A 72089-nucleotide genomic window follows, 5' to 3' on the forward strand; every position below is an offset into this window, starting at 1 on the left:
AGTCCATAGCTATAATAAAGTACAAGAGAAATTAATTGAAATGATTTCCAACAATAAGCAAATTCATAAAGTGTACAATAAGAGCGGAAGATATTGAAGACGAAGCCAAAGTAGTTAATCAGATATCACTTAACAAGAAACCTATAATCAAATAAAAAATGAAATTTACTTCCCAAACAATTTTAGAGAAGTTAAGAGTGTTATAAAAATTAAATAAAAACCTACCACTAAAACAATTAGTTCAAAAAACTATGAGAAATTATAAACAAAAATTTCATTTCACTATTATGTTTACTCCGACTCAAGTACCGAAAACCAAATAAGGATAAGGTTAGAGAAAGTATAGAAGCAATGAAATTATAAAGCTGTAGGACATAAAGATCAACCCAGATTTAAGAAAGAAAGTTTGAGAAGTACTCTTGTAACATTAAAAAAACTCTTGAAATTTACAGATAGTCCGAACTATAGTAATACTGATACTAAATATTATGGGTACAACCGATAATGGGATCACTGATACTAACGAAAATAACTGACCAAACAGGCTTCATTGACTTACAAATAAGAGACCAGGAGATAGTTAAACAGAGCGGTAAGTAGTATATTATATAAATATAATTGACATCAAACAAATAGAAAACATTATCGAAACAATATAATTTTAATAGAACTGAATAAAAAAACAAGAATTTCAAAGGAAATTGTTAGAAAAACGAAATAAGTTATTGACACTTACACCAATTAGAAATAGGTATAAACGGGAATTATTTAATGCAATAGGGTTTTTTGGTACAATGGGCAAAATGTTTGTTTAGAATAATACACAAATATTCAGTAGTTGAAAACCAAATTGAACATTAACAAGAAAATATTGTATAAGCCAAATGTGGAATAATGCATCCCAATACGTTAAAAAGTGATGAAATAACAAAATACAATATCGATTATAATAATCTTAAATACCTACAACTAGGAACAGCAACTTTAATAACTCTTATCTAATATTTGGCATAAAAAAACCAAAAACTTTCCAAAATGTAAAAATAAGAGCAATAATGTCTATTCCTAATGAAGATTTTATAGTTATAGAAGCAAAACTAGAAGAAATATTCACTCACGAAAATAGAACATTAAAGTTTGAAGAAAATAAGAAGCTAAAAAACTAAAGTCCAGTAATCACTGTATTTAAAAAAACTCTCAACTCCCAAAGAATAAAGAAATACTTAGAGTAGGTATGAAAGAAATTATTGACAAACATACAATCAATTTCCTAATTAACCAAACTTGTATTGTAAGCCAATCAAGCATTAATGGAAACTTTTTAATAGAAATAGAACCTTTTTAATGGAAATGAAACCTTTTTAATGGAATAAGAGTTAAATATGAAGACATGCGAAATTTTATAAAGAAAAATTATGTTCGATCAAATACTAGAAGACAATAAATCTAATGTAAAAAGCATTCTCAATTTGAAATTTCATTGTAAATTATCACATGTAGGCAATATTATATCTATGGTTACGAATTTTCTTACGTTCAGATTCAAATAAATCTCTTACAATAACCCCTCTGATTTCGATTAATAGATTGTCTAATAAAATCACAAACAAATGGTAATAGGCTCATACCCCATGCTAAGAAGTATCTTCCTTTTCTGACACGACAGAACCGTTTTACTTAAATCCTACGTAAATCCGTACAGCAGCATGAAATCTATGACAATTATTACTTCATCCGTGATTTTAGCCAGTAAAAATGTGTGAACTACCCACAAAACTCGAATAAGGACTTCGCAAACTACCTTTCCGGAAATCGTAGGTCTCTCTCCTGAAGCAGTCTGGAGCTTGTAGCCAACCAAATCTGTCCGGATGATCGAGTTCGTTGCACCTGTGGCCAGAGTAAGCACCTGGGACCGACCATTTACAGTTCCCCTTATAGTGTAGGTGATACTTTTCCGTCCAATTTGCGAGACAGAGACTGCGGGGCATTTAGTTGTGAGAACCAGTTCTCGTCCCTTAGAGCTACTTCGTTTTAATCTAACGTATGCTGTGTATCGGGAGCGCCATTGTCAGTTTTAGCGCTTCGGTTTCTTCCACCTGGATTTGTTTTCGGTTGGCTGCGTGGTATATTGCAATTGCGGGCCATATTTTCGTCTTACCGCGGCTGTAACACTTTAAATACAAGCTTCTTGGCGCAAACAGAGTAAATGACTCCCTTATTACTTTCTTCATGATTTCCACCATTACGGTAGGCTCTGCAACATCAACCCGATGGACTTTGTGCACTGGCTTAGTCAAAAGAGCTGGTACTTCCTGTGTCAGACACTGTTTCAGCATACGTACCCTTCGGAGTTGAGTATACTGTCCGCTTCCTGTTCGGATTTCGTATACCTCTTATGAATGCCTGGCGCTTCATCTTTTCAACGAAACCTGCTGTTTCTTTCGCATACGCCAAATTTGCCATCGCTCAATCTCTATCGCTTATTCCTGCAAGCTCTCATTTGCCTTCTGATAGTGATTTGTCAGTGGTCACTCCCGTAACGTCTCTATATTGCTGCCATCAGACTTTCATAGTTGCTTTGTCTGCAATACTCAAGTGATTTGTTGTTGCTGTTGTTTCGAACTTTAGCCTAAGTATCGGGAATGGTGTAGTTCCGCTGAATGATGGTGTTTATATTTTCGGACCGCTGGTTAACATATTCGGAAGATTCAATTGCAATTCACAGAGGCGAGTCTTCACTGCATCTACCTCAGCCTCAATCGTTTCCAGTTGCAACCGCATACATATACCTATGTCTTCTCTGCTTCTAACTCGGATATACTACAATAAATCGGCTATGATCTGTGCCGTTTGCGACAGCATTTGCCAGGTGAAGGTCGTGGAGGCTCTGTATTTTCCCAAATTTTTGTCGATGACTCCTTGGCTTCTATCTGGAACACATCTTCGACGACATCGACGCCCTCTGCCTTCATATCCTCGCGCAGTAGTTAACAAGGCACGCTGTTCCAATTCTTTCTTAAGCTACTGAACCTTAACTTCGCTCAACTTTGCCATTTTCACGATTTTCTGCTTGGGACTTTATTCAACAATCCCACTACTGACACCAATAGTTACGAATTTTCTTACGTTAAAGTTCAAATTCCTCTGAGTTCATTCACTAGATTGTCTAATAAAATCACAAGCTAATGGTAACACACTTGCTTTACTTTATTTCCAACACTTTACTTTAAATGTATACGTTCAGCATAACACTGAAAATCACTCTATTACTTTTCGTTTAACCGCTTACACGTTTAACTTTCTACTAAATACCACATGCGCATGCACCTCGGCTTACAAACATGTGCAGAATAACTCTCGTAATTTCTAGATGTTATTTTACAAGAGTGAATTCGGGAGAATCCGAGTCAAAAGGGGGGAGATGTTACATACATATGTATATGAACTATGACAAATATGATGATGTTCAAGTCAAAGTGTGTTCAAAAAATAAGGTGAAGGTTTCAAATTTTGCGGGCTACGTACATTCGATTTTCGATTATTATTTTTTTTTTATGTTGGTACACTCGTCGATATGTTCACGGTTTTAGCCATATAGCATGTTTAGTTTGTTTGTGAGAGGATCATCGTTGATGATAACATAATAACGGGTGATTTCTTAGCTACTATCTTTTTAAACAGTTGGTTTAAACAACTGACGCACATTTCGTAATTTAACCATGAATCGTCTTACAAACGAACAACGCTTGCAAATCATTGAATTTTATTATAAAAATGCGTGTTCTGTTAAGAAAGTTTATCGCGCGCTTCTTCCATTTTATGGTCAGTTTAATCGACCCACTGAAGCGGCTATTCGAGCTATTGTGACTAAATTTAGAACCAAATTTACATTATTGGGCATCAAACCACCAACACGCTTACGCAGAGTGCGAACTGAAGAAAATATCGCAGCTGTATCGGCCAGTGTTAATGATGACCATTAATTATCGATTCGTCGCCGTTCACAGCTATTGGGCCTCTGTTACTCAACAAGCCTTTCAAAATACAGTTGGTGCAAGAATTGAGCCCAACGACCTACCTCAACGCAGAATTTTTGGTGAATGGGCTCTTGGAAAGTTGGCCGAAGATCCACTTTTCATCGAAAAATTGTGTTCAGCGACGAAGCTCATTTTTGGATCAATGGGTACGTAAATAAGTAGAATTGCCGATTTTGGAGTGAAGATCAACCAGAAGAATTGCAAGAGCTACCAATGTATCCAGAAAAGGTCACAGTTTGGTGCGGTTTATGGGCTGGAGGTATCATTGGACCGTACTTCTTCAAAGATGCTGCGAATCGTGACGTAACTGTGAATGATGAGTGCTACCGTCAAATGATATCCAACAAAACGCAAGAGCTTGACTTGCATGACATGTGGTTTCAGCAAGACGGTATCACCTGGCACACAGTACGCGTAACAATGGACTTGTTGACAGACGAGTTCGGTGAACATTTTATTTCACGTTCGGGACCTGCCAATTATCTCGTGCGATATAACGCCTTTAGATTATTTTTCGTGTGGCTATGTTAAAGCTCATGTCTATTCAGGCAAGCCTGCTTCAATTAACACATTGGAAGACAATATTAAAGCATTTATGTATATGTGAGATACCGGAAGAAACATTGGAAAGAGTATGCCAAAAGTGGACTAAGCGGATGGACCATTTGAAGTGCAGTCGCGGTCAACATTTGCATGAAATAATCTTCAAACATTAAGTTATATGGAATGTACTACCGATTTAAATAAAAATTGCATACGTTTTCCTAAATTTTACGTGTGTTTTTTTGAAAAACTTTCCAATAGCTCTTAAAAAATCAGCCTTAAGTAAGCGAAACCTACGAAGTATTGAGCAATAAATATCGTCAACGTAACAATTACAGATATACTGTATTGTAGAAAATAAGCAACGTTAGCTATAATTAAACTATAAATATAGGAGCAAACCAGTCTTTTAAATTAACTTGGAATATACGTATATATTTTTTTTTAAAAACGCTCGAATGAAACGAAAAAGCATAATTCGTGTGGTAATTCGGCAGCTTGAATGACGCGATTATGTTTGACAAACAAATACAATAGGTCTGGAGAATTCGCCAACTGTCGGGATGTATGCTTTTAGTAAATGATATAATTATTTTGTAATTTTTATAGCACATATCATACCTTGTAGTCATTATATAGCCATTACTGTATAAATTCGTTGTGCGAGGTCTCTTGTGTTTTGTAACACTATAGAAGTTACTTATTCTCATCAGCCATGTAATTTTCTTGCAACCACACCCATGCTTCATTGGCGCTTTCTGCGGTAATGCGGCTTCCCTATATGGAAAGAGGCGATAATTCGAAGCCAGTAACCAGCTTCAATGCAGCAGTATATAATCCACAGCCAGAAAAAATGATTGCCAACTCTTATGGACCTGCATTAATAAATCTTTATACGTCTTTTCGATGATCAGCGAGTCGAACCAGTACTAAGTGTCGAGAGAGTAAGTGTCGATGAGAATTCTTTGTAAGATACGTAACTAACGACAAATTGGGAACTAAAAGAAAACATTTCTTTTAATTTTCAATATAAAAAATTAATGCACTTTCTTACTTTACTGCAGTTATTTGACGGGCAGTTTCCATATTTTCCCCTGCTGCTACTTCACTGAACGGCTGCTTTATCTAAGCCTAAAACACAAATTAAGGTGGACTAGAAAAACATTACTTTAATAGTATCTGCTTACTATTCAAATATTAAGTTTTATGAACTTTTTGTAGCCCATTATTCTCTGTTTCGCTTCCTTGATTTTCAAATGCTTGTATCTTAGCATGCGAAAGCGGAAGAAAATCCCAAATTTGAAAAAAAGGGTGCTGACGGATATTTTTACGATCTGTTATACCTAGTCCATTCACATTGTTGAAAACAGACTCGAGGCCTTAATACCCCTTTCAAAACGGGACGAATGTTTAATTAAAAAGACTTTTGAAACTTGATCCAACCATGTAAATGAACTTTCTGAGCCCTTATGATTATTCAGCTTCAGCTTCTTGATGATTTACCAAGCCACGTACTCTAGAGCGTCTTTTTGCCGTATATCAGAGCCGTCCGAAAGTGATGTACTAAGTACATAAATAATATCCGGCGCCATTTCCGCGCCAAGTTTGCAATTAGTACCAGGTCCGTCAAAATCTGTAAGTTAGTCGTAACAAAATGAGTCGCTTAGACCGTTTGACTTCAAATTTGAGGACTGCTGATGCACTTGTGTTTCGAAAACCACCTCTTCGCAGAAAAACGATTCGCTGATAACGCTAGATTCAAGCTGTTGTGATTCGTCAAATACAGCAATTCAGTGTCATCTGCTTTCACATTTCCCCATCCTTGCAGGCATCAGTAGACCGTGCTAACATGTTTCTAAGAAAATATCATGTTTCCCAATATTCATAAGCAATATTAACAATTATATTATACCTAGAATGTATTTCCGAAGCCTATATTTGAACTCTTTAAGTGAGGGATGATCATTTAGACCACATTTACTGCGAATAGATCCAAAATATGCGCCAACACATCTTGATATAGCCGGTAGGTCAAAATAGATTCCACTTTTGAAGCCTTTCGAACATACTCGTAAAGTATTACCAAGACTTTATTTGTAATTAAAAAGTCCTTCTGAATATGTTCGAGCCCCTTCTTGTTTGGAATAATGGATTCAGACATGAACTTGTTTATTCAAAAACATTAATTCAAAACATTAATGTAAGAAGGATTAGTGGTTAAATCCGTAATTTATATCTAACTAATACCTTCCCACTATAACCGAAGGTTTTCATAAACGAATTTAAAACATCAAACCAATCATTGATGAGTTGAATAAAATTCGATGCGTCTATTGGGTTATATAGTACAGGGTGGGCCATATAGCGTTTGCTTTTTGAACCACCTATTTTTTTGAGAATGGTAACACAAATGACATGTCAAAATGGGACGTTGACATTTACGAAATGGGACGCTATACGCTTGAACAAAATTGGGAAATATTGAAAACCTATTTCCAAAGTGGTGAGTCTTCTTCTTTTTTTCTGATTTTCACATCGGTGGCAACGTCAATAAGCAAAATTGTTGGATTTGGGGCTCAGAAAATCCACACGTTACTGTAGAGAAGCAAATGCATTCACAACGAGTCACTGTTTGGTGCGGTTTTTGGTCTGGCGGCATCATCGGCCCAATTTTTTTTCGAAAATGAGCGAGGAGCCGCGGTTACAGTAAATGGCGAGCGTTACCGTGACATGCTCAACGAGTTGTTTCCAAAAATTGAAGAGGATGACATGAACGACATTTGATTTCAACAGGATGGTGCAACTTGGCATACTGTCAATGTTACACTCGAACTTTTGGCTACCGTTTTTGAAAACCGAATAATCAGCCGAAATTCCGATATCAATTGGCCGCGTCGGAGCTGTGATTTAAGCCCGTTTGACTATTTTTTGTGGGGAGCCGTTAAGGGCAAATGCTATGCGAATCATACAGAGATGATTGATGCTTTAAAACACGAAATCGAAGTTGCCATTCATGAAATTGGAGCCCAAACAATCGAAAATGTGGTTAAAAATTGGATTAATCGCATGGCCTACTGTAAAGCCAGTCGTAGCAATCAGTTGAACGATATTATTTTTTATTCATAAAATGTACAAATCGAATCCTAGCGTGTAGCAATGCGTAATTGCACAAGCAGTCGTATTTGAAACAAATTAAGCCGCAAGTTTAACTTTTTGGCGTCCTAATTTAAAAGTAACTAACGTTTGCGTTGTCAATGGAAAGATGTGGGAACCATGTTTTATGTAAAAAGTGTGTAAAACGGGTGTATGGTTTAAAAGAGTATAAGAAGATAATTTATTTACAATATTCCAAACGTATTCACCACATATACGAGATCTGTTAAAAAATTAACCTTTTTTTGTCTCAGAGTACTTTCACCATATGCCACTGCCAGCATTTCAAGTGCTTTTGTGCACTTAACTCCATTTTCTACAAAAAAATTGATGCAACTCCTTTGATCCATTTTTTCGATAGCAGAAAATCGCTGAACACGCAAAACCGTTGTCTTATTTATGCCTCTCACAAACAAAATAAACATTATATATGGCTAAAACTGTACATACATGGCAATAACATAAATACATTGACGAGTGTACCAACATAAAAAATAATAATAATTAAAAGTCGAATATACGTAGCCCACGAAATTTTAAAATTCATCTTATTTTTTGAACAGACCTCGTATGCTGTAAAAATAACAAAGTCCAAATGAAATTTAAACATATTATGGATACTTTACCTACAGTGAAGAATTTCATAACTTTCGATTAAGTGGTATTTATTTACCACTGTGTTTGCTTCTTCCAATTGGTTGGTTGGTTACAGTGGTGATTCATCCAAAATCCAACTATCGCTTACGCACCATTTTGTTGCCACATCCTCGTTACCTACTCGTTCAACAATTGGATGTTCAAATGTTTCTTCTCTATTTTGAGCATCAATGTAACCTTCCACTGGAATCGTTGGCATATAGTTGGTGTTACTTGCGCAAAGCAGTGGAGGTTGAGGCATGGCTTTGGCAACAATCTCACTGGTTTACCTGTATAAGAAATATCTGCCCGGGCAAAATGATCCAAAGGGGTCCTTTACCCTTGTTGACTTGTTTTAAACACAATGCACACTTTTTAATTTTTTTGATAATATATAATATATAACTATTATTACTATTATTACTATTATAACTATTTCACTCGAAGTCTTCTTTCGCTATTTAAAATATACTCAGTTAACGCATAAACACAAATGTAAACACACGAATATAAACAAAACAAGCCATTTTGACGTTATTCTTCAATGAGGCGAAAAAGTCAGCTAGGTTGGTGCCATCCCCTGTATTAAAAACACCTTGCTTTGAGAAATATGCGCTTGCGTTTCTGAATTAAATAGTTTTTGTTGTATTAAAGAACGTTTTAGAATGCTTAGGGGCAAAGTAGTCATGGCGCTGCGCATGCTGTTGATTCTGCGCTTAAGAAGGTATTTTGTTTTTGTAAGTAATATATTTTAGAATATATTTTCATTGAATAAATAATGAATAAAAGGCATTTTTTTTATTCACCATTATAGATAAATACAAGTATGTATGTACGTACATATATACCTATGTATATAAAAGATCTTCAAACTCCTAGTTGGAGCGTAGGACGTCCAATGGTAATGTATGGTAGGTATTAAATGATCTACTTTTATGCGACATAAATATTTAAAATAAAAAAGCTATAAAATATTTTATATAAAAATCCTTAAAAATCAAAAACGGGCAAATCAAAATTACATCCTACATACTATGTACATACATACGTCTTCGGAGAATTTGAAATCAGGCACTTCACTGGCAAACGAATTGCCAGTTACTACTTTGCCGTGAGATACATACCAAATTTCACGCATATTTCACGGCAATGCAATTTGTATGGACTTTGACAGCCATTTCACGAGAACCACGCTTTAGAATTAATTTCGTCAGAAGTCTAGAACTATTTTAGCGTTAAGAGCCATTTTTACGTTGAGAGTTAGCCTCCACTACCCCGTTTTCTATGTTGAATATCGGTAATTAACTGCTTCTCGTACATTAACTTTCCATTTTCAAAACGCCCATAAATAACACTTTTTATTAAGTTAATTTACGAACCCTTTTACTGTTTTCTTCGAGATTTTTTCGTTACGTATACCTAAATACATTAATACAAAACATTTTTTTTTTATTTTCAAAACCGCAAACCAATTAAGTTGGTCAAAAGTTCATATAGTGTGATTTAGAAATGAGAGAGGTACAAGTACCCTTCAAGTAGAACTTACGTGCCATTTTGATACCATAATGTGGACCAATACCTGCGAAAAAGTTTAGGGAAGAGAAGGCCATCTACAGCTATCCAGTGCTGTTGATGTAGTGGAGGATAGGAAAGGGATCTGGGCTGGAAAATTTCCGCAAGCCATCCCCAAAGGGCTCGCTAAGGAATCTCAAGCGCCGGCCGCCAGAGCCGGACATTTGCAGAAAAAGTGCTCAAAAGTCTTTTTCTCTGCAGGATCCCCATAGCTTTTGCAGTGCGGGTTGTGGGGATGAGTTTCGATCACCCAGTGACCAGTGAACACCGCAATGAGTTTGGAAATTGAATGACGGGGAATTCCCATCACCTTAAGCGTCCTGTTTCTATTGTATTGACGCCATAGTGTTTTTGAAATAGCACACATCTGCCTGCGCTTTTTTGAGAAAGAAATTGTGTAGTTTACTTTTAACAACGGTCAAAGGGACATCGCTGTCTAAGGAGGGGACAACTAAAACCGGTTCTGTCGTCCCCTTTCTGGCAAGCTCATCGGCAGTTTCATTCCCCAAGAACCCAGATAAGGGTAATGTTTCCTGCACGTTCGAGATGTTTGAGTTCCTCCTTACAGGAGTTTACGAGAAGAGAGCTGCAATACGACGACGACAGGGCCTTGGTCGCAGCTTGACTATCGGAAAAATATTAATATCTCACTCCCAACAGGGATTCTGCAAGCATTCAAAATGCTCTGCTCATTTTCAGCAGCTTAAAGGAGATTGAAATAATGGCTGATTTAGAGAAAACCCCCGTTCCCACTCCAGATTCGATCTTGGATCCGTCAGTGCCTGCTCGGATATATAGCCTTAGCACAACCCTCAAAACCCAGTTTGCGAATAGAGATCTGTACGAAGTACAGAAGAGAAAGGGGAGATCTGCTTCAAGATGCTACTATGTCATACATAAAGTTGCCTCCAGAGGCCAATCTCCTTCAACCCAATAGCGCTCTGAGCAGTAATGGATTTAACTTGCAGATCCAGGGGAAGTAAGTGCAGAATGGCATGCAGTTCTCTGCACTCTCTTTAATGTTGTAGCCGTTCTGAAGAGCTATCCATTTATTTCCCTACAACCAAGCAAGGACGAGATCCAGAGGAAGATAGGTCTTTCTACCCCTAGCCTATTTAGCGCAGTGACAATTGACTCAGCCGTAACATTATTAAAGGTGCCCTCTATGTCTATAAAGGCCACCAAATTGAATTGTTTTCCCTACAGAGATTTCTCTGCAGTCCTTACTACCTCATGTGGGGCTGTCTCGGTAGATTTCTCCGAGCGTCTCCAGGGGCTCGTTGCTGAATTTTGAATTTGAAGAGGACGAGCCAAGGGTGGCTCCTAAAACACTCAGGCTAAAAAGCCCATTGTATTTAAAGCTCTGGAAAGGGGGTAGATAGTCAAGGAGGGAGGGAGAAAAGTATCAGAGAAAGAGATAGGAAAGAATAGAGATAGAGCTAGTTAGTTCTGTGAGAATTTTCCAGATTCTTTGGCAAATCTGTAAATATCCTCCAGTTTTAGAGAACGAATATTACTCATTCCCATGACATCGGAACCCAATACTCGTAGTCGCGCTCTAGCAAAGGCAGGACACTCACAGAGAAAGTGCTCAGTGCTATCCGCCTCCTCCAACCATGACAGGCATACCGGGTCCTCGATGATTCCAATGGTGGTCATATGCTGACCCCATGGGTTGTGTCCTGTAATGATGCCGACCATCAACCGAATGTCTTTCCTTCTAAGTTTTAGTAGAAAGTTTGACAGTTTTCTGTTCGGACTTGTCAGAAAACACTTTGCAGTTCTGCAGCGTTCTAGACCGGACCATCGCTCTTTATGTAGATTGCCTACATAATCGTTGATCCAATTCTTGATTCCTGCGGGACTGATTCCGATTATTGGCTCTGGCCCCTGTGGGGGCACCGCTGATCCACGATTGGCCAATTCGTCGGCAATTTCGTTTCCTTGAACACCGGAGTGTCCCGGAACCCATATAAGTACAAACCTGTTTTGTCTTGCGACAGAGTTAAGCTTCTTCTTACATTCTTGAACAATCTTTGAGGTTTGCTTCGCGTTCTCCAGGGCCTTCAATGCAGCCTGACTGTCACTGAAGACTCCAATCTGTTTCCCGCTCGATCTCCTCTCGATTATCCATTCCGCTACTTTTAGGATGGCAAAAACTTCTGTTTGGAAAACAGTTGCCATTCCCCCCATAGCATAGTGATACTATTACTATCGTTTAAGTACCATCCGGCTCCAGACCCTATTTCAGTCTTGGACCCATCGGTAAAGAAAATATCCGTCAAACCTCCCTGCATGCATTCTGGATTGCTCCATTGCTCACGCAATGGAAATCTGACATCAAATTTCCTTCCGAATGAAACTGTGGGTATCAGGTCATCTTTAGGTGCCAAAAACAGTGGATACTGCTCCTACAGCAACTTAAAGATTGCTCTGTGTCACAAAGTTCCATCTTCGTGCCAGAAACCATATTTATGGAGTCTACACATTGCTTTTATCGCTTCCTGTTGTATCTTAAGATCCAGGCGGAGCAAATCAAGCATAGCATTTAGGGCATCACCAGAGGTTGTACTCATGGCACCCGTGATGCATAAACATACACTTCTTTGCAGCCTGTATAGTTCCCGGATTGTGGACTTAACCATGCTCCGTCGCCACCAGACCACAGAAGCGTAAGTGATGATTGGTCTGATAAGTGCCGTGTATATCCATAGGACCACAGCAGGTTTCAGACCCCAAGTTTTGCCAAAGGCTCTACGGCATTGCTGAAAAATCTTCAATGCACGATTCACCTTCAATGAAACGTGTGTCTCCCAAGTCAGCTTCTTATCGAAGATTACTCCTAGATATTTAACTTCGTTGGAAAGACCAAGTGTCACACCTTTCAGTTTGGAAGACTGAGTCCATACAATTTCCGTTTTCTCGTAAACAAGACTATGGTTGTTTTGTTCGGATTAACGAAAAACCTTGTCTCATGCACCAATCATCGATTTTGTCAAGAATCCTCTGCACTTTCGTGCAAAGCCTCCTTAAGGATTTATCCGATGTTAGCGCACAGACGTCGTCCGCATATGCTTGGACGTGAAAACCGAGTTCCTGCATCTCCCCTAATAGGGAGTCTACGACGAAGCACCACAGCAGCGGAGAAAGAACACCCCCTTGGGGACATCCTTGCTTGACCCTGACTGTGATTTGCTCGTCGTCGCTCCTACCAGCCGTTAACAGCCTCTCAGAGAGCATGGAGTATATCCATTTTATAATGGCTTGATTAACTCCGTGTCGTTCGGCAGAAGAACATATCGAGCCGAAAGTGACATTATCAAAAGCCCCCTCAATGTCCACGAACACGCCCATTGTATATTCGTCAGCTTCCAGCCCAGCTTCAATCTTGCTAACAAGATCGTGTAAGGCTGATTCACATGATTTTCCACTCTGGTAAGCGTGTTGATTTCTACTAAGTGGACTTCTCGGCAATGCCCCCACTCGAATATGTTTCTCCACCACTCGTTCCAGACTTTTCAACATGAACGATGTCAAACTGATTGGTCTAAAACTTTTTGCTAGGGAATAGTCATCTTTTCCTGGTTTCGGAATAAATACTACTCTTACGCGTCGCCATTGGGATGGTATATAACCAAATGCAAGACAGGCTGTGAAGATCCTTTTCAGGGCCTCAATCAGCCTGTCTCCTCCTTTTTTAAGCATTGCTGGATATATTCCGTCAGGTCCAGGGGACTTAAAGTTCTCAAAGGAAGATAAGGAAAACCTTATCGATTCCCTTGTCACTATCCGACTAGCAATATACCAGCTGTACCTAGAGGTTCCACCGTTGCCACTGTCATTGTTCATGCCACTCTCAACTTTCAGAGAAAGTTCTACTACCAGGAAAATGGGTTTCGAGTAGAGCATTAAACGTTTCCGATTTGGAAATGGTGTATGAACCATCAGGTTTTCGAATGGAATCCAGCCTTACTGAGCGGTCTAAATGAAGGACCTTACAAAGTCTCGCTGTTTCCCTCATTTCTTCGACGTTACTGCAGAAATTTCTATAGGATTCAAGTTTTGCTTGCCGTACTTTTTTCTTATATTCTCTCTGTGTAAGTCGATGATTGGCCCAGTCCTCTTCTGTTTTGGTCTTCAAGGCCTTATTAAGAAGTTTCCTGGACCGTACACGAAGCTTCGACAGTTCAGGGTTCCACCAAGGAACCGCTTTCCCCTGTCTGTTTTGCCTGAGTGGACACAGTTCCTCAAAGCAATTGATTAAAGTACCTTCTAATTTCTTAGTAGCATCTTCAATCATTTCTGCTGATTTGAGTTTTTTCATTTTTGGTAATCGCTCTGTTACAAGCTCACCATACCTGTCCCAGTCCACATTTCGAGGATTCCTACCGGAAGGTATTGATATTGTGTCAATTCCCAGTCGGAATTCGATAAGACGATGATCAGAAAGAGAGTCCTCTTCCAAAACTCGCCATCGGTTGATTTCATTTCCAACTGACCTATTGGTAAGTGTTAAATCAATCACCTCTTGTCTCCTTCTGGTCACAAAAGTTGGTTTGTTACCAGTGTTTTGGATGACCAAATCGGATGACAGGATAAAATCCAGTAACTTGAGACCTCTGGGGTTGCATTTGCTGCTTCCCCACACAATGTTCTGTGAATTTGCGTCACAGCCCACTATTAGCCCCAGATTATTGGATTCTGCGTACTTGACCACTTCTCTTAGCTCCCTCGAAGGAGGTGGCTGTAAAGAGTCGTAGGGTAGGTAGGCCGAAACTATGATAGCTTCGACACTGTTCCCACTTTTCAAGTACTTTATTTTTGCAGCAACGATATCTCCGGAGCATAGCTCTTTTAACAACGTGTGTTCGATCAACCTCGGCATGATAATACATGCTCGCGGTCTCACATTCCCTTCGCAATGAAGTATTTGTCGCCACGACATAGCACTTAGACCACAGATACGCTTGTGACATACCAATGGTTCTTGTATTAGTATTATGTGTGGGTTTGTTTGCTGGTTTGCATGCCTACGGCACAAGAGAGCCGTAGACGCTTTCCTATGCTGCAGATCTATCTGTGTAAATATTACTTCAGTCATGAGACTGAGTATATTTACGCTTTGTCCTCCACCTTATCCTGGACACGGAAGTGGATCCGCCCCAGATGTAGGTGAGGACGGCACCCGTACTTCGACTTAAGAACCTTGAGGGACTCAAGATCGTTACCCAGTACCAGGTGGGAACCCACCTCCGATGTGGTGGCGGATTTCTGCCTGATGCACGAGTATACTCTCCAGAGAGTCGTGTCAAGATCCTTATTCTGAACACGGATGCGTTTGAGGAGTTCTGCTGAATTACAGGAAGGACCCGGAATCCAGACACTCGCTCGTACCAGCCTTTCCTTGCTACTCTCAACAAGAATAAACTTGCTGTTTTCGCAGGCTGGAATCTTTGCTATCGCTTTTTCTAGCCATTCTCGGGAAAAAGCATTGGAACAGTGCACCTTTACGATGTCGTCCACCACGCTTTTCCCCTCGAACGTCGGCGTGTCTTTCGACTCACCGATAGCTTTCCAAAGATAGCTGTCAAGATAGTCTTGTTGCCCTTTGGACAGTAGACCATCTTGTTTGTCGGTATGTATCTCCACCGCCATTGCCTTTGCTGCCATTCTCGCGAATGATTCGCCAGACGTTGACGGAAGAGTGTCATTCGACATTTGAGGTCCCTTAGCCTCTGCCTTGTCAGGCAAAGGTTTGTCTGCCTTGGATTGGGTCGAGGATTCAGGCATTTCTGAATTCCGTCTCTCGACTTTCCTCTTCTTTGCCTTTCTCCTCTTCCCGGTCGTTGGCACAGACCCCGTTTCGTTTCCGGAAGAGCGCAGCGCTACAGAGGAATCCTCTGTTCTGCCACGCTTTCCCGTTTCCGTTACAGGTGTCGAAGTTGACGGAGCTTGAGTCCTTGCCTTAGCTAGTGCTTCGGCTTGCCTCGCCTTCTGTCTTCTTCGTTTGATCTGCCTTGCGGTAAGACCAACACCTGCGTTCGAATCTCCAATAACTTCGGTCTTTTTACCGGTACTTACCTGATTCACACCAGGTTTAACCGTTGTCAGAGACTTACTCGGTACCAGAGATCCGTCTGAGTCTACTGAGAGATTGTCCGCCATCTCCACATCCTCCACAACTTGTTCAGTTGCTTCAGATCGTTTCGACGGCGGTGTATCGCTCACACTCACTCGGCTCTCCATTGGCATAGCCAATGTGCCATGTTTTACCACTAGTAGTGCGCTTCCTCCGGAACCCTGGGTGTCAGTTCCGGTCATAGGGGAATGTGGGGTTCGGGCCTGTACATCCGATGCCCGAGCCGTCGATTGCTCGACGGGAGGATTTCCCAGAAGTGGGTTACCTCGTGCAGAGAGATCCTTGGTGAGCCTCCACATTGTAGAAATATGCATTTTATACCTCCTGCCAGGTTGTCGGTACGGTACTCTCCACATAATACTTGGGTGGCCACCAATTCCGCCGTTCCGCGGTTGAGTGGATACCCAATTCCTATATGGAGCTGCCCTCTTAGTTCGTGGTAAGTTAATCTCCATAGAATGGGGTTAACTCGCCACTTAAGCCTCATCCCCGTGGCAAGGAGACCGACATGACAGGGCTCGTTGCTAATCAGCAGTATAACGGTGGAGCTTTGTTGCTGAGGTTCCTCTACATTGATGACAGGCCAGTCATCCATAGATTTTTCGAGCTCGTGGAAGCCTCGGAATTCCTAAAGTAAGGATGTGCTACTGCGAAACCCCTTCCCAGGCATTACCAACCGTAGCCAGGCTCATCTCCACAAACTCCTCCGAGAATTGGTTGGCTCATTTTATCACCCGACAGATTTCACCCGAATCGAAGAGAGGTGCTGGTATGATACTTACTGTGTCTAACGACCATACCAGATAGCCGTCCCTCAATAGCATCCCAAAATGGGCATCACCACCCTTCCAGTATTGGTTTTTTGCGTCCAGAAGTGCAATTTGGAGATGATCCCTGGCCACCTCACTCTAAGCTGTCCTCGCGACCGAGCTCCGTGCCGATTTAAATTGTTGATGTTGTTGTTGTTGTCTCGCACTTAGCACGATTCTCGATGTCCCGCTCGTGCGCTTTACCGAGCGGCTCATTCTTGGCAATCTTTGTCAGAATGAATTTCGCCCTCAGGTAACGCACCTTGAGCAGGGCACCGGGTGATTTTTTCTTTTTCTTTTTGGTAACCTACACAGTGGTCACCGGGGCATCATTGCAAGGGTCGCCTTTGCAGCCTTACCAGAGGCCCCCATGGAAACCTTTCCAGAGGCCGCCTTGACTACCTCACCAGAGGTCGTCTTGGAGGCTGACTGAAGTCGTCTTGGCTTGAAAAGAGGGGTGCTGTGACGTGCACCACTCGTCGTATTTGGCTTGACGATCGTGTCTTGGCTGGAGGCCAGAAGATCGTCTTCGGAGAGCGTGCCCAGCACTCGTTGTTTTCATTTACTCCTTCTTCTTCCTTTCCTTGTTTTAGATTCCATTGGCTTTTTGGTCCCACGAGTAGGCATGGAAGGGGTGGTCCGCCACGGCAGAGCCGGCATACTGTGATAATGCGCTTAATACAATTAACCTTGCTTGGGCATCCGAGGGGACCGTTAGATACTGGTTATTCAAGCACTACCAGTCATGCAGCTCTTCGCATGGGTACCTCAACACTTTAGCTTAAAGTGCTAACAAAGATATACCGTCTTGTCTCAGTCGATAGAACCTTGTTAGCGAAAACAGGCCAAGTCCAGGACATCAAATCTCGGACAGTGGCTGACGCTTTTTGTTACTTTCAAAACAATAGAGCAAAACGAATTTCGTGTTTTAATTTTACACTACTTCTTGATGGGGAAAAATACCGTCCAGGCGAAGCAGTGGCTTGAAAAGGGTTATGGGGACTCCGATCCATCAGAAACAACAATAAAACGGTAGTTTGCTGACTTTAAACTTGGTCGTGGAGACACTGATGATGCAAAACGCAGTGGACGCCCAATTGAGACGGTAACACCAGAAGACATTAAAAAGTCAACAAAATCGCTTTGAGTGATCGAAAAGTGAAGTTGCGTGAGTTAGTTGTCATCGTAAATATATCAAAAGAACGTGTTATCTTTATATTACATGAGCATTTGACCATGAGAAAGCTGTATTCAAAGTGGGTGCTGCGTTTTCTCAGTGTTGTGTTTCATCAACACAACGCAATCAAAACAATGCTCCCACATCCCCTTTTCGCCAGATTTGGCTCCCAGCGGCTACTGACTGTGTGAAGATTTAAATAAATGATCGCCGGTAAGAAATTCAGCTCGAATGAAGATATTATTGCTGAAACTGAGGCCTATTTTGAGGCAAAAGATAAATCGTTCTACAAAAGCGGTAACGAAATGTTAAAGCGGGGCTGGAATGATTCCGTTGTTGTTGATGGAAATTACGTTGATGAATAAAGCTAATTTTGAACAAAAAAAAAAAGGTGTTCTCTTTGTTAGGCCTAGGACTTTTCAGCCCAGATGTTATGCACGTTTGTGAATACATCCAATTGGTCATAGTTTGATTCTTTATTTGCTGTTTTCCTTTATTTTAAAATCTGTAAGTTATGAACTTAATTACCAATCTTGGATAAACAAAAAATGTAATGCAATAAAATTACAAATGCACAGCTTGGTTTTATTGTTTGAAATATTTACATTTGCGTAATGCCAGCACTTGGCTTATATTAAACAAAGTATGTGTGTCTTTATACCTAGTTTTCAGTTTTTTTTTAATATATTCACGTGTATTTTGTATGTATATATGAAAATAATTAAAGTAATGCTTTAAAAATTAATTGTATTACAAAAATGATAGTCCTAAATGCAGTAAGGTTCTGAAAAAGCAAAATAAGGTATGCTAATTCACAATTAACTGAATATATTTAGATATAAAACAAACTAAGCTTTTGTTTTAACCTTCCGTTGGGCACCCGGGTACGGGCAGACCTTTTTCGACTTTGGGCTTGAATTTAACATATTTCTTTTATAGCTAACGACTTGAGCTTCAAGGAAGCTTACTAAAATTTTAATTTCTATCGATTTAACCTTTAAAAACTGATCCTCAAACAGGACGAAAAAAAATTTTAAAAGTTACACTTCGGCTGTGCACCTCGGTTTTGGCTGGACCAGTATACCAATGTATCGAAATATGACTATTCTACCTTCTTCTATGCTATTCACTTCATAGTGAATCTATATTTAGACTCTCTTTTACGGTCAGTTAGCTTATATATATAGCGTTTTTCAATAGGTGCGCTTCAATTTTTTTCCGATAGGGAGGGCGAACGACGCAATATTTTTTATTTTTCGCTTGTCATTTATAAACTTCATTTATATACATTTCATCATGGAACGCTACACACTTGAGCAACGATTGCAAATCGTGCAAATTTTTTATGAAAATAATCGTTCTGTTGCTGCTACTTTAAGAGCATTACGGCCATTTTACGGTGAAGCTCACTTTGGCTCAATGGCTTTGTCAACAAGCAAAATATGCGTTACTGGGCCGAAAGCAATCCCCACGTGATTCATGAGGCACCGTTACATCCCGAAAAAATTACTGTTTGGTGCGGTTTACATGCCGGCAGCGTAATTGGCCTATATTTTTTCGTTAACGAGAACGATCGCCCCGTTACTGTGAATGGAAATCGATACCGCGACATGATAAACGATTATTTTTGGCCGCAATTGAATGGTATGGACTTAGACGACATGTGGTTTCAACAGGACGGGGCCACAAGCCACACAGCACACGCTACAATTGATTTGTTGAAGAGTAAGTTCGATAAGCGCATTATTTCCAGAAATGGACCGGTCGAATGGCCACCGCGTTCGTGTGATTTGACGCCTCTAGACTATTTTCTTTGGGGTTATGTGAAGTCATTGGTCTACAGTAACAAGTCGGCGACGATTTGTGAGCTCAGAGCCAATATTGAAAGCGAAATTGCTGGGCCGATTTATGCAAAAGAGTGGTCGAAAATTGGGTTCAACGATTGGACTTCGTAAAATGTGCACGCGGTGGTCATGCAAAAGAAATCGAATTTCATACTTAAATGTATATGTTCAAACTCGATAATAAAAAAACAATTAGTTAAAAAAGTCAAACCGTTTGTATTTTATTCAAAAAAAAAAGTTGAAGCGCTCTTACTGAAAAACGCTTTATATTATATATGTATTATTTATAATTAGCACGTACTCCCTTTTTGGGTGTTTGGCCGAGCTCCTCCTCCTATTTGTGGCATGCGGCTTGATGTTGTTCCACAAATGGAGGGACCTACAGTTTCAAGCCGACTCCGAACGGCAGATATTTTTTATGAGGAGCTTTTTCAAGGCAGAAATACACTGAGGGGTTTACCATTGCCTGCCGAGGGGCCACCGCTATTAGAAAAAACTTTTTTCTTCATTTTGGTCTTGCGCCGATTCGAACCTACATTCTAGAAGTATATCTTCGGTTTTTTACCAAAAATATGCAAGATTCTTGTATGTTTTTGAAAAATGTCTGTCTGTACATTTGTCTTTCGCTGTTTAAACTATACAGATCCCATACCGTCGCATTCTTCTCATACTTTTAAATTTTAAATCTCTATCTATCTATCTAGCCACAGAACAGCGCTGTATCTATCTTTTGCTTGCAACATTATTAACAGTGTCGTCGTTTGATCCTATTTCTAAGAAAGGATCCGATTTAATATGAAAGCACACTATGCCAACGATGCCCTTATTTCTCGTGCTATTCGAATTAATAGGGAATAGTTGGAAATCTATAAAAACTTTTTATTTCAAGCGTTCTAAATAATAAAGCGAATTAATCGAACGCATCGATAACACAGCTGTTGCCTATATTCTAGTTTCGATATCTAGAGACACTGAACGGCAAATCTCCCAGTGTATTTCTGCTATGAAAATTATTCTAAAAACACCTGTCAGCCACGTCATAAATCTACACGTAAAAGCTTCGTTGTCATATCCAAATTATTGTTTTAATGTACTGATTGCCAGCACGCACCTTTTGGCAAAATAACTTCTTTATTAAATGCTTTTGCTTTTTTGTGATTGACTCAAAAATAGGGCATATTTAGACATTTAAAGAAAAATAATGCATATGCATATTTTTACTGGAAGTATAAATTTCCTAATAAACCATCTATGTTCTCTCACAGAAATATGTATTTGTATTTTTTTTTAATTTTTGCTGAGATATATTTTTGAACTGCAATTGATAACACAGAGTCCAGAGAGTAAGTTTTAATATAAGCTCTCTTCTTTTCGCCAAGCGTTAACAAGTGGCGAATAGCTGAAGCAACTGTTATAAATGGACATACTATATCTTGGCAACGCTGGAATAGAGCTGCCTTAAATTACATGTGTTTGTAAGATAGTGAGCTATACCAGTTTTATGAGGTTAATCATACACGCCAGCGGTATATCGTGCTCGTTAATTTTTTTTTTTTTTGTCTTTCACGTGAAAATTTTTCGTTAAGTTAGTCGATCAGAGAGATAGTGAGCAGAGAAGTGGCGAATAAAAGCCTATAGTCAGAAATATCTAAATGGTATATCATTAATTATTTAATTAATTAAAATATTTTAGAAAAATAAAACGTTACTTATTGGGAAGAAAAGTCATATGAGAAAAGACTATGATGATTGTTTTTAAAACTTGATGGATAAACGGTTTTTTGATATATAAATCTTTCATACACTTTTCACGCATTTCCCATCCAATTATTTTTAGTTATGACACTTTTGCTGATATTAAAATGTGTACAGTAAGTTAAAAGCAAATTCAAAAAGAAAAAGTCGCGATTCGAAAAAGGTATCTTTTCAATTACAATATACTCGTATTTCGAATATCACGACACATTTAAAAACATGAAATGCTTATCAATTGCAGTGCAGTGACATCCGTAAAAAAAAGTGTTCTAACTGTTTTATTTCGAAGATTTGCAATAACAAATATGACAAAATTTTGCGTATTAGTAAGTGAGAAATTGAGATTGACAAAGAAGAAATATCATTGAGAAATATCAAGATATGTCTTTTTTGAAGAAAGTGCGCGATATTATTTAAGTGTTACGGAGTAATAATATTATATTTTCTAATATGTTTAAGCGTGCCTGTAAATGAATTGATGAAGAGCAAATATTGCAAGGAAATGACACTAATTGAACCAGAGATTTATTTCATATAATGCTCACGTACTACCAGTATACTATAACCATATATACCTACATACAAGTCCACATATTCAGTGTGTGTAATTACGGGGTGATAAGATTATGTGGATTTGGTTGATTTCGCAGATTGAAATCACGTTAATTGTGTTCGAATTGAAAGTACGTTATTTGTGCAGAAGCGGGGAAAATAAATGTAATTTCCGTATTCCACAGTGACTCAAACGAAGTTGTTAATAACCGCAGATATAGGTATATGTGAGTGAATAGCTCCATAAATATAATCGCGAATGAAATTAATTTGATTTTACATTAAGAAAGAAAATATATATTAAAAGCTCGCCGTAGCCGAATGGGTTGGTGCGTGACTACCAATCGGAATTCAGAGAGAACGTAGGTTCGAATCTCGATGAAACACCAAAATTAAGAAAAACATTTTTCTAATAGCGGTCGCCCCTCGGCAGGCAATGGCAAACCTCCCAGTGTGTTTCCGCCATGAAAAAGCTCCTCATAAAAAATATCTGCCGTTCGGAGTCGGCTTGAAACTGTAGGAACAACATCAAGACGTTCCCCACAAATAGCAGGAGGAGCTCGTCCAAACACCCAAAAAGGGTGTACGCGCCAATTATATATATGTACAGGGTAGCCAATATTCGACGGACCCATCTGGCAACCCTATATCTTTTTACAGACACGTCAGATCGCTTAATGACATACTGCGTTGGAAGCGTCAGTCCAAGGAGATTTTTACCATGGAACAGTACACGCCACGCAAGCGCTTCCAAATTGTTGAAATTTATATTCAACAAAAGAAGTCAATTTGAAAACTCAACGTGCGTATAAAAAATTAAATAATATGAAAAGTGCGCCTTCTAAGAACACCATTAGACGTTTGTACGAAAGGTTTTCGACTGGTGATCCGACTAAGGGGATCGGATGAGAATATTGCTCTTGTACGGGCCAGTGTTGAGACGTCGCCAAGGACATCCCAAAATCGCCGTTCTCTGCAGTTGGGCATTGCTCGGACCACTTTACAACGAATTACCCGCATTGATTTGCATTTATTCCCGTATAAGATTCAATTGACGCAAAGATTGTTGCCTGCGGACAAGCCTTGTCGATTGGAATGGGCCCAAAAAACACATGTTTCCGTCGAATATGGGCAACCCTGTATATATTATATATACCCTACGATCAAAAAGTACCGGGAATGAGATGTTGACTGTTTTCTTCAATTGCCAAGGCGTAATGCATCATGAGTACCTTCCATCGGAAGTCAATAAAGAATATTATTTATCCGTTTTGAAGCGTTTTAAAGATGGTGTACGTCGTAAACGGCTGGAAATTGTGCTAAATTATTTGACCAAACACCAAGTAAATACATTCGTGCAAGCACTGGTCCCGTGCGACTTCTTTTTGTTTCCCAAAGTGAAGATATAACTTCGTGTAAGGAGATTTCATTCGATAGAGGAGATTAAGGAGAATGCGACGAAGGAGCTGAAGGCCATCCCTTTGCCGGCGTACCAGGGGTGCATGGAGGACTGGGTTAAACGTTGGCACATGTGTGTCGCTTCGGACGGACCATATTTTGAAGGAGAAGAAATTTAACTCTGTTTTGTTTTATTTAAACATTACCGGTACTTTCTGATCATAGGGTATATATTATATATATTAATATATATATATAATATATTAATCTTACCGCTTTCCGCGGAATTTTTATTTTGAAATATTTATCCAAATAATTGGAGGGGACATATTGTATCGCTAAACTTTGGTGTGCAAATGAAATACCTAAGGTTTTATGATGCTATGTTTTTTATGTAAGCTTTTGCATGGCAGAAAAATACCCTTAGAAGTTTCCTATTGCCTGCGGAGGGTAAACCATAATTAGAAGCAAATGTACGGATAAAATATAATACAGAAAAGCATGTTCGATGTGTTTATGATATAAGCAATGTCTCCCAAGCTTATATTTTCTATATATTTTACAAGTTGATGATACGAATTGTAATGTAATCTCTTTCAACTTTTAAATACCTATATTCGTATATAATTGAGTGTTGTCAAATAAAAATCCATTGAGGTTTGTATGTGGCTGGAAAACTTATTTCTCCGGTCTATAATCAAGGCCTTCCTACTGCTATTATATTTGGTGTCAGTTCTTTATTAGCTCTAAGCACACGGTTTTGTTTTGGTGAAAATGCTAATAAAAAATATTGTTGTCTATGTCATTAGTTTTCACCAAACGTCTAAACATACAATATTTTTTCATCTTCATTTGTAGACATTTCAATTAAATGAACAACACCCAACGAAACTGCTGATTGTTTGTTACCTCATTTATCACAAGCAAAAAAAATTGTCACGTGACTCTAAGCATATAATACTAAAAATAAATCAAATTTACTGTAGGGAAAGTTTTTATGCCAATGTATAGTAAATTTTATTAGCCGCCGTTACGGGGGATTTGTAAGCTTAAAAATAAAAAAATATTTTTATTTGTGTACCCAACCGTTTTACCTTTCGTTTTGTTCAAGGCGAATCCATACAAGGTGGTTTGAGTTTAAAAATTTCAATCAGACTGTAAGCAAACAAGCGAAATAGTGACAAAAGAACAGATCAATTTGCCATTGAAACCACCAAATAGCAAGCAAAAAAGAGAAAACAAATTAGCTTTTATACTGTAGTACATTCCAGGGGCTCATTCACAAAAGTCTGGGTTTACTTTATAACACTATTAATCTAGACTCGAATCGCCAGATCCGTGAACGGACAATTCACGTCTCTGGCAATAAAAATAAGAATCAGGCCCACGCCGAGCAGCTAGTACGAAAAGTTAAGGTTTGAATCGTCACATCCGTGAACGTACACCTCGTAACTGAAATATTCATGTTTCTGATTAAGAAAACTTCAACCAATTTGTTTTGAAAGGTCTCGGGATTATGACAACTGTGATCGTAACATTGTACGCATTTTACGATGTCACCTGTTCACGAAATTGAATTCGAGTGCGTGCAAAAGTTGATAAATTAAAAAGACTGATACTAATAAAAATTAAGATTATAGGCAATAAATACAGAAAAAATTTCAGTTACTGAAATTTTTGTAAGTAAATAAAAATTATAAATAAATTGATCTACCATAGGTCTGATAATAAATTAATTGAAATTTTTTCCCAGACTTTGCTTGGAGATATTCCAAGGAGGTGCACACTTTCTACTGAGTGGCTGCTAATGGTAGAACAGTAGACACTGCTTTGCCGTCTAACTATTACACATTTCATTTTTCCAGAATATATTGCAAACGCTCTTTTGTCAAGCGAAAAAGCTTTAAAAATGTGTAATGAATGTTTTATAAACAAACTTTCTATACTAAAATGCTTACGATGGACAATGGATTAATCCCTCAGCTGCCTCCTTATTATGCTTTGATATCGTTCGCCATCAACTTAACTTAAATAGAAAAACAAATTCGGTGCATGTAAGATTTGGCTTAACACAAGCCTTTTCTTTATTATTTTGACAACTCTATATTTATTGTGAAGACAAACACAACCCAAAAAATAGATGACGATCCGTTGCACACTGGTTGCGCTTATATGGGGCTGGTGGCCAAAAATACTTCCCGTAAAGATAGAGAGCTGAAATTTTTTTCTGGGTATTAGAGATGAATTTAGATAGCTTACAGTAAATATTTGTGAAAGAGAAACTCCCCGACTCCCCCTGCGCTCCAGCAATAAATAATTTAAAAAATTCGTGATTCCATTTTTTCAATCATATATAACAGCAAATATTATTTAATTATAAGATAATAAAAATGATGAAAATTAAAAATAAATAATAAACAAAGTTAACATACGTCATCCAATAAATCATATGTAGATGATAAAAAAGTGGATTTCTGATTCTTTGGCAGATTTCTTTGACCTGTTATAAAAGGGTCTGATTTCAAAAGAAGCATTTTAATTAAATCTGTATTTGTCAGTATACGAGACATCTTCCTAGTATGCTGCAGCTGGCACTTTTTTATTTCTTTATTGTTTGACTCTGCAGCTTCCTCTGAGAGCTCTCCAATCGAAACCAAAGCGTGCTCTATAACCTTTGGTGCATGAATTAAAATTTTATGCACTGTTGCTGGAAGGTAGTACCATGGATACATTTCAATTAATTTATTCGCTGTATCTAGTGCGAATTTTTCGAATTTTTTTATATTTATTTTGTATCCTGATGCTAAGGCTTGCAGTATCGTAGCGCATCGGGCAATAACTTCTTCATCAATGCCTGTAATCTGAGATGCTAAGCTTGGGTTACTGAAAAATTTTCTGGCAGTATTGCCATCGTTGGAGTTTCCTCTACCTCCATCCTTTGGCGTATCGACCAGTAACCCCATTTTCTCTCGAAACTCCGCTTGAATTTGATGTTTTTTCTTTAATACAATAGACTTGAGTTCTCCCGATCGTACTTGCCAAAGCTTTACATCCAGCTTGTACGAAATGTGCGAGAAATATTCGAAGAACCGGATATATGAATGAAGTGGTGATAGCCCGAATTCAAAATACTTTTCTTGCACATCTCTTCCAACACATTCTTCAATATTATTCATTTCTGTAGGCTTTGCTCCACATATAAAGCATTTCATCGAGGACGTGTTGCTTAACGCGTTGCAAACTTTACCATCCACCATGGTTAATTGAAGGGCGTGCTTTATAGAAAATGTTGTATTGCAAATTTTGTGCTCTGTTGTCTTCAAGTTAGCTATTTTCTCCTTGAAGTAGAGCTCTTCTTCGACGGAAAGTGCGGCGGTCTCCTTTTTAAATTGAAGCCTGAGTGGCCTACAATATCGGGTAGACGATGGCCTGGGAGTTTTCCATATTACTTTAGAGTCGGTTACAAGCTGAAGTGGGACGTACGATGTGACAAATAAACTTTTCTCGTCATTAATACAATTGGAAAACTTTTGTTTATATTCGCTGTGGCCAGTGCTGCCATCGAATCTCCATTTTCCAATTAATGTTAGAGTTTTTTCAGTTTCATCCAAACGTTCTTCAATTAAACTCTTTTGAAGCTCTAAAATACTTGAAGCCGTGTTGTCTAAAAGACTTTGTAGTTCCACTTCTGCATGTGTTTCGTCTACAACAATATTATTTGGATATCTCAATGTTTTGAACTTAAGAATTTTTTCGTATCTTGGCAATAAGTTATAGGAAACTTCTGAATTTATAAATGATCTAATGACCAAGTATTGGTGTTAGGACAACCCAATGTCGACGACAAGCGACAAGACCTTTTCAATATTTATTTCAGTTGCATTAAGGCTTGACTGAGAATCAGATGAGCGCAAAACAGAAGCTGCAGACTCATCATGCTTTTGTAGTAGGGCTATTCGGCGACGTTTCGTCCTTTTTGAGGACTCAACAAAATCCATTTTGGGCCGTCCACGACTAGAACTCAGATCAATTTGTTGAGCACTACCAGTAGGCTTCAGGACAATAAATTCTTTAGTTTTTAGCCATTCAGATTGGTATTGTACAACTAAACTTCTAATTCTTTTGTACTGAATCCAGAAGGCAAATATCTTTTTGCAAATGTACTGAATACATTTCTTAAGGTCAATCGTATTGACTTCGTAGCCTTTGCTTTTTATGTTTAGTGCCAGTAAATTATTTATGCCTTGCATTTTTTCGGCATTCGTGCCTTTTTCTTTGCACCAAAGATCAAAAATGTGGATGCGTGAAAACACACAGTTATAAGATGCTCCTATACAAAGAAAATAAAATGTGCAAAGCAAACATAAATTAGTACAGTAAATTTAATGTAAGAAAAGGTACAAAACAAACGACGAAAACGAAAACGAAACCAACAACACAAAGATCAACTGATAACGGTGGATATTTGTCCCATGAAAATAAATAAGACCACTTTAGTTTATTTATGAATATAAGGTAATTAGCAACTTTTAGCAACTAAACTTTTCATGATTATTACCTTAAAACATTGACAAATACAGTGATGACACTCTCAATGGGGGCATCCGGGGGCAACACAACTAAAACTTTTAGTAAACATAAAAAAGACGTACACAAAATGCACAAAAAAGGTTAAGACGTTCAAAATCACACCAAAATGTTTGAATTGATAAAATAACCTTTAAATAAACATTTATTAAAGTAAATACCTTCAATTACAAAATCCATTTTAAATTATTAATATCGGACCACTTTGTCAAACGTTTGATCACTTTGAAGTACGAATTCGCAATGACAAAGTACAAACAAAGCTCAGACGGGCTGCAAAAATGTACACAAGTTCATCCTTTCAATGCTATTTTTAAAAAGTTCCGTTAGATTTGCGGGAAAACCGGTTTGGCATTTTGAAGATTGAATATTTTAGTGTCAATTTGTGTTCGTTTTGTCCAAGTATTTTGTGATGAAATTTTTGATTTTTGGCCTATGGACGCAACCAGTGTGCGTTGGAGATAAAACGGTTGACTGTTCACGTAACTTTGTTTCATCCGTCGCCGATACGATCATGAATGTGAAGATTCGATTTCAGATCTTATATTGTTATGCGCTTTCAACTCAAACCGGTTATATTATATAAACTCAAGTATGACATTTTGTGTTATTGTTTTCAACGTAATTTGCTAAGTTTCCTAGTGTGGGATGAAAAAAATATAGGTATTATTTCACTTATCAACGGTGGGGACAAATGTTTGAGTAACTGTATGTTTTATCCCATAGAGTACACAATTTCATTTGTCATGATACAAAAATGAGTAATACTACAATAATCTTGCAACATAATTCTTATAACGGGTGGTTTTTTAGCTATTATCTTTTTAAACAGTTGGTTTAAACAACTGACGCACGTTTCGTGCTTGTTTCACTGTCAAACATCTTCAGTTTAGTCTATAATTTAACCATGAATCGTCTTACAAACGAACAATGCTTGCAAATTATTGAATTTTATTATAAAAACGCGTGTTCTGTTAAGAAAGTTTATCGCGCGCTTCTTCCATTTTATGGTCAGTTTAATCGACCCACTGAAGCGGCTATTCGAGCTATTGTGACTAAATTTAGAACCAAATTTACATTATTGGGCATCAAACCACCAACACGCTTACGCAGAGTGCGAACTGAAGAAAATATCGCAGCTGTATCGGCCAGTGTTAATGATGACCACCAATTATCGATTCGTCGCCTTTCGCAGCAATTGGGCTTCTGTTACTCAACAACGTGGAAAATTTTACGAAAGGATTTAGGTGTGAAGCCTTTCAAAATACAGCTGGTGCAAAAATTGAAGCCGAACGACCTACTACGCAGAATTTTTGGTGAATGGGCTCTTGGAAAGTTGGCCGAAGATCCACTTTTCATCGAAAAATTGTGTTCAGCGACGAAGCTCATTTTTGGATCAATGGATACGTAAATAAGTAGAATTGCCGATTTTGGAGTGAAGATCAACCAGAAGAATTGCAAGAGCTACCAATGTATACAGAAAAGGTCACAGTTTGGTGCGGTTTATGGGCTGGAGGTAACACTGGACCGTACTTCTTCAAGGATGCTGCGAATCGTGAGGTAACTGTGAATAGTAAGCGCTACCGTGAAATGATATTCAACTTTTTTTTTGCCCAAAATGTAAGAGCCTGATTTACATGACATGTGATTTCAGCAAGACGGTACCACATGCCACACAGCACGCGTAACAATAGACTTGTTGTAACAATGTACTTGTTGTAATCTTCAAGCGTTAAGTTATATGGACTGTCCTATCGATTTAAATAAAAATGCCATCCATTATCCTGAATTTTACGTGTGTTTTTTGAAAAACTTTTTTATAGCTCTTAAAACATCACCCTTTTGCTAACTCCTCCAATCATCCCCATATGATACATGTGCATGTGTACATTTGTATATTGCTGTTTTTAGTTTGCACATGCATATCTATTGGTGTGTATGCGATAATATTCAGACCATAACAAAACAGTACCGTAAAAATTCTTAGTGCCAATTTAAACAATGACTTTTTTCCTGGGTTTCTTGCACATTCTCTTTTAAAGAAGTCTTAGGAAATATTTGTAAATTTACACGATGAATTTTTATTTGCTTTCCACCCAGGGCGAAAAGTCGTCGCGTGAATTGGTTCTTACAGTTTTTCAATAACGAAAAATATTAAAGTTGACATTTTACAATTCTACTGTAAAACAAAAAAAAAACGTATGGATGACGGGTTTAGTGGGAAGCTCCCAAATAGGCTGGACTGAATTGAGGGGAAAATCTTCACCGAAGCTGGACCTCTGTCTTTACTGATGGCTCCAAGATGGAGTCCGGATTCGGAGCAGTTTCTTCTAAATCAGCCAATTTATCTATCTTCTTAAAACTGCCGAATACTGCAAGTGTTTTTCAGAAGTCTTTGCGATCCTGCAGGCATGAAAAATGCTTTCGATAGTCAAGCCGTGATCAATGCTCTGACAACGCCATGGTGCAGAACCAAATTCCTGTAAGGAGGACCACAATCTCTCTCTTTATCAAAATCTTGGGCTCCAGGACATAGGAGCATTAAGGAAAATGAAATGGCTGATGAGCTTGCCTGGAAAGGGACTGAATTGGCCTCAGAGACCTTCTACCCAGTCATCGGCATCCTCCTGACAGTTGTTAATGGGGAACTGCACAAATTATTTCTCAGGAAAGCGCAGAAAAGATGAAGCTCCATTTCTTCATGTGCTATTTCGAAAACCCTTTGGCTCCAGTGTAATATACGGAGCGCTCAGAAAGTCCTTACTCGTATCTGTGTTTACCGGTCACGCGGAAAAGCTAAGCGTACCATTTATACGCATTGCAGAAGCTGTGGGCTCCTTTTAGGGAAGGAGACTGTTGAGCACTTTCTCTGTAAATGTCCGGGTTTGGCAGCTAGACGATTAAAATCACTGGATGCTCCTTTCTTCGAAAACAATTTTCGCCAAACTAAATCCAATCAATATTCTCCATTATATCAACAGCTCTGGCTGACTGTAGATATCTTAATGTTAATCTAATATTTTACGAAATAAAACTTTGGAAATAATTTATAACAATTTAAAAATTGTATTATATTAATACGCCACAAATTTTACTGTACAAAACCACTTAATATCAAGGACATAATATGCATAAGATATATTGCTCCAACGTTTATTTTTTCTGCTTGATAACTGTTTAATACGAGATATACGAGTTATTTCACAACGCTTATATTTACGTTGCATGATAACTAACATTTACGATTTTTTCTTATTAACAATTAACAGTTAAAAGTATTATGAAATATAAACTTTACATAACCGAATGTCACAATAACGTAATCACTTATTTCTGCAATTTTTTTTCTTACTAGTCTAATTTAATCTTATCTCCGAGTTGAACCATTGATTAGCAATATCATGTGGTTATATTCTCACAATAATCATTCGTACCAAATCGTATTCAGCCTACCACTCGTTCGCTTAGTTTGTACCATTTATTCCAATTTATAATTTTTGAAACCCAAATAAACGGTGCAAAACAAACCTTCGCATGTATGTATACACGTACATATATAAAGATACAGATTTGCAACGAAAAAGATAATTATCCTGCAGATTAGTTGTCAGGCAACGTAAATATTGGGTAGTCGAAAAAGTCTTTGCGTATTTCTAATCAAACTTCAACTCATTTTTTTTATATATTTATAATGAACTTTATTAAACCAAATATGTACCATTTTGGTCGACCACCTTTTGCCATTTTTCTTCTAGAGACATTATTCTATCACTGTAAAACTTTTGTGGTTTCTCGGCGAAAAACTGCGACAAGTAATTTTCACATTCTTCTCTTGAAGCCAACTTTACTCCATTAAGGGAGTTCTGCATTGACCGAAACAAATGGTAGTCCGATGGTGCAAGGTCATGGCTATATGGTGGATGCATCAAAACTTCTCAGCCAAGCTTTCCCAGTTTTTTCCGAGTCATCAAAGATGTGTGTGGCCTATCGTTGTCCTGATGGAAGACGACGCCCTTTCTGCTGATCAGTTCTGGCCGTTTTTTTTCGATTGCTTGCTTCAATCTCATCAGTTGTTGACAGTAAAGTGTAGAATCAATCATTCGAGCAGGCTGGAGCAGCTCATAGTGAATGATTCCTTTCCAATCCCACCAAACACACGGCATAATCTTTTGAGGCGTCAATATTGGCTTTGCGACCATTTGTTGAGCTTTACCACCCTTGCACCATGATCTTTTTCGCACATTATTGTCGTATTTGATCCACTTTTCGTCTCCTGTTACCATTCGCTTCAGAATGGTTCGATTTCTTTTAGTTTCAGCAAAAAATCGCAGATGTTAATTCGATCCATTAAATTTTTCACAGACAATTCATGTGGTACCCAAACATCGAGCTTCTTTTTGTAACCAGCCTTTTTTAAAGGGTTCCAAGCTGTTTAACGATGAATGTTTAGTGCCTTAGCGATGTCATGGCAGCTTATGTGACGCTCCTGGTCAATCTTTTCCATAGTTTCATCGACTTTTTCAACGATAGGTCGACCGGAGCGAGGTGCATCTTTCACATCGAAATTTCCAGAACGGAAGCGAGCGAACCATTGTTGTGCTACACGAACTGATACGGCATCGTCTCCTTTAACTTCACAAATTTCATTGGTGGCTTGCGTGGCATTCTTCCCTTTCTTACATATACAAAAATTTCAAAATATAGCAAATTTCTTCATTATTTTCACTCATTTTTGAACAGCTATAACATTTTTTCAATTTCTCCGAATTTAATTTTTTTTTGGTTAAGTGAAGCTTAAAATATCATCTTTCTAACACCGTATGATATGACACAATGTCATTGGTAGCACTGGAGATAGATGACTCCAACGACATCTATTGACAAAATACGAAAAGACTTTTTCGACTACCCAATAATAAGCGTTGGGAAATAACTCTTATCGGCAACGGAAAAAATAGTTCTCATTTAACTGTTATGAAGGGGTGCACGGCAAATCGTCTCCGCGCGGTGAACCCTAGGTAGTTTTAAATGATCTGCGGCTTCTTTTTTGAAACCTGAACGGTGACGACCCCTTAACTCGTTTACCTTCTGATTTGTTTTCTAATCACTGAGCTGATGGTTGCGGTATTCTGCGACCTGTGTATGTTGAGGTTAAACTTTGCAGAAATGGCTGGTGGGCTAATACCGTGACTGTTCCCGTCTCCTTAAAACCCTGGCAGGCCTCCGAGTACGTTCCACACCCGCCAGCATTGGGTTGGCGGTGTACGAGGTGTGTTCAAAAAGTATCGCGAGTTTCGTGTTTTTTCCAAAATTATTTATTAATTCATTAATATCTATTTTCATTTAAAAGTAGTCCCCATGAGATATTATGCACTTGTACCAAAGTTTTTTCCAATCTTCGAAGCACTTCAAAAATTATTATTTTTTATCTTGTTCAGCTCTTCCTTCGATGCCGTCTTCATCTCGACAATCGTAGCATAGCGTCGTCCATTCATGGGCGTCCTCAGTTTCGGGAACAAGAAAAAGTCACAGGGGGCCAATTCTGAGCCGATCCCCAAACCTACCTCTCTTAAGATAGGAGGGCAGAATAGTCTCCTCGCACAATCTTGATCCAGGGAGCAGCAGGAGGGTTCAAGCTGGAATCCGCCTCTGATAGGTAGGGGACCGCGGGTGAAATCTTTCTCAGTTGCCAATTTAGTGGTACTTTATTGAGCGTCTCTTCGGAAACTATCTGTTAGTCCTAAACGGCAGGCAGGACAAAGTAAGCGGTCGTTCTCTGACAAACGAGTAACCACAAAAATCCTGGAGCGCAATGCCAGCCAAGATGCTTCTCAGCTATCTGTGAAGCACTCTTGGATGCTTGAGTGGGCCAGGTGGTTATTACTGGGAGCGAAACTTAAACGAGTTAGGGGGCTGAAAAGCAACGCTCTCAGGAGAAGGATTTTTTTTTTCGAAAATAGGCCTAGTACAACGGCGGCGCTATTTCCCGAGAGAAGTAGAAGGGAGTAGCGCGCAGCATTTCTGGAGTTTTTATGAGAGTATTAAAGGAAAGTCGTCGACCTCCCTATGTTGTGAGAGTGCTGGATGGCATTATTGAAAGTACAAACGGATAGTTTGTGCCGAGGAATGGCCGACTTCTGGGAAAAGAGCGGCACTGGCCTGTGGGAGAGGTGTGGAAGGGATCCAAGATGGGGGCGCTGGACAAGACGCATATACCTATGTGACCGCCAGCACATTTATGGCTCTCCTCTGAACCCTATATTGCAGAGCAAATGGAGGAAATTCTTTGCTACTGCACCCCGACACTTTACTTAGCAACCCGCACACCCGATGTCAGAGGGAACGCTCTTGCACATCCGGAAGTGATGAGTGAAGACAGGCTGCTGCGGAGGTGGATATAGAATCCGTCACATCGAATGCCGCCTGTGTTGGCCACGTCCCTTTGGTCACTGGAGCCCGTCATCAGCATCGGGCCCTGTTCGATAAGAGGGAAAAAGAGGGCTCTTAGCTTTGCTGGAGAGGATTATCGAAGATACGTATTCTTCAGAAGATCTATCTCCGAGGCGGTGTCCGCTAATCTATTCCTTCACCTCGAGCAAGGTGGAGCTGATATAGTCCTGATCGGGGAACCATGGCTCAACAGTAGCGGTATTTCTGGGCTCAGGACGAAGGAGCGCATAGCGGGACTGGTAAACTAAGACCTTGTATGCTTATCAGGAAGGAACTTTAAATTCATTAAAGTCTAATTTCCTAATTCAGCAATGAAAACATTGTGACTCTAAGCCTGCTACCAAAAGTAATACTCAAAGAAAAAGATGTATCAAAATATCAATAAAACCTAAACAAAAATCTGATTAAGCTGGCAAATCGAGGAGAAATGATAAGTCTTGAAAACCTTGCCAGTGTATAAAAATGGCTGTGCCGAAGACAACAACTAAAAACAATAAAGCCGTTTTCAAAAGCGCTTGGTTTAATATGAGATGTTTGAATGCAAGGGAGCTTTCCTATAAAAATTTGCATGAGCTCAGAAAATCCAACAAAACAGACGGCAAGCAAAAATATTTGCAGGCAAAGCAATTGTTTAGGAACACATGCGAGAAAGCGATGAAGGATTATTATGAAAAACTGGAAAAGAGAGAGAAAATAAAACCGAAAATTTAAAAGAATGGTGGAGCCTTGCCAAAGAAATAAGAGGAGAATCATTTAAAGTTGGTGTAAATACATATTACGACATCAGAGTTTAAAAACTATTTTCAAGAGTTACTAAATCAGCCTCAGTTAACAAAAGACATTCATTATGCACCTGATATTTGCATACAGATACGGTCCTTGATAAAGATGTAACAATAACACTGGCATACAAAAAAAAAAAAGTTGTCTGTACACCGGGTGCCACCTATCTACGGCCATGTTTTTCGACCCGCTGAATACGAATTTCCAGTCAATTTGGCCGTACAGCCTTCAATTAGTAGTAAATTGCAAAAAAACCCAAAAATTAGCGAATTAATGGTGTTCGTATTACATTTTGAGTACCAACATTTAATTGCACTCTCGTAGGCCATTCTTTTTTCACATAGTGATTCTTTCTGTCTCTGCTATCCCACAAACATAGATAGCAAGGATATTTTGTGAATCCTGATTGTTGGCCTAAAAGAAGTGTTGCGATATTGAGATCCCCGCAAATTTGCCATTGGTGTTCTGAATATTTTATCTTGTCCAATACAATTTCCAAATTTTCATAGGTCTCCTTAAGCTTCCTCGAATGGGCTATTGGAATTGGCCCTAATATGTTTCCAATGTTTGCTTTGAGCTTTGAGAGTTCTAGTTGATGAATCTATAAAGAGTCTCCACTCATCGTCTTTACAGATATTAGGTTTTAATTCATCAACCAAGCTTTTAACATTGGAACAGTACACCACCGAGTTCTCATCGTCCTTTGTGAAAAACTTCCGGAACTCCTCTTCTCTATTCCGATAAAAGTAAGTACGATCGAAATTAGTATGTAACGGATCAAAATACATAAAAAATTATGCTTTCCTTAAATCTCAAACTTTTTTTTTTGCCAAAACATCGAATTTTCGCTATTTTTTGGATTTGTTTGGAATTTACTTGAAATTGAAGGCTGGACGGCCCAAACTGACTTGAAATTCGTATTCAGCGGGTCGAAAAACATGCCTGTAGATAGGTGGCGCCCGGTGTATAGGCAATATTTTTTGTTTGTGTGCCGGTGTAATCGAAGTCCAACAAATAATTAAAAATGCTGAAACAAACAAAGCACCTGGAAACCAGAAAATCTTATGAGCTACTAAAGGCTGCCTCAACAGAATTTATCATGGAGCTAACGAAAGTATACAACAACATCTTCGAGACCGGAAGAAAAAAATAGTTCATTTAAAACAATAGTTTTCCCAATCTTTAAAAAAGGAAATGCAAATATAGCAAGTAACTCTAGGGGAATATCCTTTATGAACTGTGTTGCAAAAGTTTTAATGGGATTGATTAATGAAAGACTTACAAACTGGATAGAAAACATTAACATGCTCACTGAATTTCAAGCCGGCTACTCAACGGTGGATAACATATACAATCTTGCATCTATAGTACATTTAAAGTTCAACGAAAACAAAAAAGTTTATGCGTACTTTGTGGATTTCAAAGCGGCTTTCGACAGGGTACCCAGGAGGCCATTAATTTACAAACCTCGACAGATGGGATTATCCAACAAAATAACAAATCTGAGTGAAAATATATATTCAAATACGAGAACAGCAGTTTGGACAGGAAGGGAAGTATCAGATTACTTTGAAACCGGTACAGGGGTGATACAAGGTTGTCCGTTATCACCTTTGCTTTTCACATTATACCAGAATGATCTACATGACCGTTTGAAAGCTGGTCTACTGATTGATGGAACAAATGTACGTCTTCTTCTATACGCTGACGATATTGTTCTCTTAGCTGATAATCCTATTGTCATGCAATCTATGATTAAAAAACTAGAAATATATTGCGCTGAGTGGAACATGGAAGTAAATTTAATGAAATCTGAGACGATGGTCTTTAGAAAAGGTGGTCAACTAACCAAGGCAGAAAAATGGTGGTACAAAGGTGAGGAAATAAAAGTGGTAGCAGAATATAAATATCTTGGTGTCATTCTCACATCCAAAATGGCGTTTGCTAAACATGTGCAAGCCAGAAATAATTCAGCAAAAGCTAGCATTAATAGTACATGGAACAATTTCTTAGCTAAGTCATACATCTCATACAAAGCTAAATGGAAGCTGTTTCAGGCTTTGTGCAGAGCCATACAAACATACGCCGCTCAAATCCGGGGTTATACGCTGTTCGAAGAAGTAAATAAACTTCAGCGTTATTTTATTAAAAGAATTTTCAAATTACCTGACTTCACCCCAAATTATGCAATAACGCTAGAAACTAACGTAGAAAGTAGCTACTTATATTCGTTAGAACTACATATGAAATACATTTGGAAAACTATCTATAAATACAACAGCAGTAGACTCCCGCACAAACTTACACAGTGCATATTATGAAAAAACGTGTTTTGGCTCAAACAACTCAATGACTTAGGTATGGAGTTTGGCCTAAAGCTTTAAGAAAACATAATTGCTACGGACTGGCAAGATCGCTGTACCCAGCTTTTATTACACATTAAACTACAAAATTTAACCTAAAATCTCTGATGGAGATTTTCACCTCAACTTTTAATAGTGCTCTTGAAAGCTCCTGTCTACTTAGAACGCTCTCTAAGAAAGAAAAACCGCCTTGGTAGACAGCTGGGCTCCCAGAGCGTAGATCCGACGCCTATTTAATAGGGCTAAAAGAACTAAGGCGGCCGCCGTAGCCGAATGAGTTGGTGCGTGACTTCCATTCGGAATTCAGAGAGAACGTTGGTTCAAATCTGGGCGAAAGACTAAAATGAAGAAAAAGTTTTTTCTAATAGCGGTTGCCCCTCGGCAGGCAATGGCAAACCTCCGAGTGTATTTCTGCCATGAAAACGTTCACCATAAAGATATCTGCTGTTTGGAGTCTTTAAAAGGCTTGAAACAGTAGGTCCCTCCATTTGTAGAACAACATCAAGACGCATGCCCCAAATAAGAGGAGGAGCTCGGCCAAACACCCAGAAAGGGTGTACGCGCCAATTATGATATATATATATAAAAGAATTAAGTCTCCCTCAGGATGATAACTACATAAGGTAGGGCTGGGAATTTAAGAGGACTCTCTAAGAGAAGGAAGGCTAAGAGGGACTCCTGTAGAAGCTTCTGTGAAAGCGTCGAGGACTTCCATGTGTTGTCGAAGTTTAGATGAGTTCTTTCGAAGACTTCCGCTCCCTTGGGATATTTTAGAGACAAATCGGGGTGTTGGGCGATGAGCGACGAGAAGTCACTAAACTTACTTCTACATCTATTAACACCTGTCTGGGAAGCGTTTCAATCCCTTGTATCGCTATTTGCTGCATAAGCGCCGCCTGGGTTGGGATTGATACCTTCAAGCCCTTCAAATCACTTGGTCCCGATGGCATTATACGTGCCCAACTTCCTGCTTCAAAAATGTGCGGAGATGTCATGCCGTTGGTTAACCCATATCTATTCGAGCTGTATATCTAGGGGCTATATACCAAGATTGTGAAAAGCTGAGAGGGTTATCAGTCTATCATCTTTTTTGTTAAAAACCGTTGAGTCTGGTTGACCAGCAAAAAAGAAGCGAAGTTCCTCGGACGTGTTGTCGCATACCCATCATGCTTACTGTAAAAGCAGATTAGTAGAATCCTCCCTGCATAAAATTGTTAAAGATATAGTGGTGTCCCCATATCACAAGAAGTTCGCAGAGTTGTCTGTTGTATGGAGTCCTTGTCTGGCTACGTGTGGATTGGAAGCGCTCGAGGGGTCTTCTGAAGTTATTAAATAACATACGTAATGAAGGGGATGAAAGAGTACAAGGTTTGGCGATCCGAAGCAAAAATATCAAAATAACTTCGGCTGCCAGAAAGGTGGAGAGAATTCAGAAAGCGTGGCCAACATCAAACCGTTAACCGGCTCTCAACGATTTTGAAGGACTCAGCCGATTTGCTGACTTAACTGAATTCTCTCCACCGTGTATAGGCGATATTTTTATTTCTGTTATTATGGAGTATACGCTTTTCTTTAAACTAGTTATCTTCACCTAACTCATAAATATTTTACGTTTGATCAACTATAAAAAAGGTTTATAAAAGTATCTTGACAACAGCAGGATCTACAATGTCCAACTATACCTAATAAACGTCCAAATAATCCTATGTTTGATCAAAATCAATCCGTTTGCGATAAATGCAATAAACCATAAGTTTTAGATATTTGTTTTTAAGTTTTAAGCTTAAATAGGAATAAAAAAAGTAAAAGAACATTCTCACTGTTTATTGGTAGTGTGTGGGATAAATAGTTTCCCTTCAGATTTTGTTTATGTTTTTTTATCTCACCTAACTTAAATAATTACTTTCAAACTTTATTTTAAATAAGTACGACTTTAAAAATGTTTTAATTCATAAAATAAATCCTTTCTACAATTCCTTTCTAACGTTATTTAGTCAAATAACTTTCCTAAGTAGTGTCTTATACCAAACAATGTTACCTCTAACCTTAAAGTTTACCTCATTTGCAGCATTAAATTAGAACAACTAGGATTCTCGATCTCATCACGTCTCAATAGATCTTAGGGTTTGAAAGTAAGCCTGTTGAAAAAATTGGTATTAACTACTCCTTATGTTATTTTTCCTAATTGAATTACTATTACCAAATTCCAACTGGGAAGGCTTGATCTTGGGTTTTGATATTTCTGAGTGTTTTTATACATTTAAATCGAGAAAAGCCTTTGAAACGTCCATAAGACATCCTAAAAACCTACGAAATAAGCTCCTTAAAAAGTTTAAAAAATCCAAGGATCAGATGTCCTGTAGCATTTATAAGAGTACTCAAAAAATTCTATTGCTTTGTTTCTTTACAATAATGGCGCTCAAAGCGTTGAAGAGTATTTCTTCTAGTCCTAAGACTTGTTGGCAGTAGCGGACTAACCCAGTCAGAGGCCCAGGGCGGCATAATTGTATGAGGCCCTTCTTAGTGCAAAAAGATTTGGATTAATTTCAAATATCATATGTCTGCCTAAGTATTTTTACATAATTATGTTTATTTGATTCAGATCTTTTAATTGACTTTCACGTTTGAATTAGACTTTAATAAACAGTTGGAATAATAAAATAAGTAAGTATAATTTTCCAAAAAACATGCAATAGAATTAAGAAATAATATATTTATTTACATATATTTTATGATATGCAAGTATGTAAGAATGTAAAAATGAAGGCATAAGACATATGTATATATAATATTATCTATATATGTAACATGAAAATTATATCAGGTCAGTCCATAAGTTCGTGCGTATTTAACCCATAATTTCACTTTTGTACGATGTTTGCATACAAAAAATTATTAGCGGAATATAACGGAACTGTTTACATTTTCATTGATATATTGTGCACTCAACAAGTGACTTTAATCGTGGAAGCCTGTGTGAAGCACGTGTTGTTAAAAAATAAAATGGAATCTTCGAACGCGTATAAGAGGCATATTTTGTATTTTTTTTTATAAAAGTGGTAAAAATGCAACAATTGCTGCTGCAGAAATAAACACTGTTCACGGAGAGTATACCGTGAGTGTAAGGACTGCGCAAAAGTGGTTTTCAAAATTCCGAAGTGGTAACTGCAACGTGGAGGATGCCCCGCGCGAGATAAGTTTAAGTGGAAGTCGCGGCTTAAAAAACCAATTTGCGTCTTTATTTGTCAACGGTATACAATACAATTCTTTTAATGAGTTCTTATAACTAACATTTATAGTGATCTTATGCCTACGTCAACGAAACATTTCTTATTACTAATATTACATTTTTTGGCAATAGTTTAATTGGTGAATCAACGAAACATATCTTATTACTAATATTACATTTCTTGGCAATAGTTTAATTGGTCAATCAACGAAATATTTCTTATTACTAATATTACATTTCTACATTTGCGTAAGTGTCGTTGCAGTTCTTCATTGCAAGCTAATGGGCATATCACTTGTGAAATGAAGTGGTGCAATGACACTTATTTGGTTGGGTGTCGTGTTACGACGACCAGTCAACTTCAATTTTAGGAGTGGAATGGGCGGGTGACGCAACTCGCGCTGGTCGTCCTGAAGTCTTTAACTCCGACGCCTTGCTCGAACTCGTAGAAGCTGAGCCAAATAAAGGATAAATTCATCGCATGGAACAGTTCACAGGCACCTCTTTCAGTTGAGAAAGGTTTCAAAGCTGAGAAAATGGGTTCCGCATAGACTGTCCGTCGCCAACCTTCAGCAGAGAGTGAATGTGTGCTCTCAGCTGCTGCAACGGCTTGATAATGAAAGTTTTTTGAACCGTAACGTTACTGGGGATCAAAAATGGGTCCTTTACAATAATTCTGTTCGCAAACGCCAATGGTAAGATAAAGATTAAACACCAGAACCGACCCCTAGAGATGGGGTTGTCCTGTCCTGTCTGTTTGGTGGGATATGGCCGGTATTGTTTATTCTGAACTTCTGGAACCAAACCAGACGACAACTGCTGATTATTATTCTCATCAGCTATCAAACCTGAATGAGGCACTTAAAAAAAATCGACCGTCTTTAGTGAATAGACGCAAAGTTTTGTTTCACCACGACAGCGCAAGACCTCATACCGCAAGGCAAACATTAGGCAAGCTGAACGAGCTAGGAGGGGAGCTAATGCCGCATCCACCATACTCTGCGGATATTACACCTTGTGATTATCACCTTTCTGTGGACTACAATCCCATATGAGTAACAAGAACTACTCCTCAAAAGAAGCTATAAAAAGGGATATCGAAGCGTATTTTGGCTAAAAGGACAAACAAATTTTTGAGCAGGGAATTAAAAATGTGCCTAAACGTTGGAAAGACATTGTAAATAATGAAAGAAAATATATTACTGATTAACAAATACTTTAAACATCTTTTTTATTAATTTTAAAACTTTGATTCCTTTATAATGAGGATGGATATATTGCTTTTTCACACTCTGGGTTAAAAGCTTTATACGGGTGCCTGAATTGCGCCCGCGATACATATTTTTGTCGATGGAGATAGCTCTTTATACAGGGTGGGCCATATAGCGTTTGCTTTTTGAACCACCTATTTTTTTGAGAATGGTAACACAAATGACATGTCAAATGTGTTCATAATTTACTTAAAGGTTTGACATTTACGAAATGGGACGCTATACGCTTGAACAAAATTGGGGAATATTGAAAACCTATTTCCAAAGTGGTGAGTCTTCTTCTTCTTTTCTGATTTTCACATCGGTGGCTACGTCGATAAGCAAAATTGTCGGATTTGTGGCTCAGAAAATCCACACGTTACTGTAGAGAAGCAAATGCATTCACAACGAGTCACTGTTTGGTGCGGTTTTTGGTCCGGCGGCATCATCGGGCCAATTTTTTTTCGAAAATGAGCGAGGAGCCGCGGTTACAGTAAATGGCGAGCATTACCGTGACATGCTCAACGAGTTGTTTCCAAAAATTGAAGAGAAGGACATGGACGACATTTGGTTTCAACAGGACGGCGCAACTTGTCACACTGCCAAAGTTACACTCGATCTTTTGGCTACCGTTTTTGAAAACCGAATAATCAGCGGAAACTCCGATATCAATTGGCCGCGTCGGAGCTGTGATTTAAGCCCGTTTGACTATTTTTTGTGGGGAGCCTTTAAGGACAAATGCTATGCGAACCATCCAGAGACGATTGATGGTTTAAAACACGAAATCGAAGTTGCCATTCATGAAATTGGAGTCCAAACAATCGAAAATGTGCTTAAAAATTGGGTTGATCGAATGGCCTACTGTAAAGCCAGTCGTGGCAGTCATTAGAACGATATTATTTTTCATTCATAAATGATAATGTTCAATCTTCAAAATAAAAAAAAAGTTTGAAAAAATATTGATTTGCTTTTTTTTATAGCCGATTCAAAAAGCAAAGTTTACATGGCCCACCCTATATTAAATTTTATGTTTTCGTCTCTTCGATAACTGCAGTGAAATCAATTTCTTTTGAAACTTTTCTTTCAATCGAAAGCATAGACAGATTGACGATTCGCTCTTGATTCATTGTAGATCGAAGGTAATTTTTAATTAGTTTCAATCTAGAAAAACTTCGCTTGCATGATGCATTTGAAATGCAAATGTTTAAGAAATACTGAAGAATAAGCGATATGCAGGGCAAGGAATCAGTAAAGTCCAATGTAATTATGAATTAAAGGACTTCTTGGGCTGTCCATCTAGATGCAACGTCCGATGCACGAATGTGCCTGCGGTATCTTTTTATTTCTTGTAAAACCTGCTCTTTGTCAAATTTTTTTTTTTTTTTTTTTATTTTTTTTTTTATTTCTTCCAGAAAATATTACACCTGTCGTTAGACAATAAGTAATTTGATTTACAAAAAGATGGAATGAGAGTGATATTGAAGGGCCACTGCCCCCAAGCTCATATAGAAGAAATATACATATTATATTATTTAAAAACAAGTGGTTAACAAACAATGACAATGACATATACGATTAGTTGACAATTGATTACATGGATTTTGCAAGATCTGTTGGTGTTTGACGGTTAAGCCGCCTTTGGGTAGATTTTTCTTTATTTGGTAGTCTTCTCATCATAGGATTTATATGCGTTAATAATCTATTTATGTGTCTTCTGCTAGCGCTTTGTATTGTTTCATCAATAGTATCGATATCAAGGTCACTATGAATATCTGCGTTAGGTATGTACCAAGGTGCATTAGTTAAGGTCCTACGTATTTTAGACTGGACTCGTTGAAGTATACTTAGATTACTTTTTGCAGCAGTGCCCCAAATCTCAATTCCATATTTCCAGATCGGAGCAATTCTCGTTCGATAAATAAGTACTTTATTTTGCAATGATAGATTGGACTGAGGTCCAAGTAGTCAGTACAATTTCTTAAAACGATTTTTAACTTCATTTCGCTTTTTCTTTATATGCTCCTGCCAGTTTAATTTCGAGTCGATTGTAATAGCCAGGTATTTCGCTTTGGTGTCAATATGCACGTCAGAATTACCAACGCTAACTGGTTCAATGGTTGTCCTTCGGTTTGTGTGGTTTACTTGTATTGTTTTGTCAAATTTAATTTCGATGTTCCATTTTTTGAACCAGTTTAATGTCACATTTAATTCGTTTTGTAAATTTTGTTTTGCGACTTTTGTATCTTTATGAGATACCATGTGGACTGTGTCATCCGCAAATGTTGCAATCATGCTGTTTTCTGACTTCGGTTCCGGTAGATCAGCCGTGTACAATAGATACAATGTTGGTCCTAAGACACTGCCTTGGAGAATGCCTGCGTTCATAGGTTGAATGTCTGAACATGCGTCGTTATATTTAACATAGAATTTCCTGTCTTGGATGTAATTCTTAAGCATAAGGTAAAAGTCATTAGGTAGTTGTGTTTTTAATTTATGGAGTAACCCAGGGTGCCACACTTTGTCAAAGGCTTTAGATACGTCGAGGTATATGGACATGCACACTCTTTTTTTATTCAGGTCATCATTAATTTTGTGAACTACTCTATGAATCTGTTAGATTGTTGAATGGTTTTTCCTAAATCCAAATTGGTGTTGGGGTATCAGATTCATGCTTGTTATAATAGGATTTATCTGGTCAAATAATATTTTTTCGAAAATTTTGGATATTGTCGGTAGTAGGCTGATTGGTCGATATGATGTCGCTAGTGTAGCGTTTTTGTTAGGTTTCGGGATCGCTATAACTTCAGCTACTTTCCAGGTACTAGGGAAATATTTGAGACTTATAGCAGCGTTGAAAATATTTCTTCGATAAATTATTGCCTTGTCAGGCATATGCTTCATAATTTTTCCCGAAATTTGATCGTACCCAGGCGATTTATTGTTCTTTAGAGTTTTTATTAATTGTTTTATCTCCGTAAGTGTGATTTTTTTAATTTGCTTTTTATTCTCGTTTGCTGCATAAGTGAGATTTATATCGTTATTATTATTTTCAAAAGTATCTTTAAAATGTTGAGCTAAGACCGTTGCTTTTTCTGAAGTGGTTCGGGCCCATTTCCCTTTAGTTGTTTTTATTGGTGGTAAATGTATTGTGGCGCCCACCACTTTTTTCGTCGCCTTCCAAAGTGTGTAGTTTGAGGATTTTGTTGAGTCAATACTTTTTAGATAATTGCTAAGTTTTTTGTCTTTTTCCTTTTGAAGTAGGTCTCTTATTTCTTTTCCCAATTTGTTTAGCTTTTTCTTGTCGTCTGGAAATCTTGTTGTCTGCCATTTCTTCCTTAGCTTTCTTTTTTGTTTTAGTTTCTTTTTTATCGTATCAGGTATGTAGTCATTCTTTACTTTAGCTGCTGAAGAGGGTGTAGATTTACTAGCTGCCTTAATTGTTTTGTCGTTAAAAAAAGCTATAGCTGTCTCAATTTCATCGCCTGTTTTCAAAGATACTTTTGTGTCTAAATATGATTCCAAAAGCTCAGTAAACGCATTCCAGTCTGTACGATTATTATAAAGTGGTGGATTTAAGTTTTGTTGCGGTGATTGTTGGGTTCTTAGTATAATTGGCGAGTGATCAGAGGAGAGCTCAAGACAAGATTCAATTGTCAGTACGTTTGGATTAATTGATTTCATGATAAAAAAGTCAAGTAAGTCAGGTACTTTCTTAATGTCAGAGTCCCAGTAAGTGGGTTCTCCGATACTTATATAATTGCAATTACGCGCTCTGATGGCGTCAAGTAATGCTTCTCCTTTCGTGTTTGTTAATCTTGAACCCCACATCATATTTTTTGCGTTATAATCTCCTCCGGCAATAAATCTACTTCCAAGTATTTCAAGGTAGTTAGCGTATTGTGTTGTTTTGTTGTTGTGTTCGGAGGGCAGTAAGCAAGCAACTGATATGGTAAGCTGGCCTAGAGTGTCATTTATTTGTATCGTCGTTGCTTGCAGATGGTCCATTTGATATTCTTCCATTTTGTATAATAACATAACAACATAATATTTTGTCTCAGTATAATAGCTGTTCCGCCGTGTGTTCTGTTTGCAGGGTGATTGGTGCATATTATTTTGTAGCCGGGAATACTAACGTAGCTTTTGTCATTAAAATGAGTTTCTGACACCAATAGTATGTCAATGTTGTATTGGTCAATAAAAGTTTTAGTTTCAAGAATATGTTGATTTAGTCCGTTTGAATTCCATAAGGCTATTGTCATTTTATTTTGCTTGTCCATCGAATTTGGTGACCAGTAGTGTGATTATATTCATCGTGTTAGTCATTTGATTGATGAGCTGGCTCATCATTTTTTTAAGTTCTTGAATATCATCATGAATATCATGAATGTCACACAAATGGCAATGGTATGCGAATGTGTAGCTTTGCGAGTGCCCACGGGTTAGTTGTCAGTAGTACAGCCTTCAAGCACAAACGAATTCATCTTCAAACTTGGAAAATGCCGGGCCGCAATATGGCTAATCAGATCGATCATATACTTGCTGACAAAAGACATGCTACATCAGTCATAGATGTGAGATCATATAGAGGCGCTTGCTGCGACACAGATCACTATCTCGTGGTAGCTAAGTTACGACAACGAATTTCAATAGTAAATGACAACAAAGGCTATAAAAAATTAAAGTGGAATACAGATGAACTTATAAATAATGAAGATATGAAAGCAAAGTACAAATATGCGATTGAAAACATTTTATTTAATGAAAATAGCACAAATAATGACTCAACTGAATTAGATATTGAAGATCAATGGAATAAACTGAAAGCTACAATCATAAAATCCGCAAAGAATACTATTGGAGAGAAGAGATCAGTAATGAACGAATGGTATGATGAGGAATGCAGAGCAGCCAATTATGCGAAAAAGGAAGCTAGAATAAAATATATGGAAATAAACACACGTACAAATAGATTATATTATGTAAACAAAAGAAAAGAAGCTAAGAAAATAATGCGAAAAAAGAAAAAAACCTACATGAAGCGGCAAATTGAACAAATTGAAAGCGATTTTAGAAACAAAAATGTCAGAGCTATGTATCAGAACATCAAAAAATAGACTAAAACATTTCAACCTCGAACAAATATATGCAAAGCAAAGGATGGTTCCATAATCAGCGAAAAACAACAAGTAATAGATAGATGGAAAGAATATTTCAACGAACTACTTAACAAAGAAAACTACGATAATACAAGTAAGGAGGAACAAGTAGTACATACGGCCGAAATCTATGTTGAAGAACCTAGCTTTGACGAAGTACTATTGGCTATAAGAAAACTTAAAAACCATAAAAGCTGTGGTGAAGATGGAATACCCGCAGAACTTCTGAAATATGGCGGACATGAACTACATAAACAAATATTTACCCTAGTAAGCCAAATATGGCATTCAAATGAAATACCCACTGGATAGGCATCAAGCATAATAGTACCTATACACAAAAAAGGACATAAAACTGAATACCAAAATTACAGAGGCATATCTTTACTTAATACAGGTTATAAAGTATTTACAAACATTCTATTTGAAAGGCTGAATATTTATGCTGAGAACATCCTAGACGATTACCAATGTGGTTTTAGAAACAACCGCTCAACGATTGATCAAGGTTTTACTGTCCACCAGATATTCGAAAAGTTTTACGAATATAAAATTGATATATTTTGCCTCTTTGTTGACTTCAAACAGGCATTTGACAGTATAAATAGAAAACGGATAAAATACTGCTTTCAGAAAATTGGAATACCTCTGAAGTTAATTAATTTGATTCTCTGTACATTGTCGGACACAACAAGTAAAGTACTGGTGCAAGGAAGCCTGTCAGACCCATTCGAAATCATATCCGGAGTAAAACAAGGAGACGCATTGTCATGTTTAGTATTCAATTTAATGCTACACACGACTGTTAAAGAAATAAACACGAATGGAACATTATTTAATAATGATTTTCAGATATGTGCCTACGCAGATGATATTCTCATTATGGCTAAAGATAGAAACACTCTTATACGCGTCTTTAAATGTATTGATAAAGATGCAAAAGCTCTGGGACTACACGTAAATACCGAGAAAACCAAATAACAAAATAACAAAACACGACACGCGATGACCTAAGTATTAACAACTTTGCTTTCGAAAATATCACTGAATTTGAATACTTGGGTTTTAAACTATCAGCAGATAAAGATTCGGCGATAGCTATTAACGACAGAATCCAAGCTGCAAATAACGCCTACTACGTTAACATAAAACTATTTAAATCAAAAGATTTGTCCAGAGCACAGAAAATAAGAATGTACAAAGTACTGATACGACCCGTCCTTACATATGGTGCAGAAATATGGACGCTGAAAACAAATGACTTTCATCAGCTGATGTGCTTCGAAAGACGTATCATAAGGAAAATATATGGTCCGGTTGCAACAATAGATGGCAGCTACCGCATTCGCTACAATAATGAAATCGAAGAAATCGTTCAAGGACAAAATATAATACGTTTTATCAAAGCCCAACGAATTAGATGGATTGGGCAAGTACTGCGCATGCCGAAAGAGCGAAATGCTAGGAAAGCTTTTATTTTAACACCAATTGGAGGAAGAAAAAGAGGACGCCCACGAAAGCGATGGTTAGATGACGTCGAATCAGATCTTAAGCAAATGAACGTACACAACTGGAGAGATGTAGCCATGGATAGAATAAAGTGGAGAAAAATTGTTGATGAAGCTATGTTCCACCACGGACTGTGAGGCTAAGAAGAAGAAGAAGAAGAATATCATCATTTTGAGGGTTAGGCATACCTGTTTTATTATTTGTAGCTTGTGCTGCTACTTGAGCATAGGTTGATAACCCGATTCTAGCGGGTTCGACTGTGTTTTCTTGTTGCGGCGGGTTCAGTATCGGAGTCTGGAGTTCCTTTTTGCGTAGAGCTGGAAAACGTTGCACCCTCAGTGATTTGTATACCATACATCCTTTATAATTGGCTGTGTGTTTTTCGCCACAGAGTGCGCATTTAATATTGTTACTACTTTTTTCGATTGAACAGTTCGCAGTTTTATGCGGGCCTGCACACATAACACAGATTGTATTTTTTGTGCAATAGTTTCTAGCATGCCCATATTTTTGGCAGTTGAGACATTGCGGAAGAGACCTTATTTGACGTGGGGCTCGAATTTTACCTTACAATGCAATAGATTTGTTATATTGTATACATCTTTGTTGTTACTATTTGTTTTGATTTCCAGTGAGAATAAAGGTTGTTTTGAGTCGCTTTTGAGGATGTTGAAAATATTTGTTACATCATGACCGTATTCAGCTAGTTCAGATTTAATGTCATTTATGTCTGTAGAATGATGCATATTGCGCAGAATTACTTTAAACCCTTTTTCTTCCTTTGGTCGGAATGTATAGTATTGAATATTTCGTTCTTTAAGTAGTTTTATTGTTGCTGAATAATGCGTTGATTCCTTCCTTTGTATCTTTATTTCATTGTTCTTAAGTACTTTTAGTTTGATAAGAGTGCCTAATACTTGGACTTTTTGTACGTAGATCGGTGGTGGCTTTGGTACATATTTGGGCTTTGTTGTTATTGAATTAAGAGTTTACGTCTCTTCTTTTTCATTCTCTTCTAATTCGTTCTCTTGGTCCAGTATATCAAATATATTCTCTGGCGGTGTTTCACTCAGCCAATATGTGAGCTGTTGTTGTTTTGAGGACAATTTCCTTGTTTGCATTCATTTCTGCTTTTTCTGTTTATTATGGCTTAGCAATAGGAGAAATTGTGGTTCCGTTGAAAAAATATATAATGCTATCTGGGCCACATATTATCATTATTGTTCAACTGACGAAAAACCTCAACACGGTAAGTGCCCGGACGGACCGGACTCATGGTTCAGCTGGCAGAGGGCTGCAGCTGCCAATCAATTATCCGCTTTCGAACATAATTATGAGCCACTAGTAGAAGAGAAGAGGCTATAGTTCCGGTTTATATAGATCTCAGCAGTAAGAATTTATTAGAAAGATGTGTAGGTGGTTTTAACGAAAAGAACAACGAAAGCTACAATCAACTGATTTGGAAAGTCTCTACCAAAATTGTTCCGGCCGGTTTGAAAACTGAAGAAATCGCTGCATACATAGCTGCCGGTATATTTAATGAAGGAATGACATCACTATTGTATTTTATGAAGGCAATAGGAATTACACTTGGGCCCGATGCGAATTCATTTGCCGAAAAAAAGGTGAGCAGCGCGTGAACATTTCCGATGTCAGAGCGCGTGAGAGCACCCGAGATGAAAGAATGGCCCACAGAGTTATTAGAAGCTGCCGAGGCGGGGGAGGGTGTATTATATGGTCCTGGAATAGACAACTCCATGTAAGTTAAAAAAAAATTGTATCTTATGTAAAGTGCTTTTCAAACGTTAAAAGCGTTTTTCTCAAAATGGTGTTTTCAAAGTCGGTGACCAACATTACTCGAAAACGGTTACACCGATTAGTCTCAAATTTTAAACCGAGATTCTTAAACATACGAGTATTTTTTAGTAATTAATCGAAGATTGTTTCTCACCGATAAAGTTTTTTTATAAACAATTTAAGGCCGAAATTTTGGTTAAAACCTTTTTTTTTTGTGTTTTGGAGAAACCGCCATTGTGTCAAAAAAAATGATTTTGCTTATTCCTTTGATTAATTACTAGATTTAACATTACTTTAACGAAATCGGTTTGGTTTCCTAATTTCAGAAGATCCAGTTCAGGGATATAGTGGTTACCGCAAAACGTCTTTTTTGAGAGGAGCTTCCGGAGATCAGCTGTAGCTCCTTTCCAAACAAATATTGTTACTAATACTATTATTAAAATACAGTTAAAAGATAACGAATTTTTAGATCAATAAGCTTAAAAGTTTTCTCAGAAAAAATTCTGGAAAATTCGTTATAACCCTTAAGCTTTGTACGACGCAATAGCGCAATTTTACGGACCCTTATACCCCGAAATTGTTGTTTACAGTATCTGTTTACCTGTATCGCAGGATCGAACTTGTGCAAAAGGTGCCTCTGAAATGTTTACTAAGATCATTAAAGTTTTCTGACCGTCTACCATCTTACACATCCCATTTGCTATTAATCAGCTTGACGTTTTTAGAAGGTACAAAATCGTTTCTTGCTCTCTCGTTTGTTTTCAATGTTATTTAGGGGGAACTCGTATATATGTACATTACCCATTTCTGTTTCGAAATATAAGTTTTCTTAATTCTTCGTTTCTTTCATATCTAACTAAATTCAATATAAATTATGTTCGAAATGCTCCTATTGAACCTGCACTTCGTGATCTTAATCAAATCTCCAATTCTAGCTTTTCCAGCTTTTTCATGGCAGAAATACACTCGGAGATTTGCCATTGCCAGCCGAGGGGCTATTAGAAAACACTTTTTCTTCATTTTGGTGTTTCACGGAGATTCCAACCTACGTTCTCTCCGAATTCCGAATGGTGGTCATGCTCCAACCCATTCGGCTGCTTCGGCCGCCTCTAGGCTAGTGAGTTTTCCTGAATTTAAGAAAGTTACGTCTTGAGATGAACGTTTATCAATTTAAAAAAATTATCTTACTCTATACCTGAGTATAATTTTGATCAAAATCAGTGAATAACGGTTTTGGTAAACTCAAAGCTATAAATCGGCTTATATGATTACTTATTTTACTTTTCTTGCATTCTTCCCCATTTTTAAATTTTATTTCTTTATAAAGTGGTTTGGATTATGTGTTTTTAAGTGCCATAATACACCGCAAAAGAAGGGAGCGGGTCTCCCATACTCTAAAATAGAAAACACTTGGAAAATTTATAGTTTTTAAGTTATTTGATATCAAGGTTACATTACCATATATTATATTATATTATATTATATTATATTATATTATATTATATTATATTATATTATATTATATTATATTATATTATATTATATTATATTATATTATATTATATTATATTATATTATATTATATTATATTATATTATATTATATTATATTATATTATATTATATTATATTATATTATATTATATTATATTATATTATATTATATTATATTATATTATATTATATTATATTATATTATATTATATTATATTATATTATATTATATTATATTATATTATATTATTATTTTTTTTTTTTTTGGTGGGTGAGGTAGGGTTCAAACTGCCTTCGCACTTACAGCGACCGTCGTCTACTGCGTCATGTGGTGTGGCCGCTAAAACAGTCCCTCTTCCGCTCCTGGGGAGACTCCCCTCCCGGAACTGCTTTGTGCATTACTTCGGGACGGCCCAGAACGGTGTCCATGAAAAGGACCAACTCTATTCACCCACGTCTGGGTCCACCATATTTGTAGCCAGCATTCATGCTATAGGCTCGTCTATCTGCGGGGCTTCATGTTGTCGGCTTATCTTCTAGTCAGGTATATTAGCATGTCGGTTCGGCATCTCTGTCCGTGTCAAGTTTTTTGGCACGTAGGACTCGCTCTATATACGTGCGAATAATTTGCCAATTTTCTGCGCTTTCTATCATTTTATCAGTGATGTCGTCAGCTCTTAAGGGGCCTAGTCTGCCTTCGACAGCTTTGCGTTCTAGTTTCCATCTCTCACATTTGAAGATTTGGTGTAAGTCTCTTCGTCCATCGGCCTTTCGTCTCTGACTCCCATCGCTCTTGCCATATTTGCAGTGTATGTGCTCTAATTTGCTGCCTTGCGCACGTTTTGGTGCGGGCGCGTGTGTGGTCTCCTATGGCGTTTATCTCGCTCTTTTTAAAGTTCTATAGTTCTTTTTGCTCTCTCGCTAGCAGGTCTATAGGTATCATGGCGATAATAATGAGTACTGCTGCTTCTGATACCGTGCGATAAGCTGAAGCAACACGGAGGGCGGCGGTTCTTTGGGCCTTGGCCAGGATCTTGCGGCGACACTCAGTTTTAAGTGTGTCCGCCCATACTTCACATCCGTATAGTAAAATGGATACCGTCGTGTCCATAAGCAGCTTCCGCCTGCTTGCGATGGGTCCTCCGATGTTAGCTATTAGTCTTGATAGCCTTGAGATTGTTTTGGTGGATTTTTCAACAGCGTACTGGATTTGTGCCCAGTATGTCAGCTTGTTGTCGAGTTTGATGCCCAGATATTTCACCACTTTTGAGGTTGTTTTGTTCTCTGTGTAGACTGGCATTGTCACTTCTACAGGTATGCGCGCTCTCGTGAATAGTATCAGTTCTGTTTTTTCCGGAGCTAAGCTAAGGTCTTGCGAATCGAGCCATGTCTTGTTTCTTGTCATCGTTTGTGTAAGTTTCCGGCTTGCTGCGTCTACATCCCATGCGGTAATTACTGGTGCGACATCGTCAGCGTATCCTACTAGGTAGTAATCGTCGGGTATGTCGATGGTGAGGATGCCGTCTTAACTGACGTTCCAAAGATCGGGGCCTAGTATGGACCCTTGGGCCGCGCCAGAAGTTATCATTTTTGTCCGTTGACCTCTTCGTGTGCCGTAAATGAGGACGCGGTCTTTGAGGTAACTGCGGATCATCTTCATCAGGTGTTGGGGTATTTTGAACCGCTTCTCCAATGCGTCTATCATATTTTTCCACATTGCGCTGTTGAAAGCGTTCTTTAGATAGATTGTAACGAGGAGCTTTTACTATGCTCTTTACTACATCTTCAATTGCTCCAATTGTGGACCTTCACGGTCTAAAGCCGTGTTGCCTATCCGAGAGGCCTCCCGATTCGTTTATCGCTGCTGCCATTCGTGGTTTCAGCATTTTTTCCAGCAGCTTCCCTGCCGTGTCAAGCATGCACAGAGGGCGATATCCTGATGGGGTTTCCGGATCTCCTTTCCCTTTGCTTATGAGGACTAACTTTTGTCTTTTCCAAATTTCTGGAAAAGTTCCTTCACATAAGCAGGCATTGTACATGTGGAAAAGCGTTTGTGGGCGCTCAACTGCGATAATTTTCAAAACCTCCGATGGAATCCCGTCAGGACCTGGCGCTTTGTTATTTTTGAGAGTTGCAGCTGCGTCTCTCAGTTCCTCTACCGTGAAAAGCGGGGGTGGGTCGGTATTTTCCTCGTCAACTCTATCTGCCATGAGGTCATGTATGAGGAAGAGTGTATTCACTATGTTTTCCATAGTGGCTTCGCCTTGTTCAGGAGGTGGCTGCCTTGCTCTGAGCTTGTTTAGCACGAGTTTATATCCTAAGCCCTAGGGATTTTGGTTTATATAGCGCCAAAGCTCCTCCCATTTTTCTTTTTGTTTTTCAGGATGGCCGTCTTTAGGATGCTTTTTGCAGCTTTGTATTCAGCGTGCTCTGTTGTAGCGAGGCTGGTTCTTCGTGCTCTTGTGTACTTCCTTCTTTTGCTGATGCACGTATGCCTCAGATCGCGGATTTCGTTAGTCCACCAGTACACGGACTTCTTCGGGTGTGCACTTTTTATCTTGGGCATTGCTGCTGAGCACGCTTGCGTTATCCTTCTCAGCGTCATCTCTACTTTGTGTCTGGCTCTACTTAGTTCTTCGTGGTGTGGTTGTTCCTCGTCAATTTTAGCTACAAGTTTTGCTTTGTCAAGTTTTGATGTATTCCATTTCCGTGAGCTTTTGATGCGTTTCGTTGCGTTTGCGTTTGTCTCTCTGACGCAGTAGGTAATGTACTGGTGGTAACTGCCATTGTAATCTTCCAGAACAGTCCATTCACGTATTTTGTTTGCGTAGCTTTCAGACACTAGAGTTATATCCGGAAATGTGCCTTGACACCCTGGTCTTCGAAAGGTAGCTTTATTGCCCACGTTTGCAACGGCGAGTCCTAGTCTAGCGGCCATGTCTATTATTCGTTGGCCTCTCGGTTTTGTTGTTCGACTACCCCATTCCATGGCCTTAGAGTTAAAGTCTCCGGGGATGATGGTGTGCCCGCTTATTTGGCGAGCTGTGTCTTCAATATTGTCCAGTTTAGCTTGGAAGTCAGCAATGTTATCGCTTGGTGTAAGGTAGCAGCTAATAATTGTGAGACATTGGCTCCTCATCCAGACGTACCCGTTTCCGGTTCCACTGTTCGTCACTTGGAATTTCGTGTTATCCTTGCACCATATTGTTGCTGTAGAAGAGGGATCTTCTATAAACCATCCAACACTTGGAGAGGCGTTTTTGTTTTGTTTTTTTTTTTTTGTCGGCACTACTAGCAAGTGCAGCACTCAGACATTAATTGCGTCCATTGTACTACACTTGGATTCCCTTTTAATTTTCTTTGAATCTACCCGATATCCGAAGAAATCTGAGTAGATCTTGTGGTGCCCAGGAGCCAAGAAGGTCGTTTCTTAACACATCAGTGCCAAAGATCTCAAACCTGATTCGAGCGAAAGCGGGGCAGACACAAAGGAAGTGGTCCGCCGTCTCATCCTCCTCTTCACAAGCTGGGCAAAATACACTGTCTGAGATGCCCAACCTTTCCATGTGCTCTGCCCACAGAAAGTGGCCCGTCATCAGTCCAACTAGCCGTCTACACTCCCCTCTGCGTAATGACAGAAGGGTTTGCGACAGTCGATCGAACATGATAGGTAACATCAGTTTTGTGCATCTGCAAGCCTCTCTCAGCCTGCCAAGCTCGCTTGTGGGTGGTAGTTACCCATTTGCTAACCGTGGCCGGGATGGCCGCAGAGGGGAGTGGCAAAGCGGGCTCTGGACCAAAGAAGTTGGCCTCAGAGCCCACCTTAGCTAAAGAGTCAGAGGTCTCGTTACCCGCGATACCCACGTGTCCCGGGACCCATGTTAGCATCAGGCTATTATGTCTACCGACATAGTTCAGCTCGGATTTACAGGACTTGACTACCCCTGATGTGGTTGGAGGGCTGTCTAAGGCCATAAAAGCAGCTTGGCTGTCGCTGCAGACACATATAGATCTGCGTCTCCATCGTTTTCCACAACAAAGTTCATCGCTTCTTGAACTGCATACACCTCCGCTTGAAACACAGATGCATGCATTCCAAGAGCAAAGTGCAGTTTTGTCCCGCTGTATTCCACGTAGACCCCAGAGCCGGAGCCATGCTCGGTCCTGGAGCCATCCGTAAAAGCAGTGTTTGCCGGGCTCATTTTCTGAGTCTTCCCACAACTGAGCCTCTGGTAGCACAACACTGTATCTCTTTCCAAGTACGACTCTTGATGGCATAGAGTCAAGGGGCATGGAGAGAATCGTTGGATCGATGTCCATGCCTTCTCTGTGTTCCAATGCCGGACAAGGGCCGTACCAATTCCCACTGTGTTTCAGTCTGCAGATGGCCTTCAAGGCCTCTCCTTGGATGATAGCATCAAGTGGTGGTAAACCAATCAGAGCATCTAGTGCCGGGCCTGAAGTAGTCGGAAAAGCTCCGGTACAACAGATGGGCACAGTGCGTTGTAGTCTGGATAAGGTCCTCCTGACTCCCACTACAGAGAGTCTACTCATCCAGACCACTGATGCATAGGTGATAATGTGTCTTATCATAGCCGTGTAGATCCACAGGACCTTGCTAGGAGAGAGACCCCACGTTTTCCCAAAGACACCTTTGCACTGCCAGAAAGCTGTCAGTGCTTTGGATGTCTTTGTTTCAACGTGTGATTTCCATAGGAGCTTACTATCGAGGATTACTCCAAGATATTTAATTTCCTTGGATAGCTGGATTGTGACTCCTTTTAGCTTTGGCAGAACGAGTCCATCAAGCTTCCTCCTTCTGGTAAAGAGGACAATACCAGTCTTGGCGGAATTTGCCGATAGCCCATTCGTATGGCACCAAGTGTCAATACGATCCAGAGTTTTCTGCACTTTCCTGCAGACGTTCATAAGCGAAGGGCCTGTTACCAAACAAGCACCATCGTCCGAATATGCTTGTGCGTAGATTTCCGAATCGTTTAAGGTGGTGAGTAGAGGATCGATTACCATGCACCAGAGCAACGGAGACAGCACACCGCCTTGGGGGCAGCCTCTATTAATCCCAGATGACACCAACAGATCTTCCACTGCTCGCACCGAAACTATTCTTTGGGCCAGCATCGAACGAATCCAATTTACTAGCACCCAGTCTACCCCGTGCCTACTAGCAGAGTTACACATACTATCAAAAGTGGCATTATCAAACGCCCCCTCTATGTCTAAAAAGATGCCCATAGCGTAGTCCCTCCTGTCGATGGCCAGCTCTACCCTAGCAACAAGGTTTTGTAGTGCCGACTCGCAGGATTTTCCACTCTGATAGGCATGCTGAAATAGAGACAGAGGGTGAGCATTCAGCGACTTCTGACGTATGCGCAGTTCCACCAGTTGTTCGAGACTTTTCAGCATGAAAGAGGTCATGCTGATGGGTCTAAAGCTTTTGGGGCTGGTGTAGTCGTCTTTTCCAACCTTTGAGATGAAAGCGACCCTCATCATCCTCCAAGAGCGTGGTATGTAAGCCAGTGCCAGGCATGCCGAGAAGATTTTCTTCAGGGCTGCTGTCACGAACTCTGCACCCTCCTTCAGCATGGCAGGATATATGCCATCTGGTCCGGGCGACTTGTAGCCGCCAAAAGATTTGATGGGAAATCGAATGGCAGCCTCATTCACTACAGATCTGGCAACGAACCAGTCATGCCGAGAAGGTGTAACAGCTCTGACAACTGCCTCTATCAATAAGGGCTGTTGCCGGCTGATGCTTATCTGATTACCAGGAAAGTGAGATTCCATCAGCAAGCTGAGTGTCTCACTTTTCCGCTCCGTGAAGGAGCCATCAGATTTCCTAAGTGACCCCAGCTTTGCAGTTGGGTCTCTTTTTTAGGATCCTAACCAATTTCGCCGTGTCACTCATAGATTCAATACCGCTGCAGAATTCCCTAAATGAGTTTTTTTTCGATTCCCGAATAAGCCTCTTGTAGTTCTTCTGAACATCACGGTATCGCTCCCAGTCCTCTGCAAGGTTAGTCTTGAGGGCCCGGTTTAGAAGTTTTCTCGACTCACGCCTCAACATCTGGAGCTCTCGATTGCACCAAGGAACGGGAGTCCGGCTAGAGAGAGGTCGAATTGGACAGGCTGACTAAAAACATTCGATTAGGGCAGCGTTGAGTTTCTCAACAGCCGCCTTAATGGCCTGTTCTTTTCGAAGTCTTGGTGGCGCAACGTCAAGGTCCCGCAACGCCTCCCTAAACTTCTGCCAGTCTGTTTTTCTTGGGTTTCTAGAGGGCAATGGCATTTGTGCCTCCTCGCCACACTGACAAGGCAAGGACTCTCCTGTATGCTGGCCATTAGCGTCACAACATAGGATGAGGCCCAGACTGCGCCGCTCACAGAACCTCACGACACTAGTGGCCTCCCCGGGTGGTGGCCTTTCCAGAGCATCGTAAGGAAAATAAGCAGATGCAATCACAAACTTCGACCATCCGCGTCTACCTCTGTAACACACTTCAGCCGCTACCAGGTCTTGGCAACAGAATTGCTCGAGACCCGTCACAGTGAGATGGGATGATACTATAAGACCGGTCTAGGTCTACTAGAACTCCTGTCATATAATAACGTGGCCCCTTTCAGCGCACTTAAGCCACAGAGACGGCCCCTAAAGACCCAGGGCTCTTGCACTGCTGTTATGTGGGGTAATGTGTGCAGCTGGGAAAGCCTTCTACTTAGTAGTGCAGTAGCGGCTTTGGAATGCTGCAAGTTAATTTGCGTCACCGTCAAGGGACGGTAGTTACAGGAATCGTCAATCATTTTGGAAAGACATGGAAGCTGACCGTCCCAAAGAAGAGACTAAAGACGGTTCCCGTACCGTGAGCCCATGACATTAACACTGGCCTCGTCCACTCGCACCACAAGAGCAGCCCCTTCCTTCCCTTCCCGGTTTTTGCTCTTGGTGTACGAGACGACTCGCCAAAGCCTCGTGTTGATGCCCGGATTCTGGGAACGGGGAGTCGTGGTTCGGCCATTGGCGGCAACCGCAGGGAAGGGAGGTGTGCTGCTTTCGGCCACCGCCTTTCCCCGCTTACCTCGAGAGCGAGACAATTTGGGAGTGTCCGTGCCCACCGAGGATTCGGTAGCTTCCGTGGGTGTTACTTTCGCTGACCGAGGTGTTTTGGAAGATACAGACGCAGAAGGGCCGGCAGAGCCACATGAGGATTTCTCCCGCATGAGCCTTGCCCGCCGCTTTCTTCTCTTCCTCCTTGCCACGCTCTTCGATTTCCCTGCTTCTTTGGAAGGTCGTACAGCCACCGAAGAGACCTCACAACTCAGGCCCTCCGAAGCAGGGAAACGTTTCTCAGACTCTGAACGAGAGGAGATTGCGTAAGCAACCCCCGTCTCCTCCAGGATGCGCTCTCGCTCGTAGAGCTGAGAGACTTGGATAATGGTTGGGGCCTCCAGAATCCATGCCCCTGCCGCCGAAGCGGGTGGATTGCTACTTGTGTGGATTCCACCTGGAGTAATAAAGCCATTGTTTTCCATTACCTTTTGGTTTTTTTCGGGACTCCTCCCTAGCCAGTTTGGTTCGCGGATGGCACCCTGATTCTATGCCAACTTTGAGTCATCACATGAGTGCTGAACCCACCCCATTAGGGAAGGCCACTCTTTTGATGCCAGGGCTTCCCTATCCACCACCTGGGACGCGCCCGATGGGAGATCAGGCAACTCCACACGGGACAAAAACAATTAAGGAAACACCACATAACTTCCAAACATCAACTTAAAGCTTGCTACATGTCGAATGGCAGTACTATATATAATTTCGGATAATAGAAAAAACTTGATTCAGTCAATGCCAGACCGACTAAAAAAGGTTATTCGATTACGAGGATAATAAATCTAATTTTTCTCAAATGGTTATTCAACTTTTAGATACATACATAACCATGATACTTTATTGCAAGAGTATCAACACTTTTGCTTTGCGAATTCTTGGATTTTCTATGGGTTTTCCTCCTTATTTGAGATTTAGATAGTTTCTATTTTATATTTTCTTATATTTCATACGGCAAGAATTGGATTGATTTAATTTCTAGTAAAATATTAAAATACTCAAAAACTTTCGTGATGTTTTGTATAAAACATCTTCGAAGTGGTAGGGCATCAATATTTCTGCTGTACGCTGTATATTTATTGAGAAGGTTCAGTCCTGGCCCGTTCCTCATTTTGGGGAAAAACAAAATAAGAGTAAAAAATTCAACTCAGAAATTGTTTCACCAAAAGTTAACAGTAAGAAATTAATTAATATGGCTGCCGGAGAGAAATGAGAGGGAGAAAGTGACACGCAAGTGTAAAAAAATGTAGTTTACATTAATACCTGTTTTTTGCATTAGCTTCCTTACATAACGCTCATTCGATATGTTTGTTCATTTGAAACGTCCATATGATTTCTATGCATCTTTACATATTGGATTTGTTCTTTTTGGCTTTTATGAAAATTTCACCAAATATTGGAAAAATGTGTGATTGTATATATGCATGTTTATATGTACATATATTAGCATGGATATATATAAGTATAAATCCTGACTATTTAAATTCTTCAAGCAAATCGGTTGCACGCACTTGGCACAGCAAAATATTACGATTCGCAGAAACTGCCCAAGGAATCCAGCACACATTCATAGGTACAGCATTGGGCCAAAAATTATGAACTATGAAGCGTTAACAAAATTTTTAGGTCTTTGCTATGAAGTAGTACATTATTATTAGATATGTGCATTATAATGTTCAAGAAGAAAAGTATGTATATTAATACATTATAGAAAAAAGTGCCTATTGATTGAAAAATTTTAGAGTAACAATTTGAGGCTTTGGTCCCTGTTGTTATGAACAATACTGCAGATGAACACAGTTCAAAGAAGCTTCATTATTTCTTCAATATTAAATGTTCGGCACTTTCGGCTTCGTCCAATTAGTATTTACCTACTATCAGAGAACAAAAACTAATTGTTTCGAAATATTTTCTAGTATAGAAATGTTCGGGACAGAACTTTTTATTGCTACTTGTTGCTATTTCTGCAAATATTCCTATAAGCAAATATGTATTCTTTTGGCAAATATTTCTATAAGAAATATTTCAGTATCGACTATTTTCGAATGGTCGTCAGTGATTTCTTCAATCTTAGGATTTTGGCATCGATGAGAAAAATTGGCTGCTCGTTTTATGAATAAAAGTATTTTGCTCCTAGAAATATGAGCTCGAACTTATCAATGAATTTATTTTTGTTGTTCTTTACAATATTTGAAACTGTGCAGCGTCAATACTGGAATATTTCCTACAGAAACATTTGCCCATATTTGGTGAATCTTGAATTTTTGTCAAGTCGAGTGGCCGCAGCTCCGTACGCATCAATATATGTATGTAAATATGCCTTCTAATTGCTCGACAACCGCAGCTGCTTGTTCGCCAAGTGCCTGCATGAACGTATAGTAAAAACAAATTGGTTGGTTGGTTGGTTTAAAGTGGTGATTTTTCCAGAATCCAAGGCTGGCAAAAATCCTCCACTGAACCCGCCCAGAGGGTGCCGGCTGGTAATAGGTACCACAGTAGTCCTGAAATAGGAGGTACCTAGCTAAGCTAATTATACAAAGTTTGGTGTTCGCTACTCCTCAATAGTACAACATCATTCGGAGTATCTTTAGCATGGTCGGGGGTAAAGGGCTGGATCAAGGTGTAATGCGACCCGTGCCGAGGATCTGTCAGGCTGGGGGCCCTTTTCAAAAATAACTCAGTCGTAAACGGAGCTTACGGATACCTGGCGCCCTCCGTAATAGCTAGCCTTACCTACGTACCTGGAGCTATGCGTAGGCGGACTTCTCCTTCTCCAACACTCGTGGGTCCAAAATGAATATTGGCAATTTTAAAAATAAAAATCTTATGGAGACCGGTTCCTCCGCTAAAGGACCGGAAGGAGCTTCCAGCTCTGCAAAAAGGGCAGCGTCCTTGACGAGCCTCTCTTCAGCCCCAGTTGCGACTGAGGCCAAGCCTAGTCAAAACTCGGTGGCTAACAAATCTACGGCTGGTAATTTGGTCCAGCCAAACAAACAATTGTTGCGACAGCCGAAAGTTGGTCGTCAAGCTGAGGTGACTGCGACCTCAGTCAGCGCTAAAAGCAGTTCTCAGGTCCAGAAATGGCCAACAATAAAAATTTCCGACCCGTCAAAAGCTGGGTACCAGGAAAGGCGCAATGCGGCCAGGTTACTCACTAGGGTACACTCAACGCCACCAGCTGGGGAAGAACTCACTAAGGAGTTGCAAGAGGCGATCGATTGGGCGAAGGCGGTACTACCCAATTTCCAAATTGAGCGTCCGGTGCATCCGGACATATCTAAGCGTCAGAGGTCAGCCGAGGGGGACAGCTCGCAGGCAAAGAAAATAAGGTTGCACAATGTCACGCCACACAAGTCTTTTGCGGAGGTTGCAAAAAACCGCATCATAATAGGCGTTGTAGACGAAAACGACCCTGAAGGAAAAATCCCCAAGAACCAGTGGAAATGGGTGAATGCTGCGCTGACGAAAGTAGCGATGGAGGTTATGACCAGCAACCCTGGGCCTCCTCCTTCCTGTACAGATGCAGGGTGGTATCAGGGTCAAATAAAGATAGTTGCTTGCGACGACGAAAGGTCGGTGCAGCTTTACAAGATTGCCATCTCCAAAGTTGGCGAAGTATATCCCGGTGCCAAGCTGGCAGTGGTCGAGAAGAAGGATATTCCGTCTCGTCCAAGAGCAAGAGTTTGGTTACCAACTACTCCATCAGAGCCTGAGGATATCATGCAGCTGTTAAGGGCATGCAATCCTAACCTTCCAGCTGACAAATGGAAATTTGTCAAGTCTTTTGAGGAGAAGTCAACCACCGAGGTGGAGTCGAAAAGAGCCACTATGCAAGTCATGTTACTGCTGACTGAGGACTCACTAGAGCCATTGGCGAAGAGCGATGGCGAAGTCAATTATGGCTTCGGTAAGATTAGAATAAGGACATACAGAAGCGACACGTTAGGCCAGCTTGCTGACGATGAAGATTCGTCTAGCGAGATGGACGTTCACGAAAAGGAATCTATAGGCGATGTCGACAGTATTGGACACGCTTCTTCTGGGGCGGATTTGACAGAAGACTTTGCCAACCTATTGTCGGAGAAAGAGCTCTTGGGTGAGGTAGACGCAGATGTAACCAATGAGGCTCCTTCAAATAAATCTGCACCACAGTAAAGCAGCTACAGCAGCCCTTGTTGAACTAATGGCGGCGGAAGATCCTGATATTGTCCTCATTCAGGAGCCATGGGTGAGACAAGGGCGCATATGCGGATTGAGGGCTCCGCACTATAAGCTTTACGCTGCCAGCTGTACAGGTAAAAGTAGGACATGCGTATTAGCTAAATCTAAACTTAACGTTTTCTTAATCCCAAAATATAGCAATGAAGACTTCACGACGGTAAGCTGGGAAGCAGGTGACATCGAATTTCGTATGGCATCGATGTACTTGGCCCACGAAGAGCCCGTACCACCACAACTGTTAGTGGATTTGATATCGGACAGCGAAGCCTCCAAAAGCAGAGTAATACTGGGTGGTGACGTGAATGCACACCACACAGTATGGGGAAGCTCGGATATCAACGAACGTGGTGAGTTACTTTTCAATTACATTTTATGTACTAAATTGCTGTTATGTAATCGTGGGAACGATCCTACTTTTATAATCAGGAATCGTCAGGAAGTTCTTGACATCACCCTAGTCTCAGATTGTTTAATAGATAAGGTGGTTCAATGGCGAGTATTAGAGAAGCACTCCTTCTCAGACCATCGCTACATTGAATTAATATTAGAAGAAGAAATCCCTCAACCAACTAGTTTTAGGAACTACAGGAGGACCAACTGGCAGCTGTACAATTACGAGTTGGAGAGTAATCTTCCTGAAATTCCCCCTTATTATCCAGAAAACGAGGAAGAATTAGATAAGCTAGTCAATTTGTTTGCCGGAACATGTTGTAAAGCGCTAAATAAGTCTTGCCCTCTTGTCAGGCACAAGGGGAAGACAAAACCCCCATGGTGGTCCTCAGAACTTAGCCTTCATAAGACTGTATGTAGAACACTATTTAATAAGGCGAAATACTCTAAGTCGGAAGACGATTGGGACTTCTATTATGAGCAACTCAAAGTCTATAAAAAAGAGCTGAGGAAAGCAAAAAGATCTTCATGGAGGTCGTTCTGTGAGGATATAGAAACTACAGCGGAAGCTTCTCGCTTAAGAAAGGTCTTGGCCAGATCAACGACATCTATTGGCTTTTTACAGAAGCCAGACAACGGCTGGACGACTTCTACCAAGGAGTCGCTAAGTTTACTACTAGATACCCACTTTCCGGGGAGCTCTGAAGTCTATAACTCGGGTCCTACCCGAACTTGCAACCCCAGAGTATCAGAATTTGAGATCAGCTCAGATATCTCAGACATAATCAATGAAACTAATATTACTTGGGCTATAGGAAATTTTAAGCCGTATAAATCGCCAGGCCCTGATGGGATAATACCGGCACAACTTCAGCAGCCTCTGGCTCATATCACAAGGTGGTTAGTTACCATTTTCAAAAGTACTCTTCAGTTAAATCACATTCCCTCGGCATGGAGGGAGGTTAAGGTCATCTTTATCCCGAAGGCAGGTAGAAGCTCGCATACCAAACCTAAGGACTTCAGACCGATTAGTCTATCATCTTTTCTACTGAAAACATTAGAAAAGCTGATTGACTCGGTCATCAGGAACAGCATACCCCAATCACGTATGTCCCAATCCCAGCATGCCTACTGTAAAGGAAAATCTACAGAGACGGCCCTAAACTCACTGGTCACATCAATTGAAAGCTCATTTGAAGTTAAAGATTATTCACTGGCAGCCTTTTTAGATATCGAAGGAGCTTTTAACAATATCCTGCCTAGGGTCATAACGAACACGCTGTCAGACCTGCGCATTTCCGGAACCTTTGTGAATTTAATTGAGCAGTTGCTTACAAGCAGGTTCGTGAATTCGACGTTGGGCTCTTCGGTGATGCGCAGATCTGTCTGTAGAGGTACTCCTCAAGGCGGGGTACTTTCTCCTCTTCTGTGGAATCTAGCAATGAACAAGTTGTTGTTGGATCTGGAGGAGAGGAGAATTAAGGTTGTGGCCTACGCGGACGATGTTGCTATATTAATAAGGGGGAAGTTTCCAGACACCCTCTGCAGTCTAATGCAAAGAACCTTAAAATATGTGGATACTTGGGCCAAAACATGTGGTTTGAGCCTGAATGCGGCCAAAACAGAACTAGTGTTGTTTACAAGGAAATATAAAATTCCCGACTGTCGGCCTCTGACACTCAACGGAACTCTTTTGCTGGTCGGTGAAAAGGCCAGGTACTTAGGTTTAACCCTTGACAGGAAACTTTCATGGAAGCTGAATGTTCAGGAAAGAATAAAGAAGGCTGCTACGGCGCTTTATTCCTGTAAGAGAACTGTAGGCTTAAAATGGGGATTAGCCCCCAAAATAGTTCACTGGCTATATACGGCCATTGTCAGACCAATTATGACCTACGGAGTCCTGGTCTGGTGGCCATCCCTGGATAAGAAAACTTCCATTAAGCAACTAGATAGTATTCAGAGGGCGGCAAGCCTCAGTATTACTGGGGCGCTCAAAACAACGCCAACTTCGGCTCTAAGCGTTATGTTGCATCTACTACCAATTGACCTATATTGTAGACAACTGGCCGCCAAAGCGGCCCTAAGATTGAGGGAATCATCGATGCTCAAGACAAACAATTGGGGACACTCGCGCATACTTGGGATGTTCCCAGGTATTCCTAATACCACCGACTTTTGTGACTCGGTGAATACATACCTAGACAGGCCTTATACAGTCCATTTTCCATCCAGAGACGACTGGGTGAATGGGTTAACAAACAACGAAAGCGGGGTTAGTATATATACGGACGGCTCAAAACTCAATGATCAAGTGGGAGGTGGTGTTTATTCGGAAACTATTTTCGCCAATTTATCCTTTCGCTTGCCTGATCATTGTAGCGTATTCCAGGCCGAAATCCTGGCAATCTCAGAAAGCCTTTTAATGCTAAATAAAAGTGTAGTCACTGTTAGAGATATCTTCATTTATTCCGATAGTCAGGCAGCTCTGAAATCGCTTCTATCAAGCAAACACTCGTCTAAGACAGTAAAGGAGTGTTACAAATTATTAACAACACTTGCACAGTACTTTTCTATTAATCTACTCTGGGTGCCGGGACACAGTAACATTACAGGTAACTGTAAGGCAGATGAGTTAGCCAGATTAGGCTCCTCGCTCCAAATTAGTCAGGACAGGCTTGACATACCTATGCCCTTGGCAACATGTAAACTTTTGATAGACAGATACACCATCAGTGCTGCTAACTCCAACTGGAGGCAGTTAAACACCTGCGCTATAAGTAGGCTAGCGTGGCCCGAATGGAACATGGGTCGCACTAAGAGTCTACTTAAGTTAGGCAGGAGGGATCTAAGGATTGTAGTAGGTGTCCTATCTGGGCACTGTCTAATAGGAAGACATGCCAGTAGATTAGGGGCACCATCTAATGACTACTGTAGAAGCTGTCAGGATATAGAGGAGGTAGAGTCAATCGAACACCTACTATGCGGGTGCATGGCTCTGTGTAGTAGGCGGTGGAGATTGCTCGGTTTCCCTTTTCTGGACAGCATTGCAGAGGTTGCAAATCTCAAACTATCTAGTATAGCTAGCTTTTTAAAGGCCACACAATGGTTTAGAGAGGACCAAGTTGAGTAGGATAGGACAGTTCCGGTGGTATCACAAGGGGCCTCTAACTGGCCTAGGTGCGTCGTAGGACAGCCACTTCACCTAACCTAACCTAACTAGCGCTTTCGCGCCATTTTGTTGCCACATCCTCGTTGCCAACTTGTTTAACGGTTTTTTACAGCATAACTATATCCAGTCTGTGCGGTTAAGGAACCTTATTAGGTTGTTAACGTCTAAGCCAGATAGTTGCTCGAGATTCTCGAACAGCGGTTGGCCCAGGGTTAACAGTCTGTCCTTCCATAGGGCAGAGCATTCACAGAGGAAATGGAAGATTGTCTCCTTTTCCTCCGGTTGTTTACAACTGTGACAGTATGTACTGTGAGGGATACCCATTTTGGCTGCTTGTTCTCCGATAGACCAAAAGCCAGTTATGGCTGCCGTTAGTCTCCATGCATCCCGTCGTTTCATTCTTATTAATGCCGACGATTGCTTGAGGTTGTAGGTGGGCCATAACGTTCTGCTAATTTTGCATTTCGTCTGGACTTTCCACCTACAGTCAGCGATTCGGAGGTATTTTTGGGAAATTGTGCTCTTGACTGCACCTAATGGTGTGAGTACCGATTCTGCAAGAGCGTTATTCATGGCAGATCCCCCTCTTGCCAGTTCATCTGCTTTTTCGTTACCTTCAATGTTCCGATTTCCCGGGACCCAGATTAAGGTAACTTTATGGTTTTCACTCAAGATGGTGAGGCTATTCCTACTTAGTTCCACCACCTTGGAGGTTATTGTGGCCGAGCCCAGTGCCTGGATTGCAGCTTGGCTATCCGAGAGAATAGCGATATTACCCTTAAAAGAGAAATTTGCGATTAGTAGCCTGCAAGCTTCCCCAATCGCCAGTACTTCCGCCTGGAAGACACTGCTGGTATTAGGGAGACGCACAGATTTCTCAATTTTAAGTCTGTGAGAATATATACCAGCTCCAATACCGCAGCCCATTTTACTTCCATCCGTATAGACTGTAGTGTCGAAGTTGTTTAGAGAGAATCCCTTATTCCATTCTTCCTTAGTTGGAAAGAGAGTGGCAAAATTCCTATTGAAGGTTACTGTCGGGACGATGTAGTCAGTTCTCACCGAGATTAACTGAGTTTGTCGCAATAATAGACTAGCATGACCATAAGTTTTTTTCTCTCCAGCGACCCGCTTCGTTTAACCTAAATGCACTCATGGTTGCCGTCTTCTTAATATGTAGGTCTATTGGAATAACCTGTGTCAGTGCATTGAGAGCCTCTCTAGGACATGATCTGATTGCACCGACCGTTATTGCACATGCTGATCTTTGTATTCTGCCGAGTAGTTTAGTATTGTACTCTCTCCCTAGAGCCTTCCACCAAACTACCGAACCATACGATAAAATAGGTCGTATAACCGTCTTATACAGCCATAATATATGCTTAGGTTGAAGACCCCATCTTCTTCCAAGCATACGTTTACAGGCATGTAAAGCAATTTCTGCCTTCCTTACCCGTTCTTCAACATTTAATTTCCAGTTTAGTTTGGAGTCCAGAATTACCCCTAAGTACTTTGCGCTGGGTGATAGTGAGAGAGTTTGTCCGTTAATATTTGGTAGGGTAAAAGGTGGTACCTTATATCTGGTGGTAAAAAGCATAAGCTCTGTTTTACGTGGGTTCAAACCTAGGCCACAGCCTGTGGCCCAAGATTTAAGCTCGCCTAATGCCCTTTGGATGATCCCACTGATCGTATTAGGACACAGTCCTGACGCATTTAACACCACATCATCAGCGTACGCCACCGCTTTTACCCCACCTCTATTAAGTTTTATTAAGACTTTGCTAATAATGCATAACCAGAGAAGTGGAGACAGTAATCCCCCCTGTGGGGTGCCTCTGTGGACCTTCTTGGTTTAACTGATATTACCCAAATTAGCTTTGATGATCCTAGTTTCTAGCATAGAGATGACCCAACTACTGATGCAATTGTCCACCTCTAAGTCTATCAACGCCCGTTGGATCGCATCTGTACTAACATTGTTAAAGGCGCCTTCTATGTCCAAGAATACCCCCATGGTATAATGTTTGTTCTCTAGAGAGCCCTCTGTTGTTCGGATTACCTCGTGAAGCGCTGTCTCTGTAGATTTGCCTTTAAGGTACGCATGTTGTGCAGTAGATATACCATGCAACTTTCTCCTTTGTAATTATTTCTTTTGCAAGGTGCTGTGGATTATATTGGCTCTGCCTGTTACTTCCCGTCCCACTTTCGTGGACGCTGCACCCCGGGAAATGCGTGTTTAGCAGAAGTTCTAGCGATACCTCTGTCGTAGCTGTCCAAGTACCATCAGGTTTCTTGACCCAAGAAGCCATTGAAAGATCTTTGGACAGAACACGGCTAAGCCTGGCAGAATCCCTGGTGGATTCGATTGACGAACAGAATTCGCTCCAGCTCTCTTTCTTGGCGGCCCTAATTGCCTTCTTGTACTGTCTCCAACTCTCTTTGTACAATTGCCAATTTCCTGTCGAGTAGCTGAGGTTAAACGTTGATCTAGTATAGATTTTTCCCTTAGTTTTGAAAGCTCACTGCTCCACCAAGGGGGATGGGATTTTTTACTAAATTTTATGGGGCTGGACGTTTTGTAGGCCCTACTAAATGCCTTCTCCAGTGTTGTGACCCTACTCTCAAGGTTTTCGGTGAGAGTGATTTGGTGGATGGGAATCTCTCCTATCCTTTTATTGACTATGTTTCTGAACCTTTTCCAGTTGGTTCTTAGTGGATTTCTATACGGTTAGGGCGGATCAACATTAAGATCCAGATCGTACAGGATCCAGCTGTGATCCGAAAAAGACCTTTTATCAGAGACCCTCCAATTGTCTAACCTTATTGAGCTGTTTTCGGACATTAGGGTAACATCGATCACTTCCTCCCATCCCCTGAAGTACTCCGTACTTGGAAAGGTGAAAGTGGGAGTGTTACCCCTGTTACATACCGACAAGTTAGTGTTAATTATGAAATCATAAAGAGACTCACCTCGGTCGTTTGTTTCAGAGCTTCCCCATAGAGCATGCCTTGCATTGCATCGCATCCGAGAAGCAGGGTTTTGTTCGGGTTTTCCTGCACAAGTTTACAAGCCTCCTCAGGCGGTGCTGGTCTTTCATGTGCCATGTATATAGAGGCAAGCGTAATTCTGACTCAGTCAGTGGCTTCCACCTCAACAGCCGTCACATCCTGTGAACTATACAAAGGAATTAAAAATGTGTTTAAATGTTTTTTAGCTACAATACATGCTCTGGGATTACCTTCTATCCGTTTATAGTAGATTATAAAAAAGTTCTGTCCCGATACTGGGAGAAAATTCCGAAACAATTACTTTATGTTCTCTGATAGTAGGTAAATATCTATTTGGAGGTTACTGTACATACATTCAGCCTTCGGATGAAGCCCAAAGTGCCAAATAGTTAATATGTCTGAGAGCTGTGCCTATAAATGTCCGCTGGATTTCTTGAGAATCTTTAAAGAACCGTATAATTTTTTGCTGTGGCAAGTGCACGCAGCATATATCCATGCATGCATACACACCGCATATATATATAATATACGCATATGTACATAAATTCCAATATTTAAATTTGCATATGCCGTCATCCTGTGTGCCTGGGAATTCATCAATTCTCTATGAAGGATTTTAATTTGATTGAAGAGAATTCAACAAAGTTTTAACGCAAGATGTCATAAGCAGGCAGATAGATATATTGACGTGACAACGTCTTATAATTCGATGGAGCCGGCTGCACGCACCAAAAAATGCGGCGTTACCTTGCTCTGGGGATGGAACGCTTATAGCTTGAACTGCAAGCGAGAGCGCGGAACGAACGACAAAGAGGCACAATCGGCCTCGGCGTTCGGCAAGGTTCGACATCTGGCTCTCTCCTACTTGAGTAAGCGATGCGTCCGGACAGCTGCTATACAATAATACAAGAGATGCTTTCCATTTCAATTCAACCGGGCTATTCGGGTCATGTTCTTCGATTTCGATGTAACTGAAATATGTTGCTTTCTGGTCAAAATAATGAGACACGTATTTTTTTGTTCGCCCGAAAAAATTTTTTTTCAAGAGTTATCGGCAATTTTGTTTTTCGGCTCAAACTCGATTTTTTTTGATTATATAACAAAATTTTTTTTTTAAATGCCCATAACTTAGTCAAAAATGAACCGATTTTAATAATTTTGGGTTCAAAATGATCGTAATTACTTACACGAGCGACTTCATGTAGAAACAATTGCAAAAAAAGTAGTTGAAAATTTTTTATTTAGCAAAAAAGAAAAAAAATTGAAATTTTTTCGAAATTCAATATTTCAAAAAGTGTATTTTTGTTTTTTTTTATAACTTTTTCCAAATCAAGAGGACACCTCAAACTTCAATTAAGCTGAATGCCCAGTAGCTAAAATGAGTTGTTTTTGAGTAATGAATTTTTGAGTAAAAACCCTGTTTCGCACTTTTTGTTTTTTGCAAAATAAAAAATTTTCAACTACTTTTTTGCAATTGTTTCTGCACGAAGTCGCTCGTGTAAGTAATTACGATTATTTTGAACTCAGAATCATTCAAATCGGCTTTTTTCTGACTAAGTTATGAGTAATTAAAAAAAAATTTCTTATATAGATTCTTTCCATTTCGATGTAACTCAAATATGTTGCTCTCTGGTCAAAATAATGAGACACGTATTTTTTTTTCGCCCGAAAAAATTTTTTTTCAAGCTTTATCGGCAATTTTGTTTTTCGGCTCAAAATCGATTTTTTTTAATAATATAAGAAAATTTTGTTTTTAAATGCTCATAACTTAGTCAAAAATGAACCGATTTTAATAATTCTGGGTTCAAAATGATCGTCCTTACTTACACGAGCGATTTCATGCAGAAACAGTTGCAAAAAAGTAGTTGCAAATTTTTTATTTTGCAAAAAACAAAAAGTGCGAAACAGGTTTTTTACTCAAAAATTCATTACTCAAAAACAACTCATT

Source organism: Anastrepha obliqua, chromosome 6 (genome assembly GCF_027943255.1).
Source record: "Anastrepha obliqua isolate idAnaObli1 chromosome 6, idAnaObli1_1.0, whole genome shotgun sequence".
Classification (NCBI taxonomy): Eukaryota; Metazoa; Arthropoda; class Insecta; order Diptera; family Tephritidae; genus Anastrepha; species Anastrepha obliqua.